The 71,277-nt window shown below is 49.7% G+C and overlaps 1 protein-coding gene across 2 annotated transcripts; it reads right to left on the bottom strand.

Annotated features, from left to right (window-relative positions):
• Window positions 1-47,436: 47,436 nt before the first annotated feature.
• On the bottom strand, window positions 47,437-70,370 carry RHBG (Rh family B glycoprotein). 2 transcript variants are annotated; one of them, XM_063146319.1, is made up of 11 exons: window positions 70,107-70,189; window positions 66,601-66,734; window positions 62,341-62,527; window positions 60,079-60,229; window positions 58,514-58,661; window positions 57,589-57,755; window positions 55,928-56,065; window positions 54,970-55,103; window positions 53,297-53,418; window positions 48,470-48,543; window positions 47,437-48,341 (listed from the first exon to the last, which is right to left on the bottom strand). In XM_063146319.1, the coding sequence occupies exons 3-11, from the start codon at window positions 62,505-62,507 to the stop codon at window positions 48,261-48,263; spliced, it is 1,182 nt and encodes a 393-aa protein (XP_063002389.1). In that variant the 5' UTR covers window positions 62,508-62,527; window positions 66,601-66,734; window positions 70,107-70,189; the 3' UTR covers window positions 47,437-48,260. The 2 variants fall into 2 exon arrangements, with proteins under 2 accessions (XP_063002389.1, XP_063002388.1); XM_063146318.1 differs by lacking the exon at window positions 66,601-66,734 and having other exon boundaries at window positions 70,107-70,370.
• Between the last annotated feature and the right edge of the window lie 907 nt (window positions 70,371-71,277).

Below are 71,277 nucleotides of genomic sequence, written 5' to 3'. Positions count from 1 at the left end.
CAGCCTCAACAAAAGCTCCTTTCAAAGCTTCCCAGGCGCAGGTCCTTCAGCTCAATTAGTCAGACACACACGCGCACGCGCACGCGCACACACACACACACACACACACTCTCGAAAGCCTCCAATAGAGACCAGGGGCTGCAGGCAGAGAAGGGCAGGGCTCCTTCTGCCGGCAAGCACAAACACCTCTTATTATGGGCATCACTGAGGAGAAGGGAGCTGAAAGGAGGGGAAGAAAACAGCCAAGGGCGGAGTGAAAAAAAACGTTTGGGAGATGAGAAATTCCCAAGCCCTGGACAGAACCTGATCCAGTGGTGAATGTTAAAGGGGCGGAGTATCCCTCCCCAGGAAGATGGCCAACCTGTGTCTGGACTGTACCACTGTACCCCCAGACTGTACCCCCAGACTGCAGGTGGGGGTTCCTAGGACTGAACTTACAATAGGCCTTCATACAAATCATTATCATTATTAAATAGTAATAAAATGTCCCTGCACAATGAAAACAAGGACCTCAGGGAGAAAGCTAGCCTTAGAATCCTCTCCCTGACATACTCGTTTTCAATTTGGGGGTATTTTTATTTCATTTATTTATTGTATGGAAGAACATTCAATGGCACCTGGACCCCTGCTGCAGTCTGAGCTGGAACCCGGGTTTACCACCTCTGTGAGAACGCAGTCCTGAACTCCCATGTGCCCAACAGAGGGCCATGGGGAAGCTGCCTTCTCCTGAGCCCACCATGGCCTTTTCTGATGGGCAGCCGCTTTCCAGGTCCACAGGCAGGGAGGCGTCTTCCCCGGCCCTTTCTGTGGAGCAGCCAGTAACTGAAGGCAGGTGTCCTGCTGGCCAAGTGGGCACTCACCTTTCCCGGAGCTGCAGTCGCCTCCGGTTTGTCTGGAACGACCTTGGTGAGGCAGCTGGACAGCCATCTGTCAGGGATGCTTTAAGGTGGATTGCTGCATTGAGCAGGGGGGTTGGACTCAATGGCCTCAGAGGCCCCTTCCAACACTACTATTCTATGATTCTATGAGACTCTCCCCACCCGGAGGCCCTGTTCCTTTGGTCTCTGGTCTGCCCGCCTAACTCTGCATGCCTCCCCTGATGTTACCGTCACACAGCACGTGCTCCCCGAACATGCATATCAAAGATATGACCCTAGGCAAGAAACCTGCAAAATTTCAGAAGTATGGGTGCAGAGGATAGAGAGTTATGACAAATTCAAAACAGTTCAAGGCTTCTTTGGTTTCTGCTCCATTGGCACCAAAGTCACAGAGGCCCGGTTTCCACAATTGCTGGCACCATGGGCTGCAGTAGGATTCTGGGGTGGCTTGTTACCCACGGCAACAGGCCACCCTGCCCAGGTTCACACGTAGCTTATTTAAGCCATGGTAGGTGCTGATCATCATGTGAACTGGCCCAGAAAGTGTAATAGGAGAGCAAGCCCCCAATGTAGATGCCAGAGACTCCTTCAAAACCTGTTTAACTTTCCTGCTCCTGGGAGGAGAGGGAACAAGCCAAAAGCAACGAACACTGGATCAGTCCCGCAACAGTCATGCCCCCAAATCACAGGGACTGGAGAGCCCTGGAGAAACCATCCACTATGATGGATTGATTGCATTACATTTCTATACTGCCTAGCTGAAGCTCTCTGGGCAGTTCACAAAAATTAAAGCCATAAGATACAGCATAAAATATAAGCTAAAAGCTTAAAAGCCAGAGCTGACCCTACCTCCCTACCCACCCACTGCCAGTTAAACGAGAATTCTGGAGGAGGAGAATAAAAGGCAGACAAAGTGGAGGCACATTAAAGGAATGGGGAGGGGGGTGGCTCTCGCCCAGATTTTAACTCCTGAAGAATTAACAGCGAAAACGAAGAACGCTGCATTCAGAAAAAGAGAACAATCCTGAAGTTGTTTGCAAGTAATCTTTAACACAAAATATATTCAGACAAACAATGTCTCGTGCTTCCCATGAGCTCAGGAAACAACAGCAAAAAAACATCCCAGGATTACATTTCAACAACATGAAATCTAGTTTGTAATATTCTGCACTACTGCAAAATTACTGCAAGCTAGTATAAATATTGTGCATTATTCTACACCAGAGGCACAGAAGCTCAGGCTCAGGGCCCGAATCTGGCCCTCCAGGGTTTCCCAGATGGCATACCACTTCCCCATGTCCCGTCCCCCCCTTTCCCTCAGCCACCAACCCTTTGGTAGCTTCCTGGCTTTTCACATTCTACACCCGCCCCCAGCCCAATTCTAAAAGTTTGAAATGTCTCTCCTCAGGGCTTTCTTGTTGGCAGTAAGAGTTTCAAATTAAAAATAGGCTAGTACTATTTTGGCTCCGCCTCTTTTACCATTGCCCCGCCCAGCTCTGGAATGCACCCTCCCCCTTTCTCTGAAAATGAATTTGGTCCTCAAGCTGAAAGAGGCTCAACACCTCCGGTTCTACACAGAATTTTAAATGTGTCTTTTTAAAGACAAATATAAACGTGACTTCCATAGAAATTCTGTGACCGACACCACATCCTGTTTTTCTGCTCTCCAATGCTTTGCTGCAGGCATCAGCCTTTTGCTTTCCTAACCCTAAGCAAATAAGACTGCTTACAATAGGTTATGTATAAGTATAATAACCAATGGAGATTTTGCTGGGCGGGGCTGGAGGGAGCAAGGGCATGCGTGTGCGTGCTGCTGCTGCGTCATGCTTTCCTTAACATGCCACAACTTGAATTTCCATCAGAAGGGGGCCTGCTGAGGCCGGCAGAAATCTGCCTGACTAGAAGAGGAGCAAACTCCCTCAAGCCAATGCCAGCCTTTCCCTCAACATCACATCTGATCACGGCCTGCTAGATCAGACTGATCTTTCTGGCCAAGCGCAGCCTCCCCCACACCCGAATTGCCTAAGGACACCGCGGCTGTCACTCCACTTCAGGCTGAGGTGGCCGCTTGCAACAAGGGCTATGCCTCGGGCAGACCACAAGGCCGGCCCACATCCAACGTGCTACACTGCAGGATTGGATGAGCTGTGCTGGGCTCCCCTGCTGCACCCCTTCCCTCTACATGCTCTGGGCTCAGAGGCACGCTTGCCCTTTCACGTGGCCTTCTCCGCTGTGGAACCCAGGCTGCATCTTCTTAGTGGATAACCTGGGCACACAAATGCAGGGTACCACTGGGCCTGAATTTCCTTTTTGCTGTTGTTCCTTATTACAAAAACACACACCAGAAAAAAAAAGGCACAGAGAAGCAAACAAGACTGTCCTTTACTCATGCCACACACACATACACTAAAAAAAAAAAAAAAAAGATCAAAAGGTACAGGAAAAAGTTTCCATTCAACCTAACATGTCTGGATAAATATCAACAGAACATCCTCCCCAGAATTTGCTCCTGAAGGGACTACTAGCACTACCCTAGTTTCTGCAGAATCAAACACCCCATTAATCAATTAAATTTTAGCTAAATTACCAGCCCTTCATCTGCTGAAGACCTCTGTGCATTTGAAGAGTTAGCCCTAAATCAACAGAAGGTAGGTTGACAAGGATCTCTTCTCCACGTGACACCTCATTTCGAGGGACAAGACACTCTCACACCTGTCCAATCCACAAAGAGCAATCCATACTCGTTACGAATCCACGGGATTTGGGGCAGTCAGTGATTTATGAGGCACCACTCGCCGTGCTATAGGGAGTGACAACTTTATATATTCCCTGAATTTGGGATCAACTATATTTTCTTTTTCCAAAAAACCATACCTGAACTGAACTTTTTAACGAGCAATGCTATCAGGTCACTGAAGAAGATCACAAGTCGAAACGCGTTTGGCCTTCACTCACAGACATTGTGGAGCAGTTTTATTATTGTATTACTGTTGTCTGTATGCTTATTATCTTTGTGTGTATGCCTCTAAAAAGTGTTCCACATTTTATTCTTTTTTTTATATATATAAAAGATTGTTTTTGTTATAAGTTTATTGTTTCATTATTTCCTTAACTTTGTAGCCACTCATTGTTTAAAGCAAGCAAGACACAGTTTGGTAACAGTTTGAGTGAACTGGATCTAAGGAATGCAGGAATGCCCAAAGCTGGTGCTTAGACAGCTAAGCTACTGTTGCAACACATGACTTAATGCCTTAATGCCACTTAGCTCTGAACCTGGGGTCACATTGTTCTCCCCCCTGCTCTCTTTCCCTCTGTGATCAGGTAAAATACAACCAGGGCAGACTGTACAAAGCAATGGACACACACAGAGTTAACATCCTGTACTTAGGGAAAAGTTTTGTACCAAGAAGAGCTGAATTCTGCAACTTGCATGTGCTACATAAATTCGCATATAATTGCTTATTGCACATAATGTACTTCCTTCCTCAAGGAGCTTCATAGGGAAACGAAGTGCCACCCTGATCACCACAAAGTGCTGGATGCAATTTAAATTAAGACTTCGCTAGAGTCACTTCATTTCAAAAGAGAGGTAACCAGTGAAGCAGCTGGGCCATGCCTAAAACACATTCATAGCACAGCTGACATACGGGCCTCCCCGTGTCAAGGTAGTTCCCCAAAGTAAGAACCCACCTCACCCCACACACTCAGCTTAACTGTCCATTATTAAATGTCCTTGGTTTAGGGTCAACTAGCTTGTTTCCCAAACTTGGTGTATCTGAGAATCACCAGTTCAAGAGAGAATACCAGGGCTTTACAGGCCCAGCCCCACTCAGGGACTGATTTGCAAATCTTGACCAAGTGTTTGGGGCTTCAAGAATTAATAAATATGGGTAGCGGTCCCTGAAATTTCCCTCAAGCCAGACAACACACATATGGTATCAAAGACTACATTTTTATTGCTCAAACAGTCTCAGAGAATTATGAGCTTTAGCTATGATGAGGAAGATCACACAAGTTATAATCACTGGAAGCACTATTTATTTATTTATTGCATGTCTATACCGTCCAATAGCTGAAGCTCTCTAGGCGGTTTACACAATGAAAATAGTAGAAACCCAGGTTCCTCTCAATCTAACAGTCTACATCAAAGGCTCCTCTTTACCTAAACGGAGGTCTGGTGGGCGAAGACGGCCTAAGCACACGTGGCAGGTTTCTCATTCTCCCAGGGCCTCTCTCCCTAACTGATCAAGCCCCGGCCTTTTATAGCCCTCTTGATGCCAATGACCTCATCCTTCGTTTCGGACCTGGTCATGCCACCATTCCTACTTTGCTCAGTGTAGCCCAGTCTGCCACTGATACCAGTAACACCCAGACGGAGGTCTCCCTGCTCAGCTAAGCTACATGCTGCTTCCACCACATGTTCCACGCATTCGTGGTAGCCTTCCTCCATTTCCAAGAATATATTCCATTACTCATAGTTATCTCACAACCCCTACATACAGAACCAGTCACACCTACAAGATACAATAAATTCTACACACTACAACACCTATTCCACGATTGTATAACCACACTTGCTAACATAAACTTATGGTGTCCTTGGTCCATCTGCCTAACTGTCAACATGTAGACTCCAAGCTCCTGGGACATTTTAAAATCTTACTCTGTGAAGAGCCATGCAGGGTGGTGGCACTACGGAAATAAGGCAGCTGCTACTGCTGCTGCTGCTGCTGCACCCAGGACCTCTCTGGCCCCTTCGGCACTCGCAGCCACTTTCTTCATAATGCTCATAATGCATAATAGGAGTCGTTGTATGGGGGAGGAGCATTTTTCTAGTGACAAAATAGGATTGTTTGAGCACTCAGACTATGCAGACGTCTTCACAACAGATGCAAGGAAGATGTTTGGGCACCCCCACGCTAACTGCACATTTTGAGAAATGCCCACTAGGGATAATGATTCCTTAGCAAAAGGCAACACAGTCACCAATGAGCCCTGTGAATTAGCAAGCCATCTCATGTTGACTAAAATCGAGGTTTCCAAATGTACTACATTTTCTCCTTGACTTTGGAGGCAACTCTTAAGTTTCTTTTTAAGGACCTGGGCACTGTGTCCTGAGTCAAAGCCAAGAACTATTATTTATTTATTTATTTTATTTCTTAGCCACTTTTCCCAAGGTGGTTTACAATATAAAAGTAAAGAGTAAAATCCAGTATCAAACAAATTATAAAACTACCTTTAAACTTAAATAACTATTAAATAAGCCAGTTAAAATAAAATATAATTGTATTTAACAGCAGCAAATACCATCAAAACTTTCTATTAAAAAAAACAGAGCAAACCAGTATATTTTTAAAGCTCTCTTAAAAGCAGCCACATGCAGAGTCAGTGAGAATTCCACAGCACAAGGGCCACCACTGAAAAGGCCCTTCTCTCCTGTGCCTGCCTGCCTTACAGATGTTAGTGGGGAGCCAGCAAGTAGGGCCTCTAGGGATTATTTTAAAACCCAAGCAGGTTCATACAGGTGTCAGTGGTCCTTCAAGTAACCTAGACCCAAACCATTTAAGGCTTTAAAGATCAACACCAGCACTTTGAACTGCACCCGGAAATGGACTGGCAACCGGCACCGCTAATGCAGAATTGGCGTAATATGTGTTGACCATCTAGTCCCAACAAGGAGGATGTGAGTGGCTGCATTCTGCACCAGCTGAAGTGTCCGAATCAACTTCAAGGGCAGCCCCACATAGAGCATGTTGCAGTAGCTCCATTCATATGTAACTAGTGCATACATAACTGAGGCCACGCCTGTTTCCTCTAGGCGTGTGTGTGTGTGTGTGATATGCCAACTGAAGCGGGTAAAAGGCATTCCTGGCTGTTGCTGCCATTGTGCTTCCATGGCCAGCAACGAGGCCAGAAGGACTCACATGTTCCAGTCTTAGTCTTTAGGGGAGAGGGTGAGCCCGTACAACGCCAGGTGAATACCTTTATCCAGATCAACATCACCAGCATTTCTGCCTCGTCTGGATTAAGCCTCCACTTATTCACCCTCATCTATCTCCAAACTGCCCCTGAGCACCTATTCAGGCATCTCACAGCCTCTCCCTAGGATTAGTAGGGGGAAAGCAGAGACAACATCTGACTCCTGTAGATGCAAAGAGTTGGAAGGGGCGATGTGTGGATTACCAACTCCTCTGACATAAGCCAGGACGCGGGAATTGCAATATCCAGATATCGCACAGAAAAAAGGCCCCTGTTGTCAAGGATACAAGGTCACAGGCCTCTTCTTGGAGAAAGAATATCTCACATGTTGTCTTGGACTCTCTCTGTCTATTATTCTTCTAAAGCGGCCTCTGAGCACATACAAAGTGCCCATATTTCATCACCAAACTGACATATTTCGCATCCAAGGTTAGGTGGGGAATTGGTTGCTTCCAGGAAAGCAGAAGGTTTAGCACTTGCATGAAAAAAGAAAAAAAGAAAAAGCTTCAGCACTATGGACAGAGAACTAGCTCTGGAGGTACCTCTGCTCCTGTCTATTATTAGGAAACGCTCCTTCATGGACGCACCGGCCATCCTGAATTTGGCTGTCATACTACCATGCCTTTTCCAAGCTCAACGCCTTCAACCTTTCCTCATAGGACTTGGCCTCCAAACTTCTCACCACCTTCCTCTAGACACATCCCAGATTGTCAATATTCTTCTTAAAAATTGTGGCAGCCAGAATTCGACCTCCAGGTGAAGTCTGACCAAAGTGGATTATGTCTTATGATATGGATACTGTATCTCTGTTAATATAACCTAGAATTACATTAGCCCTTTTAGTCACTGCATTGCACTGCTGACTCCTGTTTAACTTGTGGTCTCCAAAATATAATAATAATAATAATAATAATAATAATTATGTACATGTGTCTGCTGTCAATCCAGGTGTCGCCCATCCTGTATTTTCTGCATCTGCTTCTTCCTACCTAAATGCAGAACTTTCCATTTATCTCTAAAGCATCACATTTGTCTACTTTGAATATTGTAATAGCATATTAACCATAACGGCATTCTTTTAAAGAAAGCTTTAGAATATTTAATCTTACAAACGATCTGGTGATAGCTATTCTGGAACAGCTGCAACCCACATGCAGAATATTATCTTCATGCAGAGATTTTAGATCTGCAGAGATGGGGCATGGAAAGGCTGGAACTCCTGAGGAATTTCTCCTCCCAAATCGCCCCCAAAGGTAAAAGCAGGATATGAGTGGGGCAAAGGCTGACCAGGGACCGGGACCAGAAAAAAGCGGCTGACTCTGTTTGAAAGGGAGACCTGGAGGTGCAGATGCTGTGGCTCAGTGGCCTTTGCTCTGCATGCAGAAGGTCCCGGGTTCGATCCCCAGGCTTCTCCAGATACGGTGAGGAAAGGAATCCTGCCTAAAATCCTGGTGAGCCCTTCCCAGTTAGTGTGGACATTACTAGGCTAGATGGACCAAGGTCTGATTCCGTTATCAGGCAGCTTCCTGTGTCCTATGACCCTATGAACACCACACAGGTGCTGCCAACCATCTGGCCATCCTGGCTCCTGCAGCAGCAAAGGAACAGAAGCAGGGGAGGAGCACAGACAGGACTGGTTGAAGGTATTTTCATACGTAAGGTAAAAATTATTGTGTTGCCCACCCTGCATCTTGCCTTCAGAGGAGCAGACTGTGTTTCTCCTTCAGGCTTTTCTGAAATTGCTGCCCTTTCCCCCATCTTCCACACAAATGGAGATTTTCACTTTGTTCACTTGTATAGAGTGAAAGGAGGAGGGTACAGTCAGGAAAATCTCAGGGTGATAATGAAATTGTCCCCACACCTCAGACCTTGCTGTCCCAAGCGTCTTCTGGGGCAGGGGTCTGTCTTTTACCTAGAGGATGTTCCTGATTTTCAGAAGTATTGGAATTTGGGTGCCTTGTTGGCAAATGTCCAATGCTGTCTCTTGGGCTGGGATAGACCTGGGGGTCTGACCATAAAATCCTGCTACTTGCACAAACAAAAGCCACAGCTCTTTGCATCTGCAACCTATCATGAGTCATGGAATATCGCCTCTGATGCTCAATCCCAGCCGTTGATTTCAGACTACAGCCACCATTACTCACTCCAGTCGTAGCCAAGTTTCCTTGGAAGCATCCCACTGATTTCAGTAGTCTTTGCTTCTATATAAGCATGCTTAGAATAACAACTTTAGAAAGAAACACAAGACCTGTGTCACCTGCTACAGCGTCCTATCCTGGCATGATCCTCCATGCATTCAGACTCAATTCTCAACACTCATCTGTTACTCATTCATTCATTCGACACCATCCGTGTGCATGGCACTTCGCAGAATACAAATGGACAGGTCCTTGCCCCAAACAGCTTACAATCTGACATTCAACACAGGAACAACAGAGGAAGGGGAAAGGAGGATAAGCAGGGGGCAGTATTACAATTGTTTTGGTTATATGTGCCCATGTTCTCTAAGTAGATTTCAACATGTGAAACGAAGAGAAGGAGATGAGGGTAAGTATTTAGGAATATCAAATCCAAACAGGGGGAAATGTCCGAATCCCTGCACTATGAAATGCTTTAATATTTCTTCCAGAGATTATTGTGTACATCAGCATAAGGAAGAAATTAACCAAAATCCCGATGGAATAATTTTCAAACAGAGAATTTATATATGTGTGTACATATAATTTTACACATACATAATTTTGCATCCTTCCACTTTAGAAGCCACTTTAACTGCAATATGAGAAATGTTACAAAACAATGTGATGTAATTATATTCAATATTTGTTTTCTAGTTATTTTATGGAAATGTATTCCTATGTTGCAAGAGTGGTAAGATTTGTATTAAAATGATCCTAATAATTATTATTTGTTACTGCTTCTCCACAAGGACAAAAAGGCATTTTTTTCAAGCTACACTGATCATCAAAAATCCAGCAAATTCGGCCATAAGTCCACAATTCCCTTCTACAATAGAGTCAGGGAGAAGCACAGATGACAAGGTACAACTTCTCAAATAATCCAGGTAAGAAAGAAAGGAGAAGAGCAAGAGAAAAATTGAACTCAGGAGAGAGACACATGAAAAGAGGAAAAATTCCCCATTTTGTGGTGCAGAATGGAAAGGATGTATATGTCTGGCTAAATAGTTCAGCTTAGGATCTTGCAAACAATCAAGAGAAATTTGACAGCGTTTATTTTAAAAGGGGGGAAATGCTCATTTGGGAAAAGTGAGTATAATAGGGGACTTTGGGTTCACAACACATGAGGTGGTGCTGAGGGTGTGGGGCTGAGAGTCAATGCGTGTGATGGGCTTTTGACATGCTGGAAGCTATTGCATGTTGGATCTTGGCACACAAGGCAGTGTGGAAAGTCAGCCACTACTTGGTCAAGATAGTAACACACATCCTTGTTCATAACATTTTCTATAGCTAGTTCAGGGAAAATTTGAACGTAGGTTGAGCCTGAAAACCATTTTTTCTGTAAATAAATCCATCTAAGAAGGATCACCACATGGCTGACTCAAAGATGCAAAGAAACACTATTAATGAGTTCAAGGGATGTTGTGTCCAAGGGGAAAGTCCTGGGACTCAGCACCTTAGGTCAGGATGGGCTCCCATCCTGGTCGCTCTTCCTAGTGCCCCCACCCATGCCACACATCAGCCTATGGCTGGCCCTGCCTCCTTCTCAACACTGCCCACGGCGGCTGCTCTCACCTTTTCCACTGGATTTGCAGTGAGCCCGAGCTCCCAAAGCCCAAAGAGGTATTCCAGCCAAGCCCACGCTTGCTCGGGACCCCCTCCCTCCCCCTCTAGGACTGATGCCACGAGGATGTTTCCCATGGCCTGACCCTTCCTGACACCAGGAATCCCCTTGCTTCTGCACCTATCTTTGCAAAGCAGAAGCTTCTGCATCAGGGAGGCACAAGCAAGGGCAAATGCTTCATGCGTAGAAGGGCCCAGATTCAGCCTGCGAAATCTGCAATTCAAAGGGCCTCAGACAGCAGAGCTGGGGAAAAGCCACATGAGATGAAGTTGGGCTGGATGGAGCAATGGTCCAAATCAGAATGAAGAGGCTTCGTGTGTGGTCATACCATGACCACAGACCACACATTTCGCATGCCAAAGATGGACTCCCTGCCCTCTGCAGGCCACAGGGGTCTCTGGGAAAGACCCCCTGGGAGATCTTGCCCAGCAGCAACTGCCACTGGAATGCTGGCCCAGATGGACCAATGGCCAGATTCCTTGAGAGGCCACTTCCGCTCCTCCGCCCCTCCACCTGCTGCTGCAGCAGAAATACTTTCCCCAGTGCGGTTCTGGCCCAGACAGCCCCCCCCCCAATCTAACTCCACAAGCAAATCCTGGCCAGCTCATTCTGCAACTCCAAAACAGACAGCCCCAAACTCAATAGCCAGAAATTGGGTACCTGTGATGAGGACCAAGGGTACACTTAGGGTAGAGCCTTGTAAAGCAAAAATCTAAATACAGCATGCTGCTTTATGTTTTATAGTTACTAACAGTGCAATCCTATCTATGTCTACTCAGAACAAATCCCACTGAATTCGATGGAGCTTACTCCTAGGTACAAGATTGCAGCCTTATGCATGCTTGCTTAGGAGTAAGCACCACTGAATGAGCAGGGCTATACTTTGAGTAAACACATATAATATGTTAATCACAACTGAGTCATTCCCCCTCTCTCGTATCTTTGCAAGTTACTGAAACCAAAACTCAGGGAAAGAGCTTGGACATCACTGAAGGTCAGAGAGAGCCCTTCTCAGGACTGCAAAGCAAGAGGTGGTCATGGACACAGTCAGTGAAACCTCTGCTCTAGAGCTGCATCTGATAATAGTCACTACAGGAATTCAAATATCTAGATTTGGAAATGTAAAACACCTACCTCCAATTTCTAGTTTTTCTGGAAACGAGATTTGTTTCTTCTCTCTCTTTTCCAACATTTTCCATTCACTGCATTTTTGCCACCATCAGGAAGGGTTTTGTTTCCACCTTTGAGGGTTGGCTTCTTTAAAAAGATGTTTTGCAATCTTCTTTCTTCTCCTTCTCCTCAGGCGTGTAATGGGGTTATTTTTACTTTCGGTTATCTAGCTTTATGAAGACTTGACCCCACTCATACAGCTAGATAACCAAAGATAACAACCAACCCCTGGAATCTAGTCCACTGGGGCAAAAATAAAGTGCCTTTTCTCCCCCGTCTTTTCTCTTGGAGGCAGGAATCTTGGTAGAAATAGGAAAGGGAACAAATTAATTAATTAAAATCCACCTATTAATCACAATCACATTTTCTCAGCTCAAAATCATTGTGCCTCATCATTTTCATTCATTCATTTTCTAGATCACCCACTAGTCAAAGGTCTCTGGGCAGTTTATGAAGATTAAATGCCTTTAAAATACAGTGTAAAAACCACTGACATCCAAACATGTAAACAACACACATATGTAGCAATTTTAAATAAACAGTAAGAAAATCCAGGACCTGATTAAAACCTTGAAAAATGACACCACTCCTCATAGCATGTGTGTGTGCGTGTGTGTGCACCCACACAATGCTAGATCTCATCTTTGATGCTGGGATTTTGTTTGTAATGCACATATGATGAACGGTAGTTAGCTGCTCTTTTAACAATAAAAACTTCAGCACAATAAAACACATTCCTCTCCCATTAAAAAAAGAACTAGGAAATTTAAAATTCAAACATAAAATTAAGGTGTCTTCTCCACTGACAATCAAGATAAGGCACAACCTAGCCAAAAGTGAAATACTCTTAAGTCACATATATTTCAGTGGAAGACTTGTTTACATGTTTACTTTTTCCAAGTGAGAGCAATGTGTCTTCTGAGTAAAAACAATTGGAGTTAAAACTACTTTGTGTGGATCACACTAATAATTTTAAAAACTAGATGCTCCATCATCTTTACAGAAATCAGACACATTTAGTGCCCAGTTCTCATTTAAACATTTATCTTCTCAATGTACGTTTAATAACAAGGATGACATCTTTCCCCTTTTCCTATTGAAATGTACAGATATACACTATTGTGTGTGTGTGTGTTTATACATAGGTATACACAAAGACACACAAAGGATGGGAAAATAAGGAAGATGACAAAGGAAAGAAACAGAAGAGTGTCATTTAGCCTAAATCAAGAGTAGATTTGGTAACTCAATCCATGATGCATGATAAAATCAATTTATATGACAATGCACAGAAACAAGCATTCAAATGAACACAGAGGTCATCTAGCCTAACCCCTTTGGTTGGCAAAATGCCTCACAAACACACATTAACGTTCACAAACCGAAAGACCGGCACAAGCAAAGAACAAACGCCAGCAAGGAGCAAACCCGCCCCCGCCCCCGCCCATTAAGGTCCTCGCTCAATTCGCTCGCGGGAGATGCGATCCTCAGATCGAGCCGCTCTCAACGGGGAGCCAAGAGGGACGCGGCCACCGGCGCCGAAAAGACGGGCAGCGCCTCCGCGGGCTGCGGGAGCGCCCTCAGTGCCGGCAGGGGCTCCGCGGCGTCCGCCCAGGGCTGCTGCGGCCGTTCGACGAAACGAAGCCCAAGCGGGGCCGCTTCGGAGCCGCGGCAGCGGCCGACCCGCGGAGAAACCGGCCCCGCGGCCGCCGCAGCGCTCGCTCCTGCGCGCCCGCGGCCCTCGCCAAACTTACGTGGGGGGCGGGCGAGCGGGCCAGCGCGGGGGGGGGGCCGGCTGCTGCCGCCCGCCGCCCCCTCCACGCGCCCGACCCCGGCCCCGGCCGAAGAGCGGCGAGTGAGGGGCGCGCAAGCGGGCGGGCGGGCGGGCGGCCCGTCTGGAAGGCCGGCGTCCCGGCTGCGCGCCCGGAGAGCCGTGAGAGCGGCCCATTCATCCTTTCCCTCCGGCGCCCCCCTCGCCCGCCGCCCATTGGCTGTCGCCCGCTGACGTCACCCGCCCCGCTCCGCGGCTCCTCGGGCGCCCTCGCCGGATGGGCCCCGCCGCGCGCGCCCACGAACGCCGGGGTGGCGCGCACGCCGCCGCGCAGGGGGCGGCCTCCCCGACGGCGCAGCGGCCCCGACGCCTCCCGCGCAGAGGCCCGTGGGCCGCCAGACGGCTCCGCCGGGGGCGGGCGGGCCACGACGCGCACCAGCCCGGGCACCCGCGCGCAAGCGGCTGGCTCGGGAGGCAGCCGCAGCTCGTCTTTCGGCCGCGTGGGGACCGGCTGCGTCGCACGCCCGACGCCGCGCCGCGCCGCTCCTTCCCGCCAGCTCCCCGCGGCCGGCTGGCCTCCGGGAAGGTGCCTCGCGCCCCTGGCCAGAGGGAGGGAGGGAGGCGGGGCCGGGGCCGGGCGAGCGAGCGCGGAAAGGGGCGCGCCAGGCGGCGGCGGTTCTCGACGGGGCGAGAGGAAAGGCCGCTTGGGCCGGCGCGCTCGGGAGGGAGGGAGCGAGGGGCGAAGCGGCCGGCCGGCCTGCCGGAGGTTGCCGAGAGGCGCCCGCCCCGCCCCGCCCCGCCCCGCGCGGCGGTTTCTCTCCCCTCCGGGCACAGAGCAAGGGGCAGCCCGCAGGGCCTTTGCATTTCAGGACTCGCGTTTTCTGGTTGTGGCTTTCGTTCTCTGAAATCTTTGGACGCCGCTCTCAGAAAGGCGGCAGAGAACAAACGAAGGGCTGGCAGCGCTCTTTCAGGCGAGACGCCGCCGGGCAGCCCGGGCCTCCTCGCGCCTCTCCCGCTTGCGGCTCTTCTTCGCCCCGCCCCCGCCGCACAGGCTCACCCTGCGGCGCCTCTCCTTCCTCGCTGGCCGTAGGAATCGCGCTGGAACGAGCAGAGGGCATCGAGAGAAAAACGCGGAGCTGCGAACGGCGGGGGCGGGGGCGCGTGAGAGCGGAGCAATCGGGGAATGACCGTTCAGGCTGTCGTAAAAATCAGAAATAAGATTCTGTTAACAAAAGAAACGTTACCATTTTTGGAACCTAGCATTTGATGCATCTCTGTGTGTGAGTGCATACTTTTAAACCAGGAGTAGTCTGTACATGTTCTTGCATTTTGCACCCCAAGCGATGCCTGTTTCCTCAGAAGTAAGTCTTGCTGTCTTCAGTGGGGCTTACTCCGAAGAAACTGTCCAGAGATTGCAGCGCGGGCTCTCCTGGGGAAGAGAAGCTCAACTTTCCAGCCAAGAAAAGGGGCTTCTTCAGAGACGCCCGGCCCCCTCCCGCCCCTTCCAACTCCGGGCGCCCCGAGAACGGCACGGCTGCCCCTCCACCCCCGGGTGAAGGGCGCGTGGAGCGGACGTAGAAGAGCTGGCGCCAATGGCCCCGCGGGCTGAGGAGGCCCGCACATCTGGGGGGCGCCAGGTTGAGGGAGGCGGCCGGGCATCTGTTCCCCACCCGCCCCTCCTGGTTCTGAAGGCCCGTAGAATAGCGGGAGGCCGGTTGTCCACGAACACGCGCGGGCCGGGGCAGTCCTGGACATATCTGTCCATCCCGTCGAATTTAGAGGCGCTGCCTTCCGAGGAGGACGCAGCTGCGCGGACTACTGGGCAACGATTGCGCGGGCGTGACGGGCTGGTGGCCTGGTCGGCTGAAGGAACTCTCCGTCGCCGAGCGTTTGAGGCCTTGGGGACTGGCGCCTTGGCCGGAACCCCTCTGGTTTCCGTGAAGCCCGACTGCCCGGGGAGAGGCGCGTGCCCTTCTGCCGGCTGCCCGCTGGCGTGGGTCCGAGGGTTTGGCGCGTCCTTTCCCAGGCCGAGGGGAGCTTTGCAGAGCAAGCGAGGGGGCGCTGAGGGCCCGGGGTCAGACCGCGCAGGAGGCGGGGCCCGGGCGGAAGGCAGGCAGCCTGGCCGGACGACGACGTCGAGGAGGAGGAAGAAGCCGTCCAAAGGACGCGTTCATTACCGAATGGCAGCCTGTCCTCTGGAGGTTCGGCGCTCAGGAGGAAGCCCCGCTGGGCTTGGAGCAATTACTCCCAAGTGTGGTACGCTGGTACTCATTTGCCTGCGAGGAAACCCCACTCATATCAATGGCACTTACTTACGAGAAAATGGCAGACGGCTGGACTGTACAAATGTAGGGAACGGAAGCCCAGTCCTCCGGATGTTTCCTCGGAAGTAACTTTCACTGTGGGGCTTACTCGCAAGTAAGTGCTCGTTTCTTTGCAGCGTCAGACTTACTTCGGACGTGCAATCTTGTGCTCGTTTACTCATAAGTACATGTAGGATCGCAGCCCCAGCCCAGACCCTCCCGCTCCTTGCCCACGGTGATTTCAGTGATGAAACGAAGTCCTCGGGGGGTCTTACAATCCGCACTACCCGCTTCCTGCGTCTGAATGCGTTCTGCTTAATTCGCTTGTGAATGTGGCGCTGATCTGCAACCAACGGAACCCACAATTTTCCCGGTGGGGAGCCACACAGAAGGCATCCTTGGTTTTCTGTCTCCAGTGAATTAAAACACGCGGTGATGTGCCCCACTCCACCGGCGTGCGCTGGACTCTCTGGTTTATTCTGAATTGGTGGTTAAAGTGTGTATTTACCAAAGGCAAAAATGTTTTAAAATCTGAATAACAGAATTAGAAAGAAAACAAAACCTTGCTTTCAGTAAATGCAGGGCGTATATTTTGTTATACTGTGACAAATGAACAATAAAAACCGAATTATTTCCCAATGGCTCCTATTAAGCCCAAGGTGCCTGCTTTTAATATGACGATGTGACAGGCCTCTGCCCCAGGGAGTTTGCCAATTGATATATTTAATTGGGTGCCACTGCATTTATTTCAGAGCCAAAGTAATTAATGCAAAACTTGAACTTCCTGCACATTTAGAATCTACATTTTGGTGTCCCCCCACTACTAGTGTCCCAATATTTTTTGAAGTCTGGATGTTGGAGGATGAAATATATGTTTACAATACAATCCTCTGTATTCAGATTTGATCTTTGTGTTCAGTGGGGCTTATTTCTTGAGGAGTGTGTATACTATAGCTGTTTTAGGGCTATAATCATATACACACTTAACTGGGAGTAAATTCTGTTGAACCTAGTGCAGCTTACTGCTGAATAGACATGTATGAGATTGCACCATTAGTTTCTTCTATTCATAATTATTTGCAAAATACAACATTTGAATTCTATGTCCAGAGGTTAGAGGGTCACTCTGCGGTGGGTGGGTGGACTAACTCAAAGGTGGGAAACCTTTTTCAGCCTAAGGGGAAAATTCAGTTTTGGCGAAGCTGGGCGGGGGCACCTCTGTGGTGGGTGGCCTATTGGAGCTTCAAGCTCTTCCCTGCCAGCCGCAGAGCCGGGGGTTGGGGGGTGGGCATTTCAACCTTTTAGAACGAGGGCGGGGGGGGGGACTGCGCAAAAGCCGGGAAAAGCACCAGATGACTGACATTTGGGGAAAGGGGTGGAAAGGGACGTGGCCATTTGGGAAACACCCCCAAGGTCCGGATTGGGACCCCAGGAGGGCCGCCTGCGAGGTCTTTTGAACTCTAGGAATCTTCAAAGGTGCCTTCTAAGGTATGATTCTTCAATATTTTAAAATTCTCTTATAATGATCCAGCTAATACAATCCAGCTCTACACAGCATGGGACTGGAGCAAGCACCACGGCTCGCATTACGGGGGGGGGGGGGGCTTGTCCCGATGGCCAGCGCATCCTGCCCCTCCCCCTGCCCACAGCCTTTGAAAAATAACAGCTAAGGCGGCCATCACAAAAAGTGAAGCAGCGCCCGGCCCCTGGGCTGGGCTGCACAACCGGTCCTGTGCCAAGCCTCACAGGGGCCACCAGCCATAGGGGTGGCTCGACAGGCCTCCTGTGCCCAACCTGAAAAACGAGGCTCGCCTGGCGCCAACATTGTTATCTTTTCGGCGCCAGTTCAAGACTTTTTCTCCCAGGCATTTAACAGCAGATGCTGAGTTTTTTAATTGACCCCAGAATGGTTGTTTTAAACGGATATTGTCTGTGTTTGTATTTTATGCTCTTTATGGTTTTAAATTTTGTATATTTGTTTTTTAATGTTCACTGTTTTTTAACTTTTGTAAACCGCCCAGAGAGCTCTGGATGATAATAATAATAATAATAATAATAATAATAATAATAATAATAATAATAATAATAAGAGAGTTGCCAGAGCCCATGATTGGGCTGCGTTTGGGAGTGCTTTACTGTTTGATGGCTGCCTCTGTAGGCATTCCAGCAGGCATGGATTGGCAATGCTGGGCTAGCAGGACCACCTATATTAGTAAGCCTCTCTGGCACGTGTGCATGCCTGGGAAACAAATTCCTTTTCGTAAATTGTGGGTGTATCAGAAAGAGAGGAGCAGGGAGAGATTGTCTTGTGTTGAATTATTATGAAATACATATTTTAAAAGTAAGTGCAACCCAGGTTTTTAGAGTACCGTTCTTTAAACTAAAAACTTGACTCTCCCCAGGAACTGGCCTGGGACACAGAGCACCCTGCCTTCCCTCTGCTTACTGGCACATGTCCCTCATCATTGTCACCTGTGCATTCAAACATTCTACTTTCCATCCCACCCTTTCAAGTCTGCACATGCTGGAATCTATCCAAGATTGAAGTGCATCCTTGTACCACCTGATATTATGAAAGTTTACTCTAACCTGACAGGGGTCCCACTGAGTTCAATGCGGTGGCTCAGTAGCAGAGCCCTTGATTGGCAGGCAGAAGGTCCAGGTTCAATCCCAGGCACCATCTCCAGGACAGAATCTGGTCTGAAACCCATTGCTGTCAGCCAGTCTTGACAATACTGGGCTAGAAGGACCAAGGGCCTGACTAAATATAAGGCAGCTTCCTGGGTTCCTATGCCCTTCTTCTCAGTAAGGGTGCACAGGATTTCAGCCTTAGACTAACTATTTCCTTCTTGGTCAAGCTCGCCATTTTAAATGGCCTTTCTCCTTTCCATTTGGCATCCTTGCCATCCTCCTCACCACCAGCGCCACACCATAATTGAAGCTGGCCCCAGGAATGTGCATCTTCTATAGTGCAAGAAGAAGGGTAGGATATAAGAGGAGCCCTGTTCTGTTACCCTGAGGCCCACCTCCTGGAAGGTGGCAATGGGTTTTATTTAGTGGCCGTCTCATATAAACAAGTCCATAAAATGTGGGGTGTTGACAACTCCTTGCGACAAGCTTGTTTCTTCCCCTGGAAAGCAAGTGGCTTGGCTTGCTCCTTTTGGGCATCCAGCCCTCTGGGGAATATCATGATGGAGGGGAGAGAGAGAGAGAGACGCCCTCCTCCTGGATCGGGCTTCTGCAGCAGAGGTGGGGCAATTTCTCAGATTGCACCCTCCTATTATAGCGGTTTACTTATCTGCACATTCACTCAGACAGAGAAATCATTTATGTTCTATACTCAGGCAGGTGTTCAATCAGCAGACCTAGAAGATTGCATCATCTTCAGTTCCCTGTCCTTGCTCATCCTGGATACATTTAAGCTTTACCCAGAATCGTCACAGACAATGAATGCATGGCCGTTTTATCCCATGGCTTACCCTTCCCCCTCCATATCTAAGTGTGCCTGTGCCTGTGCCTGTACTAACTGTATATGCCAACTGAACAGAATACTTCAACAATCTGATTAAGTGGACTTGAGACCATGAAAGCTCTTTCCACAATGAACGTTGTCTTTAAGGTGCCACAAGACTCTAAAAATGTGTGTATGCTATGTATCATATCACATATCATTTATAGATATTCTAGTTCAATTAATCCATCAATCATTTGACAGAAAGATATTGTTTTTACAGAAAGACATCACAAATTATTTCCAGCAAAACAAAAAGCTTCCATATTCTGCAGCCTAGGAATTGAGTGAACTACATGAAGCAGGCTCCCTTGCCCTGCGGAATTATTATTATTATTATTATTATTAATGTGTTCAATTAATCATAATCTGAACACTGCTGGGCAATGGAGAAAAACCAGCCCAGATCTCAGGGGTGTTGGTGGGTGGGACAGGACAGGTTACCGTGGGGTTTGAAATGGGGTGGAAGGAGGCCAGGTACAGAGACAAAACGAACAAGTCTCAAAGCTTATCAAGGCTGCAACTCCTCCCACTTTGATTATGATTACTGGGACATCAGACTCATTGCTTTAAATGGGGCTTAGTTTCAAGGATGATTTACAACCTAAGGCTGCAGTCCTATGGATGCTTCCTTGGGAGCAAGTTCCATTGAAGTATGTGGGGTCTAGACAGGCTCTGGCTTCAGCCCACAGCAAATTCTACCTCAGGTATCTTCAGTCCAGTGAAAGAAAAATAAATACAGTTGTGAATCGTCACCATCTATTCACATCCATATTGTGGAAGTATCTGGAATGAAAGCTATGCACGGCCTGATTCTCAACATGGTCCGTGGTGTGAACATTTTAAAAATAAATGAATCTGGAATCAATCCATCAACAACAGAAGTAATTTCTCAATAAAGCTGCAATTCCACGGTCACTCACTTGGCAGTAAAACCCACTGAATTGCTTGGGACTTACTTCTGAGAAAATATTCAGGGCAAACGAGTTGTCCTCCTATTTGCAGTCAGTTCAAGACCAATCCAATTCCCCAAACTCGTTAAACTGAGGTAATAAGGCGGTTATTAACATCATGACAAATCATAACAGTTTGGCCTCGCTCCCTTTCAGTGGGAAAGCGTGTAATCCCACGCACTTTTACTCATATGTAAATCCTATAATGTTCAATGTGGCATGTTTGCACGTTAGTGTGGATAGGATTGAACCCCCAAGTATCTGCCCCTCCTTTGCACTAAAATCTGTGGGGCTTTTAGCCTGATCCAACGCAGGCACACTCAGAACGTAGACTGCAACGCTATACTCAGCGACCTGGAAGTAAATCCCATTGAATTCAATGGGGGTTACTTCTGAGTAGACATGTATAAGCGTGCACTGCACCTTCCTCTGATTTCGGTAGAAGTGACCTTCCTAAGTAAGCGGACGCAGGAGGATTGTGAGCCTCGATCGTATTTAACAGCAGTCAGAGGCCTCCTTCTTTCTCCCTGGTTCACGAAACTTTCGGCTGGGTAGGATCTTCTGGAAAGCGGCTTCCCAGAGCTCAACAAGAGCATCCTTTCAGCGGCTCGGAAGACAATGCTGCGTAGTATTCCGGGGCAGGCAGGTGGGTTCGGTGTGCTTTCGGCTGTGCGGCGCCCAGCGCGCGCAGGGAGGAACGGGAAGGAGAGGCGGATCTTGGCCCTCTTCCAGGCCCCCACCCCCGCCCGGCCGCCCGGCTCTCCTCAGCGTTTATCAACCCGGGTTAGAAAGAGCGCCCTGGAGGCCAAGGAGAAGGCAGCGCCGGATTTCTCTGGCAGGAACCCTCTCCTGCTGATGGGTTTGATCCAGGAACGGAGAGGGACGTGCTCCAGCCGAGGGGGAGCGTCTCCTCGGAACGCATCTCCCAGTCTGTGGCTCGCCCCCCCTCACGGCGCAGCCACAGCCATGACCCCCCCCGCACTCCTCCCCCCCGCTGGAGCCCGTGGTCGCAAATTATAACGGAATCAGGTCGTGGATATGAACCCACCCTAACAGCACGCTGCAGACTCAGAAGTCGGCTCGCTCCAAGTCCGTAGCAGGTGCTTCAGAGGAAACGGGTTTCGGGCGGAGCACTCCGCCCCCTGGGACGGCTCCTTCCGAGGTCTCTCGGGCGCGACAAAGCCGCCCCTGCCCGTTCTGCGCCCCCACCCAGTGGCCCCTTCCTAGCGCGAACGGGGAGCAGGCTGGCTGCGCCCCTCCAGGCAGAGAGGGGCCCCTCTCAGCCCTGTGGCCCCGCGGAGCTCGGGCTGGCTGCTCCGGACGAGCTGCGGCCTTGCGCAGGGCCGGACCGCTGGGCCAAGGAAGCCTGGGCCGCCCGCTCTCCTCCGGCCCCAGGCAGAAAGCGGCCCCGCGCCTTGCTGCCGCGCAGACCCTTCCCGCCCGGCTCGGGCGCTCGACCTGGAGCGAGCAGGAATCGCAGCAGGGCCAAGGCAGGCGCAGCGCCAGCGCCAGCGCCTGCGCCAGCGCCTGCGCCGCCCCTCCTCGCCCAAACGGAGCCCAGAAGAGGCCCCACCGGCCCCGCATCGGGCCAAGGCGGCTCTCACGAGCCCGGCGGGAAGGCAACCGCCCGGCTGGGCCTGCCGCTGCTGCTGCTGCGCCGCCTCGGGGCTCCTGGAGCTGAACCGCGCCAAGGGCCCATGCTCTTCGCACCGCGGCCGACCGGCTGCCCGCGGGAGGCCCACGAGCAGGACAGGAGGGCAATGATAGCCCGCCCACAGCCCGCCCAAGTCCCCCAGTGCCTGCTTCTGCCACTAGAGGTGGCACATAGCCACAGGACTACGTAGTAGCCATCGATCGCTTTAGCCGCCACGAACTTCTCCACCCCCCCCACCCCCTTTTAAATCTAGCCCATGGGTGGCCATCGCGACCTCTGTGGAAGCAAATTCCCCGTTGGGTTCTAGTATTACGAGCGAGGGAGAAAAATGTCTCCCTGTCCACTTTAAGAACCTCAGAAGAGCCCTGAGGCTGGATCAGACCGAGGGTCCACCTAGTCCAGCACTCTGTTCACACAGGGGCCGACCAGTTGTCGACCAGGGACTCGGAAAGCAGGACATGGTGCAACAGCACCCTCCCACCCATGTTCCCCAGCAACGGGTGCACACGGGCTTACTGCCTCGGATACTGGAGGCTGCACTTCCTCCACCCCATGACTGACTGCAGTCACAGCACACCAATCTGGTAGTAGCAACACATTGCGTACATTTCCAGGTTTCATAGCAGTACCCCACTGGACAATTATGTATATAATAAGCATGCACACGCACGCACGCACGCACACACGCACACACACTTCAGTGCTAGAGCCTCCCAATCAAGGAGCAAATTATCATCAAGATCCTATGTAAACAATGATCTAAAAATATTCAGAGAAAGAATCTAATACAAACAAGTTCTTCTTGTTACGTCTAAAACAGCCAACTGGAAAGAGGTGCTCTGCAGCCCTGTGCTTACCTAGTAGAAGTAAAAATAGTTATTCTGAGTGACCACACCGTTAAAAGCCAGTTCTGTACATGTTTACTCAGAAGTAAGTCTGTCTCTGTGTTGAACGGGGTTTATTCGCATCGGATTTCAATATGACTTGGATGTACTTGCAGCTGAAATCAATGGGATTTACTCTTGAGTAAGGGAATCAAGGCCTGGCAATACATGAGCTTCACTGCACCGGAGAGGCGGGGGTTTGCTTCCAAGTAAACGTGCACCAGCTGATCGGACTGCTGTAGGTCGTCCGGGTGGCGCAGTTAGACACAGGGATACCGGAGGACGTGGCTCGCGCGCCCAGGCTGCGGGGCTCGGTGGGAGAAGCGCCCTGGCCCGCGGCCTCCAGCCCGGAGCCACCGGGATCAAGAGGAGGAGCCGCTGAGCAGGAGCAGCGCAGGACGAGCAGCGTCGGGGCTGTGCGGACAAAGCCAGCGGCCGCCGGCTAACCCGCCGGCCTCCCCCGCGGCATGGCGGCCTGCCTCGCTCGCCCGCCCGCTCGCCCGCTCCCTCCCTCCTCCGGCTTTTCTGCCTTTCCGATTCGCGAGGGCTCGGCCAGAAATGCTGCTGCGGAGCCTCAGCAAGGCCGGCTGAGCAAGGCCAGGACGCCCAAGGTCGGCTTAGAAAAAGCATAAACGGAAGACAAGGGGCTCTTCGGAACCGGGGGGGGGAGGGGGAGGGCCCCCTCTTTTCATGGCCTCGCCATTATATTGCGGATCACCCAGAGAACTTCTGCTAATAGAAATGTAATGCTAATGGACATGTAATACATAAATAAAAGAATAAATATGGCGTCATAAATGGCATGATCTGATAGAAGTATAGTATATGACATTGAAAACCTTCTTATAATACTAGCGTAATATAACATCAAACATATCATACCATATTTATTTGTTAAATTTATATCCCGACTTTCCATATAAAATGCCCAGTCCATTATGTTATATTTCAGAAATGATCATGATCCCCAGCCACCCACCCCGCTTTCAATGGCAAAAGTAAGCAGGCCGCTGTTCGATGCACGTTTATGTCCTGCTGAACGCCGTAGGGGCTTCGGAGGAGGAGGAGGAGGAAAATTTCTCCCGCAGAAAGAAATGGGGACTGACTCAAAAGAGCTCCGTTCAGGCTGGATCCTGCCCCTATATATTGGATAGCCTACAATATTTTACACGCACAGTTCCCCATATCAGAGCAACCCAGGAATCGCTGCGGTGTTTTGGTGTTTAGAGCGGGGGGGTTTAACGCTGACCCAGGACAGGCGGAAACCTCAGCGCGCGGGGACGGCAGCGGATATCGCAATGCGAAGTGAACACGCTTTGAGGGCTTTGGCTGGGATCGGGGCCTTCCTGATGAAACGGCGTAGCTTCCTTCCCAATCCAATGCGGGTTCAGTCGGAAGAGTTCTAATATGCCCAACTTGGCACTCCTGCTCAGAACAGAACACCCCGAATAAATATTGACCGATTCCGGATGGTTTAATCGGTGCTGCTGTTCCGACTGAGGGCATGAGATCCCTTTCTAAAATGTGTGTTCTCATCCCGGCCCCGGCCCGGCCCACTTTAAAGGAGTTTATCAATTCGGAATTTGGCTGAGAGACAGGCTCATGCCCTGGTTAACCCCAGTTCAATGGCCTCGTGTGGATCGGGCTGCCAGTAGGATTTGCAGCAGAGCGAGAGAAATCGGATCTCTCTTGGATCCGGCCGGGAACTGCTTCTGTAGAAACGCGTCGCTTCCTACGGAGGAGAACTGTCGTCTCTAAACACGACAGATTTGGCGGCTCCGATTTCGGTGGGGCTGTGAATCAGTCAGAACCAGCCGGGACTCTAAAGGAGCTCTCCAAGGGGCTAAACCCTAGCCCCGAACTGATCCCAGCACCTTGGAGAGCTCCCTCATAGTTCCAGTTGGTTCTGACTGAAACCCAGAAGGGATTCACAGCCCCACTGAAATCGAAGTCACCAGCCCTGAAGAATGGAGCTTCTAAAGGGCTTGGAGGTGTGGGGTTTTTTTGGGGGGCGGGCGGGGGGCTTTTGTTTAATTGAAAAAATATAATTGCAGAAGGGAGAGCGGCGAGAATGATGAAAGAATGCAGAAAGATCAGGATCCTTCAAGAACGCTGCAAGAGGGTTACACCCGCAGAGCAGCCATCGATCCTATGGCCACGTATCCCCAAGCCCTGGGGTAGAGAGGAGAGAGCGCTTTCCCCTTCCGAAAGGCAAGGCTCGTGAAACAGTCCATAACCTGCACACACACACACTGCCACTCCAGGTTTAGGGTGGCTTCAGAGCTGCTAATTTGGGGCTGACCTGCTCGTCAGAGATTCTTGGGTCTGAATTCAGAAGGGAAAAGGTCAAGATGTGACATGTTTTCCAACTGGAAGGAGGCAGAGCCAAAGAGTGCCCTGAATTATTTATTTATTTTATTTCATTTCTACACCGCCCAATAGCCGAAGCTCTCTGGGCGGTTCACAAAAATTAAAACCACGAAGAGCATAATAAAACAACCAACAATTTGAAAACGCAAATACAAAATGCAATATAAAAAACCCAGAAGTACAGATCTGCGAAGCCTGAAGAGCTGCTATGTCACCGATACACTACAGCCAAAGAAAAGCCAGTGGGGAGGGGAGAAGTTGAAAATATCAATAATTAGTGTTTCTATAGCCTACTCTAAGTATTCAAAGCCCATTTCAGTAAGCCTTACAACAACCCTGAAAGATAGGCCTCTATTATCAGCACCATATTGTGGGGGTTGCAGGGGTGGGGAGAGGCTGAGCCAAGGCCACAAGCAGGAAGAGAATGTCTTTATCTGAGGCCTTGCCTGCTCGCACTCGAGGACCCTGAATCTGAGTGAATATGCACCTGGTTCAACAGGAACTCCTAAGTGGGCACAGCAGTGCCTGATGAAGAGATCTGGAGATCTGGAAACTTGCACATTTTTGTGACCCCTGAGTTGACATAATAAAAGTATTACACTAATACAGATTTTGGAACTTGAAAAAAAATCAATAGACTCAATAATTATAACTTCAGCTATTAATTGAGTTGTCTCAGCAATTTTAATCTGTTGACTTTAGTTGGAGAAGCTCAAAGGTAAGGACAGTTTTGGTTCTGGCATGTTAGTGTAACAGGTAACTGAGAAGGAAAGATATTAAATCTGGATTTTCCTTATAACAGTTAGTGGGAGCTTGAAGTTGCAAGTTCTCTCACTGTTTATAGAACACACACACACACACACACACACACGAGAAATATTTAAATATCTGTAGATCAGACACGTCTCAAGATGGAGATTACATGTGGAACCTGCAGCTTCTACCAGTGACTCATTCATTCATTCACTCACTCACTCATTCTGCCATCTGCATTTTGAGCCTGAGCCTGAGCCTTAGCTGCAGCAGACCTCATAGCCACAGCACTTGGCTCTCTTTTTTGTTTCTTTCCCTAATCCCTGTTTTTTGTACCACCTAACTTGATGAAAATGTCTGGAGAGCTTGAAAGCTTGCGTGCTCTTTTGTGACATTTTTGGTTGATCCCAATAAAGATCCCAAACTGTGGGTTTGGGATTCCCCCACCCTATGGACCAGTGTGAGTATCTTTGCTTTGTAGCCACATTGACGTAAATGACAAATCAAAGACATTCTAACCAAGCACGATTTCTCCCTGTGTGACCTACGATTTGCTATGAAGCAAATACAGGTACACCTGTACATGTGCGCGCATGCGCACGCACGCGCACGCGCGCACACACACACTAATATTACATGCAGACAGTGTCCAAAGAGTCATCCAATTAATTCTGGGCCAAGACCAAGCCTTGAGTTTCCTCCAACCACTTATCAATCAACTTCTAAAAAGAGGAGAACTTCAAAAGAAGTTTGTGTTACAGCACAAATGTGGAAGGTGGTCAGCTGTACAAATTCAAAAACTGAGCAAGTAGGTAAGCACTGCTTGGATCCCAGGCATGGCTTCAGATTACTTGCAAACAGAAACCTGCCCTCTAATCCCATTGCAGCAATTTCAGTCACCTATATTTCTCCTATGCCATCTCCTATGCCATCTCCTCACAATGAAGGAATTCCCTTCCCTTTTTCCCCCTTCAACTGGCATGAGCTGGACTGGCAAAGCCAGAATTAAAGGCAGGAAGGAGCTGGTTTTAAACTGGCAATCTTGTTGAATTTCCATTTATCTATTTTTACATTTTAAAAAATCGATAAGTTAATCAAGTCTAAAGCCTTAGTTAGACCTGAGGTTTATCCTCAGACACATTAATCAGGAAGCAACACAAAATCAAACATTCTCAATATATTAAAATTACATCAGCTTCAAAATAAATAAAGATTCAGAATGGGGGGGGATTACTCTTTTTATGTTGACATTGTTGCAATTTTAAATAAATCCAAAAATTATTTCCATTTTAAATCCTGTCTCTTCATCTAGTATATGCACACTTTAAAATAACAGATAAACTAATAATGTATTGATTTCAATAGCTCTGCTCTGAGTCCGGATCCATCCTATTATTTTTTTTAATGGCATGTACACTTACATCTAAACTGGTAGCACATTCTCTCTGCATGCACACACAACAATATAAAACCAGACATACCAGAATTCATCTCTAATGTACTGAGGTTTCCTAACAAAGATTAATATTTTAATTATTTATTTCCCACCTTTCCATTTATTTATTTCTCAGTTTTATTTCTCACCTTTCCAGCCTTGAGCACCACCATGGTGCTCAAGGCTGTTAGTAGTATATATGTAGGTTTCTGCAACTGACAGAAACAGAAGCCTACAGAAATCAGGGGTATTGATTAATTTCTCCACAATTGGATAACAAATGTCAAACAGACACACAGCAGTTACCAGATTAGCATGTGTGAGAGCCAGGGTGGTGTAGTGGCTAAAGTGTTGGACTGGGAGTTGGGAGATCTGGGTTCTAGTCCCTACTCGGCCATGGAAACCCACGGGGTGACTTGGGGCCAGTCACAGACTCTCAGCCCAACCCACACATAGGGCTGAAAAGGCGGGATATAAATGCAATAATACATACATACATATCCCAGCCATTTGTCTCAGCTATCCTGAGAACAAGCATGTAAGGTGGGCCAATGCTCTTAAGCCACTATATAATATTATTTATTCCTGAGAGGCAGCTCTGTCAGGCTGCAGTATTAAATATGCTTATGAGGGAGTAAGTCCCAGTGAACATGGTCCCACTGAACATTTGAGTGAATTTTCATAGGATTGCACTGAAAGTCTGTTACAGCAAACAAAACAGAGCTTAACTCCTCCTAAGCTTAAAAACTAACTGATTTATTGTGGCATCAATCTTTGAGCTCACATCAGATGAAATGGACTGTAGTTCAAGAAAGCTTAATAAACCAGTTCATTTTAAGGTGCTAGAAGACCCTTTGCGGGGTGGGAGGGGGGAAGGGAAGGCTGAGAGTGCCCCCCTCCAAGGTCCCCTCACTACAGTTTTTCTGCTGATAGGTTTGGCACTATGAAAAATTATTACCTGAACTATTTTACCTGGTAATATTCTTGGCCTGGCTGTGGGCAGCTGATGCCCTTTGTATTCCAGTCCTTTCCATTTAGCTTGATGGATTCATCAACCATCTGTCAGGAATGCTTTAGGGTGGATTCCTGCATTGAGCAGGGGGTTGGACTAGATGGCCTTGTAGACCCTTCCAACTATGCTATTCTATGATTCTATGATTCTATAATCTGGTACAACTGGAAATGCCTATTTACAAGTAATAGTTGCCCCAAACAAACTTGAGTTTGAGTGGAAATGTATGATGCCCACAGCTGAATTTGAACTAATTTAAGAGGGGATGTATCATATTTGTCTGCAGGAATTTGGAATTTACATGGAGACCTTCTCTCTCCCTCTCTCTCTCTCTCTCACACACGGTGTAAGAATTTATTTAAAATAAATAAAAGTAATTCAGAACCAAGGAATTGCTTAAATATTTTCTCAGCAACATATATTGTTTGTAGGCCTTTGTAATTAGTACCCTTCACTTAGCAAGTCTAATCTCATCCGTTTAGCAGAAGCTGCCACTGAAATCAATTATATTTTTTTTAATTTTAAGAAAACATTTGTCGCATCCTAATATTAGTAGTCTTTAAAAAAATAAATAAAAGAATAAGCATTTGTCCGTCTGTCCCCCACCCCCACCCCATTGATACAGTTGATCAGCTTAGCATATTCCAGTGTGACCCCCACCCTAACAGCCTGACCCTTGATTCTAGGAATGAAGGTGCACGCGGACTCCGAAGGGCCCTCCGCGGAAGGCGAGGGCGCCGGCTTCTTCCGAGACAAGCGAGCCCTGCAGCCTCAGGAGGAGCTGCTTCGCGAGACGGTGCAGCGCAACCCTGCTCCGCCTCTCGACTCAGGAGCCAGCCCCACTCCCGGGCCGTGGGGGCAGCTTTCCTAGGGCGGCCATTTCTCGTCTCACCGTATTTAGGAGCGCAGGAAGCTCCTCCGTGCCGGACCAGGCCGTTTGTCGTCCCCCCATAGCTGGAGACGCTGGCCTCGGGGGGAGGGGCGGCGAGCCGGGGGCGCGCCATCACCCCGCCTGCACCAGGCCCCACCACCCCTCCAGGTGGCCCTGCAAAGGCGAGGCGCTCCCCGTCCTGGTCGCACTCGCCCGCATTGCCCACCCGGCTGGCAGCAATGGCCCGCCAGCGGCCCAGGCATCCCCTCCCTCGCGCCAGGTCCTCTGGCCGGGGACCCGGGCCCGTGCGCGGGCGATCCGCGCCGCGCTGCCTGGACTGAAGCCCGTCGGCGCCGCTGGGGCCAGTGGGCCGGCCTCCCAGGGCACCAGGCGGAGCCGCCGGAGAGCAGGTGCAAACAGCCCCGGTGAGGCTGAGGCGAGGGCGGAAGGGAGCGCTTGCAGGGCTGCAGCCGCCCCCTCCGGGGCAGGGCGGCCCGGAGGCGGGCGGCCCTGAGCCAGCCGGGGGGCCTCCACGTCCCTCCTGCACGCGCAGCCCGGGGAGGAAGGGCCGCTGCGGAGCTCAGCGGGACGGACTTCAGTTCTGCGCGTGCGGATACAGCATGAAATGCACGGGCGACGGGCGGGCGGGAGACGGCGACCAGGAGCAGCTGCCCCTGAAACAGGTCTGCAGCCTAACGCCGCCCGGATTGAGACGGGTTGAGAGGAGGCCTCGCCCCAACTGAGGGACGCGCAGCCGAAGCCCCCTGGGCTTCCATGGGAGAGAAGGGGAGCGCTTGCTTGTGCTGATGAATTGCGCCTGGAGCTCACCCTCCGGCTTCCCAGGAGCTGAGGGCGCTCCTCCATTCGATTGTTCCATGGCGTTTTTATCGCCCCCCCCCCAAATCCGGTTGAACAGAGGCCGGGAGAAGGCCTGAGCCCAAAGAGGAGCCCCTTTTCCCGGGCTAAGGCGCATCAAGGAGGCCGAAGGACCCTCCGCTGTCTCCGGATCTTGCCCTTGCTGTGATTCCAACGCCCCCCAATCCGCTTTCCAGGTCAGTCTCTTTGCGAGACTTGTTTACTGAGAAATAAATCCCGGCAAGCGCAATGGGACCCTTTTTAAATAGCCCTGGGATGCAGGCTTTGGGTTCTGTTCCGCAAGAACCGGGTCGTCTCTGTCCAGGTCCAAAAGTGGGGGGGGCGGAGCGGGGCGGGGCGGGGCGGGCCCCCAGCACAACTCCATCGAGTTTCCATGCAAGACACAGAGGGCGCGTCGATATGACTGGTGCCCCGCAGCCCGCAGCCCGCTGCCCGAAGCCCAGGCGATCTCCCCCACCTGCACCTCCGGCTTCTTCGCCGTTCGTCCTGCGCTAGAAGCAACACTCCGGGAAAGGGGGCGTGCGGGTGGGGGGAAGCTCCGTGCCTGCCCGGCAAACCAAGTTCCAAACGAAACAGCAAAAATTAAATAAAATAAATAAATAAATAAAAACCCGAGCGTTTCTTTAATCCAAAAGGAATCTTTGATCTCCATTAACTCCACGTCGCCTTTCAAACTCTACAGTTACGAAACAGACCGACCTGCCCAAATGTAGCTTTACTACATTAAAAAATAAAATAAAATGGAACCAAATAAATCCACAGTTAGCCGAAGGCAGCAAGGAATCGCTTAGCAAGGAAGGAAGGAAGGAAGGACGCCCGCCCACCACCCTGCCTGCCTGCCTGCCTCGCTGCGCGCCCGCAGCGGCGGCGGCGGCGACGGGCCAGATGTGTCGCAGCAGCGCCAGGCGGACCCGCGAGCGCGCGGCCGGCCGGCCGCCTCCCCCTGCGGACAGCCCTGGGGCCCGGGCGCTCTTACCCTCTCCTTGGCTTGCGACCGGCGGCGGGGCGGAGGGGCTCTGCCTGTCTGCCTGCCTGCCTGCCTGCCCGCGAGGCTGCCGGAGCCCGGACTGAGCCTCCTCCCGGCGCGGCGCCCCCTCTTGTGGAGGGCGGCGTGAGACGCGGGATGACGTCGCGGCCGAGCGTCTATTCAGAGGCTCCAGACCTGAGCCCCCTCCCCTCGCCAGACACCAAAGGGCCTCCTCGAGGTCATGCGCCCCACCCCGCCTCGCGTGCTCTGCGCGGGCCCGGGGCCTTTGTGTCGGCGCCAGGGAGAAGGGCATGGCCGCGCCGTGGGGGGCACCTCACAGGGGCGGGGGGGGAGCCCAGCCAGGGCAGCTTCACGCAGAGGGGGGCCTCGGGGTGACCAGCCTGGCACCTTTCCCTGGCAGTCGGCGCCAGCGGGACTTACACCCGAGTAGACGGCCGATAGTTTTTGGAAAGGGATCGGGCATGCGGAGCCTGGGGATCAGGAGGAGCGGCCGCTTGGACGGAAGCAGCGGGGCGGACGGGCGGGTAAACCGCTCAGCTCGCGGAAGTTGCGCCTCGAGCACGAGCCAGCCCCCCCCCCCCGCCCTTCACGCGTTCGGCACTTGCTTCAAGCGCTTCTACTTGAAGGCGGCGGGGCGACGGCGCACCAGTCATATCGATATCGGCTGAATCCGGATTTCCAAAACTCAAGGAAAGGGCGATCGAGAGCGCCCTGCTACGGCTCTCCATGGGGATCCCTTTACTCCAGAGGAGTCCGATTAAAACCAATGGCTATGTTTTCCTCACAAATCCAAGACCTGCGGTCCCGGAAAATGCGTCTGCCTGCCACAGTGGCCGAAGGGGTTGGTCGAGCGACCCTCTCGCTTGAGCTTTTCTTGTTTGGAGGGGGGGGGGTGTCCAACATATTGCGAGGAGCCCAGCGGGCGCAACCGAGCTCTTTACTCCATTCGCCTTGACGAAGAACTCTGTGTCGTCCGAGAGCCTTGCCAGGGGCAGAATCCGGCACATTAAACGAGACCGCTGGTCGGGGGCTTCCCCATTCGTGCTATTCCGCCCGCCCGCCCGCGGTCCAAAGGAGGAGATGCGACCGGAGCCCTCGGCTCCTGGCACACTGTTCTGACGCCCTCCTTCGCGCTGTTCTGGGCTTAAGGCTTTACCGGAAATTAAATGTAGAGTAAAAAGAGTGCGAGGCCGGTGGGAAACTAATTTGCATGGCCATTAAAAACGCAGAGTCAAAACCAAGGCGGATTGCAAAGGCGTTCGCCCCCGCCCCGCCCCGCCGGCAAGTGTTTTCCCCAGACTCTTTAAGTCTCGGAATCCGTCTGGGTCAGATGCAAGACCGTGGAAATGCCGCCGCCCAATTGTCACTCCCCCCCCCCCGCGCTCCTCCCCAAGTTCAGCTTTCCAGACTGGTGAGGAGGGGGGAGGGGGAGACACCCACCCAAATTACCATCATAATCTCATCTTCAGCGCCTGCCTTTGAATGCGGCCTTAGGAAAACACAAGATGGAGAGTCTAGACGAGAGGGGGCTGGGAAGCCGGGCCCCGGGTGTGTGCGTGTGCAACCCCCCCTCCAAGCAGCCAATAAGCAGCGATTGCACTCTCCCCACCCCCAAGCTGGGGTGGAAAATGGACTTCACAAAATAGAGGCGTTTTTCCAGGCATTCTGGTTTCCAAGGCGGGTTTCTCTACAAAAACAGCAGCATCTAACGGCCCGTAGAAAATGGGCAATTAATTCATCCCCCCTCGCCCTCTCCCCAATTTCACAATGCATGGGAACCGAAAGGAAGGCCTGAACTTGAGAATGGCGGAGCAAGCCTGCCCAAGTTCATTGTCAGCCGAATCAGACAGCCCCCTCCCCCGTTTCCCAAAGTCCAAGTACCCAGACGGGGAGAACTTGCCCCCACCGCCCCTGGGGCTCAGGGTGGAAATTGCTTCTCACCCCCCCCCCCCGCCCTTAACAGCGACCATGCCGCTGTTACCGCTGCTGGTGAGATATATAACTTAAGCCAGCCCCATTTAAAGTAGTTTGGGGGGGGGTTGTCAATATTTCAACTTGACCTTTCCCCTTATTTCTACATTCCACCACTTGCCCTACTGCTTGAGGCGTTCTGAACCCCCCACCCCCACCCGATCAATGGGAAGTGTGGGCAGTATTGTAAGACCCACCAGAATATCCTGCAGGATCATAGTCACATTTCCTCATAAGTAAGCCCAGCTGAGTTTAATGGGGCTTAATTCCAGACAAAGTTGTACTTGAGAGTAGACCCCATCGAAGCTAGAGATGTATTTATTTCAATAGTTCTGTTCTGAGTAAAACCAAGTGTCTAGGACCTTGCTCCCCCCCTCCAAATCGGGTGCATACACCCCATAGGATACACATTGGTGGATCAGGCCCCAGGCGTCCTGAACAGTACCATCCTCTGCGTGTTTACTCACACGTAACCCCTTGCCCAGTCAGCCAGAGGCCTCCGGAAGCCCAGCAGCAGGCCTGAGGGCGGCAGCACCCCCTCCCTTCAGCAGCTGGGGCTCCGCTCCCTCGCACGGCCTCCTGCCCTTCGCCCCCCCCCCCCACGAAGCGCCTCGGCTCACGTCCAACTGTGGGGGAGGGGCGGCGGCGGGGAGGAGGGGGTAACTAACGAGGAAGTCTGAAATTCGCAGAGGAAACTCGTCGTTTTACACATGTGTTTTGTGTTGTGGGTGCCCCCCCCCCCCTGCCCCATCCCAAAAAGTGTCAGCAAGTGGATTTCACAGAGAGCGAGCGAGCGCCCGCCGGACCCGGGCTGTTCCAACTGCGCTCATCAGCGAGACGACTGGTATCCCCCCTCTCCTTCTCCACCGGTATCCCCCCTCTCCTTCTCCACCAGCACCCCCCCCCGCAAGAATTATGATGGCGGTGAATTTCTCACCATCTCCCATAAACTGCCGTTCTTGTCTCGCCTCAGATGAGTTTAGCGACCACAGACCCCCGTCTCTTCATTCCCACCCCCCTTCGGGCTTAATTTAAACACGTCTTTGCCCGCAACCACGTGATTTGGTCTTTTCTCTGCTGCTTCCCCACCCACCCCATAAGCCGGAGGAAAATGCTCATTAGCAGAGAAGAATCTGAGAGGGGGCAATTATAATTAGACGCCTCCTGATTGCCCCCCCCACATGCTTCCTTCTTCCTCCCCCACCCCAAATAAATTTCTAAGCATCCCACCGGCGCCTCTGAGCTCATTATCCTGATTATACATCTATTATAACGTCCTTCGATTTTTAAATATAATTAAAGTATATCTGGAAGTCCCCGTAGTATGATCTGCTGCGCACGATGCCCCCCCCTCCTTTCAAAAAACAACCCCACTAGGGCGGGGTCCGCGCGGGTTCTATTTCGCCCCCCTCCCCCAAGGGGCACCTTCCTTCCCTCCTGCCGGCGGCTCAGCCGGGACCTCCCCGGGGGGAGGAGAACCCCCCCCCCGCGTTGGCCAGCCTTCAGGCCCCCCTCTTTCAAAGGCGGCCGGCGGGGGGGGGGGGCGAGCCTCGCTTTCGCTGTCTCGTTGCAGCGGCACGGCCCTCTCCGCCTGCTGCGGACGCTTCGCGCTTCGCCCGAGGCGCGAGCCGCCTCCTGGTTTCCCTCTCCGCCGAGGGAGGGCAGAGCAGGCGCGGCGCCCTCCAGGGCCCCTCCCCTCGTCCTGCGCTCCGACGGCAACGAAGCGCCCGCTCCTCCCGGCCCTCTGCTACGGTTTCTGCCTCCCCTCTGCCATCCTTTTCGGGAGACCCGCAGAAGGCGCGGCGGCGCAGGGGGCGCCCCTCCTGCCAAGGCCGGCGGCCCAGCGCCAGGCCGCCCCGGCCTCCCTCTGGGAGACGAGCCGCGACTCGGCTCAGTAGGGCTCGATGGATGCCTCTCTCTGCCGAACAAGGCGAGCGGCAGCCCCGGCAGGTCCGGAGGCCCCCTGCGCGGCCCTCGGGCCTGCCCGGAGAAGGAGGGGCACCACGCCGACGCGCTCTGGGGAAAGAGCCCGAGGGGGGCGCGCCGGCTTTTCCAAGCGGGCCAGCGATTCGCCGGTGTCCGGGAGGGCCGGTTGCGGCGGGGACAGCGACGCTGCGCGAGAGGGCCGGGCGGGGGGGGGGGGGGACGCCGGCGGCCCGGGGGCTTCGAGGAGGCGGCGAGGCCGGACGCGGCGCGGGGTTGGCCAGCCCAGAGAAAGGACCAGCACCAAATCGAAAGGCCGCCACCTTCGTCCTGCGCGGCTAGGAAACAGCCCCGCAATGCCCCCCCCCCGCCCCGGCAGGGAGCAAAGGGGCCGCCGGAGAGCTCCTGCCTTCCCAGGGCCAGGATCATCTTGGCGCGGAGGATGGGGGCGCGGGGGCGGGCTGGAAATGGAATTAATTAACTGGTGAACATCTAAACCAGCAAATAAGCCCGATCCGAGGGGACTGACAGGGTGAAGCGATCTACAGCAGGTGCAGTTGTGTCTGGCGGTGGATCGCGGGTGGCGTGCGTGTGTTTTAACCCCTTCCTCGCATTTGGAGGCGTTTGCTACCCACGTGCAATCCGGACGATGTGTGGCAATGTGACTTTTACTATCGCATTTCGGGATGGGCTGTTTGGGGGAGGGGCGAGTATGCATGGAGTGAATGATTTTAATCTCACAGGAGAGGAGGGATGCGGTGTGTGTGTGTGCGCTCTCTCACCTGGAAAAGTTGCCTGCAATGTGGGAAGCATCATGCTTAAGACTGCAACCCTGTACGAACCCTTCCACGGGAGTAAGTCCCACGAGATAGAATGGGACCCACTTCTGAGTAAACACGGGTAGGATTAGGATCAGGTTGTCTTAAACCCGGGCAGTGGCTAGAAGGGGCCGCGATGTGATCCAGCAGAGGTACTTTGCGTCTCAAACAGGGCGTGTGTGTTGGCAACTCAGGCCGTTTCTATACCTGCCTTTTCCCCGGGATCATCCCTGTGCATTCAAATGACACACAGGGGATCCCGGGAGCAGGCAGGGAGACCCCTCCATTTGCCTGGGATAATCCTTGGGTGAAGAAAGGGCCTCAGTTTCCCCTTTCTCTTCTTCCTGGTCATTCTTCTCAACCCCACCCGTCTCAAACGACACTTGCCTTCCGCTCAGAAATGGTGCAAAGCCCAGCGGCCCTCATTCTCTCCCCTCCAGGTCCGAGGTGCCTGTCTCCTTTCGCCTTCAAAGAGCGAAGAAGGAGCGAAGGCCTGGGAGAGAGCGAAGCCGGCGTCTCCGGAGAGCCCTCCGCCCTTCAGCGAGGACTGAGCCCTCCCATCAAAGCGGGCGCGGTTCTCGAGCCTCGAAAGAAATAGCCGCCTTCTCCCACGTCCTGGCCAACGGTCAGGGATGCTGGGAGTTGTAGTCCGAAACACAGGGCTGGGGAAGGCTGCTGGTACAGAGGGCGTGAGCCGAACCTCCCCTCGGAGCTGGTCTCTGCCGGACCAGATCCTGGCTTCTGCGGATTTCTCCATAGAAGCAGCTTCTGCGGAGGGAGCGGGCTTCGGCTGCAAGGCGCCACGCGATTGAAACCCAGCGCCTTCGCCAGCCCGGGCCCAGCCCGGCCCCGCCAGCCTTCCTCGTCTCGGTGCCTGGAAGTCAGCGGCTCCTCCTGCCTCCAGGGCCGAAACGGCGCGGACTGACGGCCCATCCGTTTCCCTGCTGTGTGCGTGTGAACGAACGAACCTGCCCCCCTTCCGCCTGATGCACACGGGGCCTCCGGTCACACGACCTTCTAGCTCTTCTGATTTGCCGGGAGCCCACTTACGGCTGCCGCTGCTGCCGCTGCTGCCGCTGCTCGCCTTTCTCAGAAAGACCCTTCAAGGCGGGCGGACGTTTGAAATCAGCGCCACTTTAAGAAACACGAACCCCGGAAGAGCGCTGCTGGGCCCAGCCCAGGTGGGGCCCAGCCAGTCCAGCGCCCGCGGCGGCCGCCAGCCCCATGCCTCCGGGAAGCCCCCCAGCAACAGGTCCAGGGAGACCCCACGCCTGAATCTTCCCCCCTCCCCTCTCCCTTCCCAGCAGTGGGTAGACTGGTCCGGGTCTCCCTCAGCAGGGACACACGCACGTTGTTTGCATACCGCCTTTCACTCCAGGCGGACTGCAGAGAAAACAAGGGCGGAGAGGAGGCAGCTGGGCCAGAAGTGGGCAGATCGACCGCCATGACGCAAACGCCGGACTGACTGCCGAGCGCGACCCCAGAACCCGCCCTCGCTCTCCCGCCCACTACGACCCCTTATTATGCAGCCTGGTTTTCAACAAAGATTTTCCCAGGGCGTGCTAATGTATCGCAAAATGACCAGAATTTCTTTTACTTCTGTGATGGAATGAACGGCGGCCACTCCTCTTTGCTTTCACAGGAAAAGCCGTCTGAGTCTGTTGTCACCGGCATCGCAACTGGTTGGCGGCTCCTCGGCCAGGATCGGCTTCCTCCCACCTTCTCGCGGTGACATCCCGAGGCATCCCGCAGTTCCCCTGCACCCCTCCCGCCCCAAATAAAACCCAGAGCACTGAAAGAAGGCCAAGCACAGGGGCAGCCCGCCTTCCAGTCTCTGCTGTTTCGGAAAGTCTCTGGAAATGTTTGCAGATTACATGTGTTTGTTTTTTCCAGACACAGGATAGCAGCTATCCTTTCATCGAAACTCTAAGAAGGTGTTTATCTGCGCGGGGCTGCTGATGGAGGGAGAGAGGGGGTATGGACCCACTTTCTTGGTCCAGAAATCTTGGACTTCTAACAACAACAATAACAACAGCAGCAGCAGCAGCAGCAACAACGACAACAACAACAATCATATTCTAGGTTGCCCAAGGGCTGACCATGGGCTGAGATCCACAACTCGCCCAATTGGAGGGGCGTTTGTCTGCATTAAAGGGACAGCTCGCTAGCTGTTCTCAACTGGTGGAGCTTGGAAATATTTCTGTTGCACCGAAACGAAATATGCCATGTTCCGACCGGATCCTCAGCAATGCTCCTTCGTTTAATGGAGAACTTCCACGCCCCAAAACGCGCTCGCCGCAGCCTCCTCGCCGCTCTAGCTGCGTCCTTCGCTCCGCCTTCTGCTGCCTTCCCTAGCCGCTGTCTTCGATTGTAAGCTCCGCGGGGCAAAGCCTAGTCTGGGGCGCTCGTGCGAGGCTGTCAGGAGCCAGCTAGCGCTGACTGATCGAGTCGTTTCGATCAAGGGGGCCATCAGAAGAACGGCAGCCGCCACCTCTCGCCCGGCAAGCTGCGCTGGGCGCTGCGGGGCCTCCTGGAGCACAGCGCCCAGGGAAAGCAGCCGAACGCCACGTTCTCCCAGCCAGGCAGAGAGGAGCTGTGCGGGATGGGTTTCCCTACTCTCGTGAAAGCGCTTGACCGGATTAGGATCGGGACCATGGGACTAAAACGGGTAAGAGGGGCAAGTCAAAACCCTCTTCTCCGAATCGGGGCCGCCGCGAGCTAGCAGGAGAGTTGGGGGAACAGTCGTGCATAGCTCCACTGTGCGGGATTAAGAGGACCTTCGGCAGGGGATCGCGCTGCACGGAGCAAAAAGGGGGCTTACAGCGCAAACCTCTCCTAGGCAGGTCTACTCAGAAATAAGCCTCACTTACCTTACTCCCAGGTAAGGAAGTGTAAGATTGCGCTTCCTTGCAGCACAATTTGAAGGAACTTTTGCATGTGCCAATTTATTTAATTATTTGGATGGATGTACATCTGTAAATATACTCATTTACATATACCCAAAAGACTTTAATACTCCCCTTTTTGGGGTCCTCCTGCTTGCTTTTGCCTTATAAACCCGTCTTCAGTTGCATGTGGCAAGGGCAGTCGTTCGTGTGAAATCTCCCCGACCTCTTAAGCAAGAAGGAAACGCCCCTGACTGGTCGTGTGTGTGTGTGTGTGTGTGTGTGTGTGCTTCCGCGCACGCCCCCGCCCCGCCGGAGTGGATCCGCGCCTGCTCCAGCTCCTCCGGCCTCTGGTCCTGGGAACGGGGCGGGCAGCGTGTCACCAATTCAGCGGTCCAAGACGAGGCCCGTGAGTTGCCTTAAGCTTGCTGCGGAGGCACAACCAGTCGCATGAGGAGTGTGTGTACAGGAGTGATCCCTATGGGGGGGCGCACCTGCGTCTTGAAGCGATGGCCCCATGATGCCAGAGGTTTTCTTCAGGCTGGGGGCGCACTAGGGCAGCTCCACCTTCCTCACAGGGCTGTTGTGGATCGGTGGGTATTTTCGGCGGCGGTTTCAAGTCTGTTTTAGCATCTCTGAGCTCTTACTCGGTTTTAAAGGATTTAAAAGGCTATTACATCCCCCGCACCCCAGGTGCACAGAGCACACCAGGTCAACGTGATTATATTTATTTATTTATTTATTATTACATTTCTATACCGCCCAATAGCCGAAGCTCTCTGGGCGGTTCACAAAAATTAAAATCATAGTAAAAACAATCGTTAAAAGCACAAATACACAATACAATATAAAAAGCACAACCAGAATAATTATTTCCTAGCATATATTAGGTGCTTGCTCAACTCTCCTATCATATATTTGGTGTATTATCACCCACCTTTGAGGGCTCTTTGTACTTATGGAAAAGACGCCTTTGCTATTCTCCTCAGTTCTCAACGGGGAGATTCCCAGCTGCTGTTGATCAGCTCGGGATTCTCCCGGTCGCTGCTGCTGCTCTCCCCCCACCTCTCTCTCTCTCTCTCTCTCTCTCTCTCTCTCTCTCTCTCTCTCTCTCTCTCCTCTCTCTCTCTCTCTCTCACACACACACACACACACACACACACACACACTCTCTCTCTCTCTCTCTCTCTCTCTCTCTCTCTCTCTCTCTCTCTCTCTCTCCTGCTGCGGGGGAAAGAGCCACTCGGGTCGGAGAGCTCAGCGGGAATATCGTGGTCGGGTAATCCGATCCTATTTATCTTTACTCATAAGTAAGTCCCATTTTGTTCGATAGTTTTGTTGGCTAGTTTTGTGATGCAGATAAACACAGATAACGCTCCCCTACGTAAATTCATTTAATATCATCATAGTTATTGACAACAACAAATTTAACGAGATTAAATTTAAGCAGAGAGAAAACAGCCCCCCCCCCCCACCAAGAATGACTGACAGGAAACCCTCTAAAATACTCTATTTTAGAATTCCATTGTGGTTGTTTTATTCCTCGTTTTGAGAAGCCTTGGCGACTGACTGGCTGAAAAGGTGGGTATAAATATTTTAAATAATAAACGAAATAATGGATAAGTGGGAACAAGCTATTTACACCGACACATGTGGAGAAATGCATCTGATAAGCCCGGGCAGTATTGGGGTGCATTTCCTCCACCCTTGGGGTGGAAGAAATGCAGTCGCTTAAAATTTGAAATTACATGTTCCATTTCGGGGGAGGTTTGTGTAATTCTCTGTGTGGGGAAAACATCCAGGAAAAGGCAAATGAAAGAAGCATCGAGATATATATATATATATATATATATATATATATATATATATATATATACACACACACATATACATACATACATACATACATACATATACATACATACATACACACACACATAAACAGCAAAGGCCGAGAAGAACACATTTGTAAAAATGTGAAGGAAGGACCGAGGGGGAAAGTCCCAAACAGCCCTCTCGCGTCCGCCCCTTCGCCAAGAAAGGTCCGTAAATAGATGGGAAAGGAAGAGAAGTTCGCGCGTGTTTGTTCGGCAGTCAGCCCCGCGCAGTTCCCCCGGAGCCTGCCAAGACGGCGCACGAAGGGCCCCGATGAGCGCTATAGGTGCACGGAGAGAGCGACGCTCCACCACAGCAGCCGTCGAGCGGGGCAGCGCTATAGCGCCCGGGAAACACGGCGCGCCCCGGACTGAGGGGGGGGGGTTGCAACGGGGAGGGAGGCGGGGCTCCTGCCCGCAGGCGCTGAAAGGCTCGAGGCCGAAGCCCCCCCCGCCCCGCCCCGCCGAGCCTCGCGCACCCCCACCCCACCCCACCCCGCCCCGCCTGCCAGCCAGCCAGCTCCCGCCAGCGGGGCGGGAGCGTGCGGCGATCGGGGACTTGATCCGGGCGGTCCCAGGCCCAGAAGCCGAGGGCTGCCGAGGCCCGCGAGCCCTCCAGGGGGCAGCTGCAGCCGGGCCTCCGCCGGACGCCGCCCGAGGAAGGGCGGGCTGGGAGCCCTCGAGGCGGGAGGCGCCGCGGACCGGAGGTCTGGCCGGGCGAGAGCCGGGCGAAGGCGTCGATCCGCCGGCCGCTTCCCTGGGAGGAAGCCCCGGCGCTCCCGCGAGGCAGCCCTGGCCCAGCTCTCAGGGTGGGCTTCCTCCGGGTAACCCTGCCTGGCGCGGGGAGTGGGGCTGGGGGCTGCTGCCCGCCACTGGGCTCAGGAGACGGTCCCGTTCTCCGGCCTTCTTCGCAACGGCGAGAAGGGCGGGACCGGGCTCGCTCCCAAAGGGATGGCTGGCCTGCCTTCCCTGCCTTCCCCCGCTTCCTCGCCCACGATGTTTTCCTACTTCCCCCTTCCCATCCGCTTTTAATCCCATTCGGTTCAGCTTTTAAATTCTTTTTATGGTTTTTCCTTCCTTCCCTTCTCTCCTATATTTTTTATGATGATGATGATGATGATGAAAAACAAAGATGTAAAAACATTTCCGCCGCACACAAGGCCCGTTCACACAGTTCCTTCTGGACACGATGCGTCCTTTAGAAGCATCATCCCTGGATATTCAGTTGCTGCCCGCTCTACTGCATTCATAGAATCAGCCATTTCCAGTCATTGCACCCTTCCGAAAATAGGGCTGAGCTTGATCCTGCCTGTTATGAAAGGGGACAGTGCAGGATCTACACGATGGCTTTAAAGTGCTTTAAAGCGCTTTATAACAGTTTTGACAACTGTTGGGGCCCAAGACACACTCCTCCATATGCAGTTGTCAAAACTGTTATAAAGCGCATAGTGTAGATCCAGGTCTCCATGAGCAAACCCGACTTAATTGGCCCTCTGACCAATCTGTTGTGCTGTCAGTTTTTCAGCAAGGGCAACTGGCCATATTTTTGGAAAATGTCTGTTCACAGTGTAGCCTGTATTCGTTTTCCAGTTTTAATCTAAGAACACCCTGACCTACTTTCTCAATAGGAGAAAGATGTGATCCTATATCCACTTCCCTGGAAATAACGCTCCAGTGAACATTTGGATTTACTTCTGAGTACACAGGTATAGGATGGCTCGTTCATGTCCTTATTCTCTCTCTCTCTCTGCCCCCCCCCCCCCCGCACCCCTGATCATCTTGGGATCATCCCTGTACATCCAAATGACACACACGGGATCCCGGGAGCAGGCAGGGACAATCCCTCTATTTTCCTGGGATAATCCTTAGATGTACAAAGGGCCCCTCTCTCTTTCTCATAAACTAAAGAATGTTCATGTGACATGGGGAATGAAGGATTTTATGCACCCACACACTTAGTAATTGTGCATGGGGTGCACACACTTTAGAAGACAAATCTGGTAGGGCATGGAGGATCACCTCTACAGATGCCCTCAATATTTATAGGACAAAATATCACTCAGTGATATCCACTGTAATATTGATAATGTATCACATATGTATGGAATTCAAAGGAATCACTTTGTGTTATATTAAAATTAATTTTCAACTACCTGAAAATATTTAAATTAAATGTATCCGATCAGGCATCTGCTTCTGTTCTTGCTTCTTTCTCCCCCTCAACCACCCAGAGAGCTTCAGCTATGGGGCAGTATATAAATGTAATAAATAATAACAATAATAATACACACACTGCAACTCTTTGTGTGAATGTGAATTCCTCTGCATACCATCACCCCATTCGAGAAAGGAGACCTCTGCTGCCACCACTAGCTTTCGATAAATGGAGGGGAAATTGCCTTTATTCTTCCCAAATGCATAGACTCTCTTACCTGGAAGTAAGCACCATTGAACTCCAAAGGGCTTACCTCTAAGTAGACATGTATAGAATTGAGCTGTAAGAAACCAAACACTGTCTAATACACGTGTGCAGGGCCAGCGCTACCGTTAGGCCAACTAGGCAGCCGCCAAGGGCACAGACCTCAGAGGGGCACAGTACTGCCCTTTAAAGGTCACAGTTTAATACAAATTAGCTGTTTTAAGAAAAAAACACAATAAAAGACAAATATAATAGTTCAGAAACTGTTCTTGAACAGCTGAATCAAAGTTGGCAATTTTGGGGTGGTGGTGGTGCAAATAGCTCGCCTTGCCTAGGGCACAAAATAGTCTATGCACACACGTTAGCAGAACTAGGGCTACAGGTCACTGAACCTGGAGCTAAAGAGTTAATGTGTACCTGAACAAGGTGGGAGGGGATTGCTGGGCTGTTCCCCCCACCCTTTCCTGTCTCCTCTCCCTACTCCCTTCTTGTTGTTCCCTGCCTCATGGGTTGCTGACCACATGGCTGAAGGGAGCCATCCTACCCTAGGATGGAAAGTTACTTATCCCTAAAGTAACATTTCTTTCACACCACCACTAGAGTGCTCCTTTTGTCAACACACAGGGCTACTTGCAGGGAGCTGGTTCAGACAATAACACACACTTCCAGCTTTGAATGGCAGCAGTGGCAGCAGCAGGGTCTGGAAGGGAGCAGGGGTGGGGGTGGGGAGGCGTAGCGTGGTAAATGTGTATTGGCCAGATCACAGAAGCACTTCTCCATGTTCTTTTCCACACAACTATTTCCCATCCTAGAGATGTACAGCAAAGCCAAGCAAATGCCAAGACACACAAGGAGAGGGGAGGGGAGGGAAAAGGAAGGGGAGGGACACCAGTTTTTCCAAGCCAGAATAAGGGGGTGAACTATAAGGAGGGCATGAATTAAAAGAATTTTTGGCCAGACTAATATTCCCTTGCTGGTGTTCCTGCTTGTTGACGGATGAGGCCAGGAGGTCCTTTCCCTTTTCTTCTGCAGTCCCAGGGCAACGGTCAGTTAGCGCTGAGCATTCTTTCAGGCAGGGAGGCAGAAGCAGCCTCTGAAACTGCTGCTTCACCGGTGGATAGATGGGTCAAGTTGATCTCTCCTTGGCTTGATGTTATTCCTGGGAAGCAGGGAGTGCAGCCTCCCAGTGCACCTAGGTCCCCTGGCTGAGCATCAGTAATCATGTACATTACTACAGTGTTGTTGTTGTTTATGACAAAAAATAAAAGATGCTGCAGTGGAGAGCAACTTCAGCCCTGTGTGCCACGGTCATGAAGCCTAAGTGCTGACTCCATGCTGAGTGTGCTTACCGCTACCGCCCCCCCCCCATGAACTACCACTCTGGGTGGTCATTTGGGGTGGGGGGAGGGATTGGGCTGTGGGGCCCTGGAAGGCAAGGAGTCTCCATGAACATGGTGCTGTGGATATCTGTCTAGGCACCTGCCACACTTCCTGCACTCTTGGTTTTTTGTTTTTTAAAATTTGTTAAGATTTGAAAATTAATTTATTTTAACTGGGAGGCTGGTATGCTGCAAATTTACATTCTGCCCTCCATCGCCATCTTTGTTTGGTGTTTTGTACTTTGGAGTGGAGGTCTCACCTCTGACTTTACTTGGGTTCCTAGGAATCTGTTCTTAGGTTCTGGGAAATCAGAGTTTTGTGACCAGAAACGCCCACCCTGGCAGCCATTTTATGAGTGCCCATGACAACTTCTCAAAATGCCAAAAAAGTTGGTGCCCCATGGTATGAGGCCATCTGGGACATTCTGGCAATTACCACATGATGGAACAGCAATGGCAAGAGATGACACCAAGAGAAAGGCTCACCAAAGACCTAATTTGCTCTGAAGGTGTTAGAGTTGTAATGCCTGGGGCTTGGCCAGGGCGTAGAACTAATCCACTCCCCTGAGTGCATGCAGAGAAGCTGGCTGCCAGCAACTGCACAGCCAGGGAAATTGGGGGGGGGGGTTTGGTCCCCATCCCCCCCTTCTTTTTGTTCCTTTTGCAACAAATGAAGTTTGTTTTGCCACACCTTCACTTTGTGGCCTCCGTTATTCAATCACTCATGATAACACCACAGACATCCTAAAAAAATAATTTTAGGAACAGATAGACTAAATGGATATTTGAAAGAAACGCAGGACTGAGTGGAGTAAAGATGCTGTTACATATGATAGAATTACTGTTTGTATGAGGTTTAGAACAATTTGAAAGAAAAATTCTCAACATTACCTGGAACTGTGTGGCACGCAACACAGATGGTTGGATTTCTACTCAGCTGCAACTAAGGTGGAGTTGGAGCTCCCCCCCCCGCCCCGGGGTCTACGGGGGGACGGCACTGCTTTTGCTTGTAGTTTCTTGTGGGAACAATACAGATAGTGTGGATTTACTGGGCTGAAATTACTGATTATATGCGGGATAAAACAATCTGAAAGGAACTTTTCAACATCAACATCACTTGGGGCTGCTTGGAGCTCAATACAGTTGTTGGATTTCAACACAGCTGCAAGTACGGTGGATGGTGTTTTCGCCTGATTGAACTTTGTGGTCCTTATTACAGATAATGTGGGATTCAGAGTGAAGAAAGCTGAAGAGACGGTGGCTTGAAGAAACAGCCACTTCTACTTGTGGCTTGCTTAAGGACTCCCACCCCAAGCTGACTTGTCTTAAGGCTCTGTTTATCATCTGACTTTGCTTCTCATCTCTGACCTCTTGACTGATTTTATATGCCCCTATCTCTTTTCAGAGATGGGTCTGTAGGTCTACTACTGGGTGTTGAAAACCCCAGCCCTGGACCTGGTCACTGCTACTTTCTGATGCTGGACATGATCTTCTGTATTGTTTGGATATTATTCAGCTCTGAGATTGTTTTCATATATCCAAGGGCTGATCTACACCAAGTAGGATATAACACTTTAAAAACAGTATGAAAATGGTATATGTAATGTGTCCTGGGCCTGAACAGCTGTCATAACTATTATAAACTGTTATAAGCTGTAGTGTAGATCCTGCCCTAGTTGCTTGATTCCGTCTGTGTCTGTTTTCTTGTTTTTGTTTTGCGATGAGTTGTGGCCTCTGGTGCCTGGGACAGCTCTGGTTAATGCTGTCGTACTCTGCCTGTATTATTTATCTGGCTCCATACTATTTCTTTCTCCTCATTTTTTGCTCTCTGTTCTTATCTCTTCCTATCTGTATCTTATGGCTCATTCTCATTTCGTTTCTCCTAATTTAGTTCCTATTCTGTGTCTTCCCTCTTCTCAGCTCCCTTTCTTTTGTTCCCTATGGGACTGCTTCTAAGGCTGTTGTCATTCATGACTTATTTATCCCTAGGTCTCTGCACCTCCTCACTCTTACTGAAACCTGCCTTCCAGCCCATGATGCCACCATTTCAGCTGCCCTCTCTCTTGGAGGACTCTATTTTTCTCATACTAGTCGCTCGGAGGGTCGTGGTGGCGGTGTCTGACTCTTCTGCTAAGACTCTCGCTCACACTTTGGTTATTTCTTGGCTGTAACCTTCTTCTGACTGGCCTTAGAATCATAGAATCATAGAATAGCAGAGTTGGAAGGGGCCTACAAGGCCATCGAGTCCAACCCCCTGCTCAATGCAGGAATCCACCCTAAAGCATCCCCAACAGATGCTTGTCCAGCTGCCTCTTGAAGGCCTCTAGGGTGGAAGAGCCCACAACCTCCCTAGGTAACTGATTCCATTGTCATCATTTTGCTGCTAAGATCATCTTCTTGGCTCGTTGCTTTGATCATGTTACTCCACTCCTGAAATCCCTTCATCAGCTTCCAATTCACCTTAGAATCCAGTTTAAGCTTCTCCTGTTGACTTTCAAAGCTTGCACAGTCTCGCTCCTTCCTATCTTTCTTCTCATTTCACATTATTGCCCCACTCGTGCTCTTCGCTCATTGAATGCCATGTTTCTCATCTGCCCAAGGGTCTCTACTTCTCCTGCTGGGCTCCATCCATTTTCTCTCGCTGCCCCTTATGCCTGGAATTCTCTTCCAGAGCATTTGCGGACCATGAGTTCAATTATGGTTTTTAAAGCTCAGTTGAAAACTTTTATTTTTTCTAAAGCTTTTAGAACTTGGCTTTGATCTTACTTTTACACCTTTCGTTTCATTGTCCCCTGTGCCTGTGTGGTGCATTCTCTTCCCTTTCTTTTTGTTTTATTAAGATTTTTTTAGAATGTAAGCCTATGTGGGAGGCGTTGCTCTTTTATTGTTTTACTGTGTACAGCACCGGTACATACATTGAAGGTGCTATATAAATAAATAAGTAATAATAGAAACATATTGATAGTCAAGCAAATGTTTCATTAAAAAGTTATTACTAAATATTTCAACCACTCCCCCCCCTTGAATTTACATTTTTGTCCTGATGTTTGTTTGCTCATGTTTTCAAATGGGTCGGCCAAAGATCTCTGTTGGAATTTGCCCCATCTGCAAGAGTGAAGGCCAAGTTGCAATTTTGGCTAAAGACTGCTGGAATTCCACATTGATGGCAGTAGATAGCCATCAGCCTCTCACAATAAGCATTGCAGAATGTAATCAAGCAGCTTATTTTTAATTTTTGCAGCTATAAAATCTGTTGTATAAATTTGTAAAGTGTTGGTGAAATCTATTTATTTCATTTTTCTTTTCCTTTGGTATTATATATTCTAACTTGATGTTGGGTTCAGTTTCCTTTGGTTTAGAACAAACTACTTTCTTGTGGCAATTCTGTTCAAGGGAAAAGTCCATAAAGTGAAAAACAACTATGATGGTGTTATGCAACATGTCAAAGATTTGACCATTTCCTTTTGATTGTTGCATTTGGGGTCTCTCTCCTCCAAAGAGTTAAGAAACTCATTTGAGCATGGCTTACCAGTGCTTAGTCTTCGGATCTGTTTCAATGCACTGTGGCTCAGCTCTTGAACACATTAACTAAAAAGTGCCTCTGTGCATATACAGAATGCATCTCCTTCCTCCACTGATCATAACAGCCAATTTATCACCAAGGATTCCAGCACAGGCATCCCAGAAACTATTATTTTAGGCAAGCACTGTGGTATTTTGACCAAATCCTTTGCTGATGCTCCTCCCTCAACAGATGATGTAGCCTCCTAAATGGAGTTCTTTCAGGCGCTTGTGTCTTTGCTGGCTTCTTGAATGCTGCCAGCCTCCAGGCGCTGAAAGGCATTGTCATGTTCCTCAGGCACCTAAGCAGAATCCAGAGGAGATACACTGAGAAGAGACCAATATACAAATGTCCTATGTAGACTGCAACAGGAAATACTGATGATGACACTGCATTATAATGAGTAAATAGTAACAAGTTTTCAAGTACCTCCCAGTAAATTTGATCCTCAAAGCAGAGAGCATCGGTGGGAGAGCCAAGAATTCTCAACTTCAGGATGACACCTGGGAAAGGAAAGAGAAGAAAATGGGGAGGGTCCAGAGCACCTGTATTGTACGCAGAAGGCCCAAGTCCTGCCATCTATAAGAGACCCCACTGGGTGGTATGGACAAAGTGTCTAGCTTCACCCAGGGCCTCCAACAGCCTGTGGCCCTCAGCTGCTCTCTCTGCAGCCCACCCCAGAGCCGTTTGCCCCTGCTGCCCAGCTGATCAGCTATTAGCTAGGGGTGAAGAATAGACCACTGTAACAGCAATCTGCCATAGCTAGAACAGCTGTGCAGATGGCAGCACCCACAGACAGATTACTGCTCACCTCTGCCTTTTTAGCACTGAAGTGAACATCTGTTTTAGCCATGCCCATATCTTCACAACGCTATCCATCAGCCCACCCATTCTCCTCCTCTTTATCAGAGGTTCTTTTTCTTTCTTTAACCAACCCTCAGATGTGCTCAAAGCTCCTCATATATGATGTTACTTTGTGGCAATCTGTATAATGAACTAGGAACCAGAAGCAGTGGTTGAGGGGTGTGTGGGTGTGGCTCTTTCAACACTTCACCATGACCCCAACCACATGGAGACCTGTTTCACAGCCCCATGGGGCAGTCTCTTAAGCTCCACACCCTGCCTTAGTACATTCTGCATTGCTCAGCAAAGTTGGCACCAAGGTGGACACCTGCCCTTGCTTGAACCACAACAGCCATCCTCAGTCAGCTTGGAGCAAGAGGAGAAGTCCAAAACAGGGTTGGGCTGGGGGGCACATGGCCGACAGGCAGGAAACAGGCCACTGTTAGAATGACTGTCCCTTGACTGATGGTTTTAAAAGGGGTTAGACAAATTCCTGGAAGAGAAGACTATCAATGGCTACTAGTCTCGATGGGCCTGGGCTACCTCCAGCATCATAGACAGTAAGCCTATGTACACCAGTTACTGGGAACATGGGTGGGAGGGTGCTGTTGCACTCATGTCCTGCTTGTGGCTTTCCTGTGGGCATCTGGTTGGCCAGTGTGTGAACGGTGTGCTGGCCCCTGTCTGTACCACAACGGGATTGCTCCTCACTAAATATAAACTTGAATTTTCATTGATTCAAATCTAAGTAAAGAGCGTCACACTGCAGCATCAACAGTGATTTATTTCCTGAATTTTTTTATAGTGAATTTATAAATGCGCACATGCGTGTATACGCATCTATGATGGTATGATGCTATGGAGTAGAGACAATGGAAGCTATACATTTTATATGCGGAGCCCCACAGATTCAAATAATAGACAAACCGGGAGGGGGGAAAGGAACGAGGCAGCAGAATCAGAGAATTCAAACTAAAAGTGGCGCAAAGGAACGAGGCAGCCGATACCTGGGAAATCGGGAAATTGGCCAATCATGTTGTCCTACCCTCAAAGCTCTGCCCACATGTCAAAATGTGACTTAACTCTCCCAAAGACACATAAACATAACGTGGTGCAAACCTGGACGTGCTGCACATTATCACGTAAAAAAATGGTGCTACTTCGAATGGATGGCTGCGTCATGTGTCCTTAAACGCGAATATGCGCATTTAGGTCAAGGTAAACAAGCCATATAGATAAGCCCCTAGACGGGCCCTTGGTCTGATCCAGCACTGCTCTTCTTATGTTCTTATATTTCAGCTTATACTGACCTCCAGTGGCTAGAAAAGGTAAAATGTCGAGAAAATGGATTATTTCAATGTTTTCATAGGGTGTTTCCATGCAGAGCACCAACCTCAAGATTCAGTTTGAATCCCAATTTGGTAATTAGAAAACAGCCCAATACAGCTCAGACCAATTTGACCTGCATTCAAGTCTGAAACTTGATTCAGAAACCCAAATCTTCAAACCTCCCACTCAATATCATTGGAAATCAACCTTTTCCTTTTTGTCAGAACTGGATGGAATTCAGCAGAAATTTAGCATAGCAGTCCCTTGTAAGGGAATTATGCCTGCCACATTTCAGAGAAATGACGAGGGGGGTTAAAAGCTATGCATTAAAAAAAAAAAGGGGGGGGAAACCGCCAATAGTATTTTTATTTCTTTACAGAATTGGATGGAATTTGCAGGCATGCATCATTGCCCCTTCTGAGGAGTTGAAGTCACATGAAAGACGAGTAGCTGCAAGGAGGTTTGTGCAAGACCAGCCTTTACAGTTTGGGGGCTTCCAAACAAGAATGCGCTTTTGATTTACAGCACAGAGATGGGCCTAGTTAAGAAATCTGCAAATTTCAGAAGGGTAAGTAAGATCGACTTACTGTTACGCGCCCCCCCCCCCCTTAGTTGTGTTTTTTTATTTACTTTTTAATTTTTTTTTGGAAATTGGTATGAAAATAGTATATCTCATAGAGGTGTCCCTAGGCAAGAAACCTGCAAAAGGACGGGGGAAGGGATAGAAAGTTACAATGAATGCACACAGTTTTGGTCTGTTTTCTACTCAGTTGGCACCATAGTAGCAGAAAGTGCATGACAGATGTGGAGCACACACAGTGGTGTAGTGGTAAATTCTGAAGTGCAGGCACTCATCATGGCAGTGCCCATGGCCATGCCCCCAAGCAGCTGTGCTGAGCCTTATCCCTAGCACCTATTCTAAAAGTTTTCATCCCCGCCTGAAGCTGGTCCTTAAGTGCCCTTTGGTCACCCCCAGCTACTCTGAGAACTGCAGCTAAGCACAGAGGGAACAGGGTAGGCTGCGGTGGGTGAGTTTGTGAGTGGCAGAGGGCATCTGTGTCCTTGCTCATGACAAGGTGCCAGTGCTGCTGTGCCCTTTTCAGCCCTGGCTCTGCTCCACCATGGAGCGTTCAGTGGGCATAGTACTCCAAAACACTGGGACTGGAGAGACATGTTAAAAGCATCCACTGTGATGGGCAGACCCAAGATTATATCTCTTCTTCTCCCTCATTATTATTATTATTATTATTATTATTATTATTATTATTATTTGCATTTTTATACCGCCCAATAGCCGAAGCTCCCTGGGCGGTTCACAAAAACTAAAACAATTCAAAGTCTAAAACAAACAGTATAAAAACATGAGATAAAATACACATTAAAACGAATTAAAACATACCATACATGATTAAAACATCCTGAAAACATTCTAAAATTTCACTGGATAGGCCTGCCGGAATAGATCAATCTTTATTGCTTTTTTAAATTCTAAAAGACTGTCAAGTTGATGAATCTCCTCCGGCAGGCCATTCCACAGTCTGGGAGCAGCAGAAGAGAAGGTCCTCTGGGTAACAGTTGTTAATCTAGTTTTTGCTAGCAGAAGTGGATTCTTCCCAGAGGACCTGAGTGTGCGGGGCGGATTGTACTGGAGAAGGCAATCCCGCAGGTAGCCTGGACCCAAACCATGTAGGGCTTTAAAGGTAATAACCAACACTTTGTACTTCGCCCGGAAACTAATCGGCAGCCAGTGAAGAGATTTTAAAACTGGTGTAATGTGGTCACCCCTAGGTGTACCAGTGACCAGCCTGGCTGCGATATTTTGGACTAATTGAAGTTTCCGGACTAGGCAAACTAGGCAAACTCATGACTCTGGTGTTTTCTTTATATGTAGAGAGCTTTGGGAGAAATGGACCAATTTTGGGAGACACTCTGTGTCTCAGCATCCCTTTGAAACCAGAATTGTTCAGATTAAGATTTGATACACTTCAGAGGAGCCCCACTTGATTGATTGATTGATTGATTGATTAATTGATTGCATTTTTATACCGTCCGGACATCTCCAAAATCAGATTCAGACATCTCCCAAATCTGTCCAATTCAGTTTGGGATCTGGGAAGCACACCCGTTACTACTAATTACTGCTCTTCCATTGCAAACTGGAAGTGAAATTGCAAGTTAGAGTCCATACTTCAGGGGTCCAGCACTTTTTGGGTGTGTGCATCTGACACGTGGCCAGGTCATAGCCATGTGGGTCATGTTGTCCCCTCCTCTTTACGCACACTGACCTATCACCACACGCATCCTTCTCCTGACATTTTGAAGCAAGTGCTTCTGACAGTCATTTTAGCACCATGACACACACTACGTTTTTGCACTTTTTAAGCAGTGTGACTGCCATTTTTATTAAACTGTTTAAAAAAAGGTAGACGTGTGCCTGCAGCAGAGGGAAAGCTCAGCTTATTTCCATGTAAGCATGGTTATAATCTCTAGTATGAGAAAGTGGCTAGGGCAAGGGTAGGCAATGGCATGCCCTTGGGCACCATCAATGCACCCCTGGACTCCTGTCCTGGTCCCTCCCAAGGTGCCCCAGCCCACTTTTCAGACATTTAAATCATTTTCTTACTGGCAGCTGGAACTGCTGTGATACAGGTTTCCCATTGCAAACTATTTGGCCACTGTGAGAACAGAATGGTTGTTTAATAACTATTAAAGATGAGAAGCCTGTCAAAAAAAGAGGTGGCAACCCTAATTCAGTATGTCAAACCCCTATTGGTTTCCCCCCTCCCTCCCCTGTCTGTTAAGGTGATTTTAGATTGTAAGCCATATGGCAGATTGTCTTGTTTTGTTTTATTCTGTACAGCCCCATGAAAATTGATGGCGCTTTATAAATAAATATTAATAATAATAATAACATGGTTGAATACAACGGGATTCAAATGCAGGCTTTCAAGAGTCCTGGTCCTGCATGGACGAATGTCCGTTGCACTTTCTCCCGCATCCATTTTTTTAAAATTTCAAGGTCTTTTGGTTCTTATCAAAAACTAACTGAAAATTCTCTGTTAATTTTCACCCGTCCCAACTCACCTACAAGGCTTCCACCAATCACCGCAATTCCCAGAGTGACAAATAAGCCAATCAGCTGGAAGACACTTTGGGACACGGCAGTCCGTCCCCTGGAGGCAACGACAGGAAAGATGTCGCTCATCCTGCAAAAGTAACAGGCAAGATCTGACGAGGTGATCTGAACTCCAATGCTGAGATCTAGCGCCGACTTTGGGGCATCAATATGATTAGCTACATTTATATCTTGCAGCTTCCCAAAGGAGCTTGTGGAATACATTGTCCCCACAAGTACCACACACCCCATTTTAGTCTCACAACATCCTTGTGAGGTAGGTTATTTATTTATTTATTTATTTATTTGATTTGATTTGTACCTGCCTTTCTAGCAAGAAAAATGGCATTCAAGGCAGCCTACAATCACAAATAAAATTCGATTAAAACAACAATAAAACAATGCAATAAAATAAGAACAGAAGAAGAGCCATGCTGGATCAGAACACGACCAGCATTCCGTTCACACAGTGGTCAGCCAGATGCCTTCAAGAAGCTCACAAACAGGACATGAGGGCAACACCACCCTCACACCCACCTTCCCCAGCAACTGGTGTACAGAGGGCCTCCTGCCTCTGATACTAGAGCCACCAGGACTAGCAGCCATTGATAGTCTTCTTCTCCAAGAATTTATCCAAACCCTTTTTTAAATCCATGCAAATTGCTTCCTATCACTACATCTTATTTGTCTGTATTTATACTTATTTACTTTTAGTTATGTATTAGGACAAGGTAGGGAAGAGGCATCTGCCCTGGTTTCCTCATCTTCTTGCTAAACTCACATGGGAGTTAACTTGCTTGTATGCTAAAAATGCTTCTTTTTTTACCTTGATGCTTTGGCACTGGGGATCCACATGGCCCATGAGCCAAGCTCCCGTGCAAGCTTGACACTTCAGCTAGCTTTAGCTAGCTTGCCACAACTGCTGCTGTTGTAGCCAATCAGATTTAAATAGCAAGGGAGGCTGCGGCTCAACTACTGGTCTGCATCGGCTTCCAGAGAGTAGAAATCTAGGTCTGTTGAGCTTCCTGGGAAAGAAGATTCTCTATTCAGGGCAAAAGATAATAGTCCCTGGCTCCTTGGAGGGGACAATAGACAGTGGGTAGGTGATGAAGGCAAAGACGTGGTTTGAGCTCCTCTGGGCCTGCAGGAGGTGGAGTCCCTGCACATGTTTTGTGGATTTTTCACTTCATTTGTTTATGTTTGTTTTTAAAACAAAATGAAAAGCTGAACTCCCAACTTGGTTTGAACTTTAGTTTATGAGCTGCCCCATCAGACTGAAAACATGAGCCTACACTTCTTTGTTTCTATGCAGACTCTCCCACTGGCAAGGTCTGTACACAGAGGTCTTTCTCTCCAACCACTTGGGAATCTCTGCTAGAGCAGGGCTGCAAGAACTCAACATTTCTCAATAAAAACATAACAATAACAGAATAAAAATAGGACCCAACCCAAAGGCCTGCTTGAATGAAGTGGTATTTGCTTGCTGGCAGAAGGACGACAGCAAGTCCCTCTGAGAAGACCCTCTATAGCAACCCCAAATGTGCCTCTAAAGGTGGCAGAGTCAGAAGAAGGCTGAGCGGCAAGTTGAACCTGGGCCCAGCACTCTCTCTACTGCCCCACCCTGGCCCTAATAATGACTCACCCATCACCGTAGACATCTGGAGTGGCCAGCGCTGCCATCAGAGCACCAAGGAGGGCACCAAGGATTCCTGGCATGCCATGAAGGTTGTGCACCCCACAGGTGTCCTGGATTTTCAGCCTGGAGGCCAGAATGGGCTGAGAAGGAAGAGACAAGGGCGCATCACATGCAGGACAGTCATGAAGAAGGATGTATGTGATGCCCTGCCTCAAGACAGACAGACAATGCATGGGGATATTCCCACTCGGCATGTCTTGCACTAAGCAGAGGGTGGACTAGTTGGCCTCCAAGACCCCTTCAACGTGATGATGGCCACTAGCCCAGATGGCTTCAAAGGGGGAAGACAAATTGATGGAAAGGGAGGCCATCTAATCCCGCCCCTTCAGCTGGCCAGGCCCAGACTCTGCTGTTGAGCCTGGACCTGGCCAGCTGAAGCAAAACAGGATGAGGCAAGATGCAAAGGAGCGGAGAATGGTGGCCAACTGCACACACTCCAGTTCCAGAATTAATGTTTGAAATTCTGGAATTCAGACTGGGTGGAACTCAAGGCAGAGCCAACCCACAGAAAAAGAAAGGGAGGGAATGGAGGAAATAAACCGACCCTCAGACCAGCCCTCCAATGTAGGGTGTTTTTTAAAAAAAACTCTAACTTAGAAAAAAATACTCCAAATGTGCAAAAGGAGCAACTCCAACCTAAGTTGTTCCTGGAATTTGTTTGAGTATGTACTAAGCTGATATCCTGCCTTTCTTCCCTGATGGAATTCATCAGGCGTGTGTGTGTGTGGGTCCATGGGGCTTCCCAGGCAGTCTCCCATCCAGGCCTCATCTTGCTTGGCTTCTGCTGGTGACTCAACCTCAACAGTTTTGCCAGTTTTGACTGGCAAGTTCAAATTTCCCACATTAGATTTCGAGTCTTAGCCAAGGGGGGAATATTTTTTCAACAACGCACTGAAGAACCTACTGTGAGGAATTTGAAGCCAAGTGTTGACACGAAGCCGGCCAAGACCCCAGCAGCCATGGCACCGAAGGGAGTCAGCATCATCTCGGCAGAGGTGCCCACGATCACCCCGCCCGCCAAGGCGGCGTTCTGAATGTGCACCTGGGACAGATGTCGAGAGGTTAAAGGCTTTGTGGGGGAGGGGGTGTAGGGTGGGCCAGGACGAGCTCCTGGGAAGGGCTGGATGGCATTTCGATTTCCCTTGCATGTTATCACATGATAAACAGCTCCGAGAGACACCATCAAAGGAAGAACCCTGATAAAGGTAGAAAGCTGCCTTATGCTGAATCATCGGCTCCTGCTGCCCCACAGATATTACCAGGTGGCAGGGGCAGGCCCTATTTTTTGTTACCTGTGTTGAAGCTATTCCTGCTTTTGCAGATACTTTGTTCAAATATTTGGCATCAGTCTGCCACCCCTTGAAGTTCCACTGCCTTCATGGAGTCTCTGGAACAGGGATAGGGAACCTCTGCTGAATTTGGCCCACCGTCCAGCATGCACAGGCCTCAGGCATGGGCCTTCCCCAACCCTGGACCCCCCCCCCCCCGCCCCTGACAAGAGAGAAGGGCTGGGTGAGTGGTTTGGTACTGAGGTGCCCTCCTGCTTGCCCAGGCTTGGCTTCCTTATTTATTTATTTATTTATTTATTTAAAAAGTTTATATCCCGCCCTAAATCATTAGGATCTCAGGGCAGCATACCGATAAAAACATACAATATAAAACAATAAATATGCACAGTTAAAAACAAATTAAACCATGATCCAAGTTAAAACAATATATAATTTAAAAGCAGTAAAAGCAGTTAAAACAGTTAAAATTTTGCATTGTTGCTGTTTTTATCTGGTTGAACTTTTATATTGTATTTTATACTATGGTGTTATACTGTTGTTTTATACTTTGAATGTTTTTAATTTTTGTGAACCGCCCAGAGAGCTCCGGCTATTGGGCGGTATAGAAATGTAATAATAAATAAATAAATAAATACATAAAACAATGTGCCAGTGAGTTTAACCATCAAAGGCTTTGTTAAAAAGCCATGTTTTTACTTGGCCTCGAAATGCAATCAATGTTGGCGCCAATCAGGCCTCCAAGGGGAGGGCATTCCACAGTCGGGGTGCCACAACAGAGAAAGCCCTCTCCCTTGTCCCAACATAGCGTATATGTTGCATTGGTGGGATGCAGAGAAGGGCTCCTCCAGCAGATCTAAGGTCTTGGGCAGGCATATATAAGGGTTAGGGTTAGATTTTTTTTCCAGGCCTTCACATCTCTAGTCCTAAGCCTATGGGCATTCAGTCTTTAGCACTGTGTGCCAGTGTGCGCGGGTGAGAGTCCTTCGGCAGCAGCCCTCAGTGTGGGGACAGCAGGGCTACACAGAGCCATATTAGCAGTTATCCTGAGGCAGAACCTTCCTCCATTCAGCCCAGTGTTCCCTGCTCCCAGGGCCTCAGGCAGAGAAAGGCACTTTCCAGACCTTTTAACTTGGGGGTAGCCCTGCAGCGCTGTGCCCACAAAGCACGGGCTGCCCCACTGAGCCTTGGGTCCGCAGACACTGAAAGGCCTCAGAAGGAAGACTGGCAGGGAGCTGCTTCCATGAAGCACCACAAAGAGGCCCTCTGGTTGTCTCACCATGTCCAGCTTGCCTCCTCTGTTCACCAGGGCTGATGTGGCAAAGGTTGCGAGGGTGCTAGCAGCCAGGGAGAAGTAGGTGTTCATGACCGTCCGTTGCTGGTCGTCTCCATGCGCTGTCATGGCAGAGTTGAAGCTTGGCCAGAAGAGCCACAGGAAGAGAGTTCCTGCATGGAGGAAGCGGAGGTTTTATTTCCTGCCTGGCTGCTGTAGGAGAGAGGATGCTGAAACAACAAACCTTTTTGTCTGATGCTGCAGGCAAAGCTGAAAGAAACTGTCACAGCTCCACTCCACTCCCTTGTCTTGTTTGAAAAACTGGGGGGTTGACTGGTGTCCTTTTGCTTCTCCCATCCCCTTTTAAGGGTTCCTTCATTTCTAGCAGGATGCCATGCGTTGTGTGCAGATTATTTATGCACAAGTGCTTTAGTGATGGAAGACGGAAGGAAGTAATGGCTGCAGAGAGCCCCAGTTCTTGGCTCTTTCGCCGGCAGCAGGAGGCCGGCGGGGAGGTGGGTGGCGGCGGCGGCAAGGATGTGGCCGGATTCCCCAGCCGCCGCCGCCTCCGCCTCTTCCAGGCAGGATCTACACAATCGTTTTCGGGGCGCACTGGAGGCGCACGCAAGCGCCTTCAGTACGCAGTGTAGATCCTCCCCGTTATATTTAAACACACTCATCTGTTGCTAGTTTGGCCCCATACTTTGGTGTTTGCCTTTAAACACATCTCCACCCAGCTCTGCCTCCCTTTCCTTCTCCATCAATTTAGATTGTAAGCTTCTTGCGGGCAGGGATTTTTGGATTTATTTGTGGTTATTGTTATGAGACTCTAAAAGTACCATGAACATTGATGACACAATATAAAAGCAACAGCAACAACTACTACAACTCTATCTTTGTATTTACAATGCTGAAATTTTAAGCCTCTTACCAATCATAGCAAAGAGATCCGAATGGTAGGTGGAACCTTCCCGTTGTTGACTCTTGTCCAAGTGGGATCGGTAAAGAATCCGGGAGACCATCAGTCCGAAGTAGGCCCCAAAGGTGTGGATGGTCATGGAGCCTCCTGCATCCTTTGCCTGAGCCATGATGTAGGAGACAAGCATAGAAAAAGAATGACTTATAAAGCACTCGATATCCGATTTTATTGTCGGCACATTTTTAAAAAATGCTGATCTATTTCAAATTATTTTTTTCTCCTGTTAAGCAGTGTGAAAAATGGATAAACTGACTAACCGGCATGGAATTGGGACACATCTCAAGGCCAATTACAGAGGAGCTCAGACTTCCACCACCTGGTCCCCTCTAGATGTGTTGGACTAGAATCTGTGAGGGTCTACCTGGCCATGTTATATTTTCAAACATGGGGGATCAAATGTTTACCCCTTTCTAGGAGCAGCTCCAGGTCCAGCCTGTAATCATCACATGGCCTGTTATAGCCTAATTTGGCCTGTTAGAGCCTAATTTGAATATCTGGAAATCCCACTCACCCACCCACATTTTCCTTCTTGGGACTCTGAACATGTAGGCACTGTGACTTCACCACTGAGTCAGCATTTCCCCCTCCTGTTCCACCCCAACCTGCTTTTTGCTATATCTTGCCTGATGAAGAAATCTTGAGATATTTATTTATTTATTTATTTATTACATTTTTATACCGCCCAATCTCTGGGTGGTTCACAAAAATTAAAACCATAATAAAACAACAGGTTAAAAGCACAAATACAAAATACACTATAAAAAGCACAACCAGGATAAAACCACGCAGCAAAATTGATATAAGATTAAAATACAGAGTTAGAACAGTCAAATTTAAATTTAAGTTAAAATTAAGTGTTAAAATACTGAGAGAATAAAAAGGTCTTCAGCTGGCGACAAAAGGAGTACAATTAACCCTCACGGATTAAAAGCTTGTATATTTTTTGTGAGCTTTTGGTTGGCCTAATATGAGCTTTGGAATGCCTCTTACAGCTATTCTTGTGTACATGAAACAAGTGTGACTGCCAGAATGTGTCCCGTAATCCCCTGAAACATACTAGCAGGGGATTTCTGGAAATCACTGGTATGTTGCATACATAGGCCTAATCTACACCAAGCAGGATATAGCACTATGAAAGCGGTATGGAAGCACTATATGGTATGTGTCAATGGGCCCCAACAGTTTTCAGTGCACTTCAATACCGCTATAAAGCAGTACTGTAGCTCCTGGCTCTTATATACCACTTTCATAGTGCAATATCCTGCTTGGTGTGGATTAGTCTGTAGACAGACAGGTACAAATCCCCACTCAGTCGCAAAACTCGCTGGGACCTGGGTGAATAATTGGGGCTTATTATCACTGCTTCTCCTCACAGCAGAATCACTGTGCAGAGAAAGTGGGGTAAATTGGCATGTATGCTGCCCCCCTCCCACCCATTTGTCCTGCATTTGTGTTGAAGAACACAAATGCAGGACATAACTAAAGTAAGTGAACTAACGTTTCATGCAGTGACTCACCCCAAGGAGGCTGAGCAGGATGTATTCATTAATGCCAAAGAGTGTGACCTCCCCCCAGGTCAGCAGCAGCAGCTGAGCAGGGCTCGTCTTGCCAAGAAGGGCTCCAAAGGATATGAGGACGGCCCCGGAACAGAAATCGGCATTGATCATGCTGGCAGGGAACAAAGGAAGCCACAGAGCGGCGTTGAGGCTGTAAGCCTGGGTGCACTTCCATGCAAACATATCCCATTCAACCAGTAGGAACCTTTCAGAAATGGTGTGTGTGTGTGTGTGTGTGTGTGTGTGTGTGCAAGATCAGGCTGCAGGAGGCCTGGGTGGACCCCTTTCAATGGTCCCCTTTCAAGTCTGAAGAAACTCTTCCTGAAGGTGCGCTCCAATTGGCCCAGCACCTGCTTTCTGGCTCCTGTCCCCAGTAATTCACTGTCTTTGTCTTGTTAACCAGAGATGCTTACATCGTTCCTCATCCTCTCCCTCTCCCTGCTCCTCACGGTTTCTAGGAGATGCTTCTCTGGATGCATTGGGCCAAGTGTGCGAATGGGTGTGTGCACAGGATGATTTGGAGCTGTCAGTGACAGTGTGAACCACCCTCCCCAGCACACCTTAGTGTCCAGAACAGGCACCTGGCTCTTGGTTGCTCAAAGAGAGCAGAAAAGGGTTCTGCAGAGGGAACAAAACAACATACAGCAGGAGAAGCAGAGCCTCATAGGTAGCCTGGAGGAGAGTCAGCTACAGGGGTGCCAGAGGGGGGCGTCCAGCGCAGACCTCTTTCAGCCTGAGACCCCAATTCCTCTTCGGAGAGGCTCTCCATGGTGGGCAGGCAGGGCGGAAGGCAAAAGGGACTGGGACAAAGGCAAAAGGGGGCAGGCCCCAAAGAGCCAAAAATGCCGGCATCCCACAGCCTTCATCACAACCTTTTAAATTGAGGGGAATCTGCACAAAACCTGGAAAACCACCAAACGACCATGTTTGGGGGGATGTGTGTGTGGGGGGGCACCAGAAGGGGGCCTGGCCACCTGGGGAATTCCTGCCATGGGCAGATTTTGCTCCCAAGAGGACAGGATTTGTCCCACAGACAGACCTGAAGTTCTGTACCCTGTAGCAGATGGAGGGTGTGTGTCTCCTAGTGCTGTCACCTAGGAGGCCTGGGGCACCTCCTCCATCTTTCCCCCCTGCATGGATTTTCAACAGTAAAGAAACAGACAGAAGAAGGGCTAGGAAATGTGAGGAGGTTATGATGACTGGATGATGACAACATCTGGGACCCCCCCCAACACATTCCATGAATGAGGCAGGGCGCCAGGAACGCCTCATCTGGAAGGACCCCCAGTTTTCACCTGTGAAATGTTGGAGTGTATACAATGTGCAATCATGGAGGGAAGGCTGGGTCTCGATATTGTGTTCTGAAAACACGGCAACTACACACGCGTCCCTATTTTCACTTGTGAAATCCTGGCCTGTAGGAGTACCCCCTTCGTGCCCCCCCCATCCCACGTCTGGCCAAAGCCATCCTTCTCAAAACCTGCCACTGGCAAGGGCCAGCTCAAGTCATGAAGGCGGAGGGAGGAGTTGAAACCTGTCTCCAGAGAGTGGCTGAATAGAACTGAATGCCGCTTCTAGGGCTGAATTAACCCATCTGATTAAAGAGAGGAAGGAATATTTAAACTGCCCTGAAGGCAAATGGGCTCATAAACATTCAGAATCTGAGATCCGGGGCAAGATATTTCTTTAGACATTTTACACAGCTAAAGGCCAGGGTTAAAATTGTATTAAGCTATGTGGTGATGCCAAGGTATGGGCAGTATCTGAGCTGATATTTTTTTTACATAAGAATTGTATTAATCCAGGGAGGTTGTGGGCTCTCCCACACTAGAGGCCTTCAAGAGGCAGCTGGACAACCATCTGTCAGGGATGCTTTAGGGTGGATTCCTGCATTGAGCAGGGGGTTGGACTCAATGGCCTTGTAGGCCCCTTCCAACTCTGCTATTCTATGATTCTATGAGAATTTGGGAGGGGAAAAGAGGAGAGGTGGCTTTTGGATAACCGAGGTGAAGAACACCCCACTTCAGGCCCAGACTTCCCATTCTTCCACTTCTTGGTTGCATTGTGGCCGGGGGAGCCTTTCCAAGATGGCACCCATTTTTCTTGAAATGGCTTCTGAAATGAGCCCTCCGAAACAAAGCCATTCTCTGATCCCCTTTTCAAGGCCAGCACAGGAAGTCCAAGGCCTGTCAGTATGGAGAGAGAAGCAGCCCCTGTGCTCACCTTTCTATTCCCACGTGGATTTTGCCATTGTGGAAGGAGTGCAAAAAGCCCTGGGTGAGGATAGACCACTGGATGGCAAAAGCAGCTATCAAGAAGTTGAAGCCCACGGCGCCAAAGCTGTAGCGTTTCAGGAAGGTCATCAAAAAGCCAAAGCCGACGAAAATCATGACATGGACATCTTGGAAGCCTGGAAGGGGGGATTGGCTAGTTTAATATGGGAGAATGCAAGATCCTTGTCCATCTGAGCGAGGGGGATTTCATATGAGCTGCTGGTCTGACAAGCAGAGGTTGAATGTCTCCCCTCTTGCCTCGTACCCAGAAGGGCCTCCTAGTGCAGAGCTTTGTGTGCTCAGCTGGCCTCCAAGGTTGAAATGTCCACATGCCGTGTATGCATAACTGGGTTCAAAGAATTTCTACATTAGCAAAAGTTGATATGCACGCTTGATAAGATGCAACGTGCACGTAGAAGCCCTTTTCATTCAGTAAACAGCACATTTTGTAATAACCTTGTAACTACTTTAGCGTGGGACTGCCCTTGATAACTGGGTGAAAGATTCATCTACTGCAGAATGTGGTGGCCCATCACCTAATGGAGATGATGGGATGCCAAGAGCAATCCTTACGTTACACCAGGGTGACACAAGCTCCATGCTTATTTCAAGGGTGCTGGGTGAGAGTTCTGAAATGTGGACAGGGTTGGGGGGAGTATTCAGAAACAAACATGTCCCCCAGTTTAGGAAACACGTAGCCAATATGAGCTGAGCTATCCTAGCCAAAGTTTGGTCCTGACTTATATTGCACTTACCCTATGCCAGCAGCCCCACCCACTTCCCAACACGTATGCATAGGAAAAAGTGGGGGGTGTTGCCAGGAGCAGGGAGGGCTTGTGGCAGCTGCGGAGGGCTCACTTTTAAGGTCTGGATGTTGATGCAGAGCATCTATGGCCATCTGGGGACCTGCAGTGTCTTCCTTTTCAGTTCTTTGAAGCAGGGGATACTGGAGAGCAGCCCATATTCCCACGCGGCCTCCCATTCAAGTCCTAACCAGGCCCAACCCTGCTTTGCTTCCGAGGTAAGATGCAGGGTGTTTGGGCCATAAACTGGCAACCCAATTTCTTTGTATGTGCCTTGGAGGATACTGTAGGGCCAGCTCACGCCAGTCCTTTTCCAGCTTCATTGGCTGCCAGTCCAGGTCCAGGCCCGATTCAAAGTGCTGGTATTGACCTTTTCTTCTGTCGCCCCCAGATTGTGGAATGGCGTGCCGGAGGAGATTCGTAAAATTAACTCTATGTGTGATTTTAAGGCAGCTTTAAAGACTAGCCTTTTCATAGAATCATAGAATCATAGAATAGCAGAGTTGGAAGGGGCCTACAAGGCCATTGACTCCAACCCCCTGCTCAATGCAGGAATCCACCCTAAAGCATCCCTGACAGATGGTTGTCCAGCTGCCTCTTGAATGCCTCTAGTGTGGGAGAGCCCACAACCTCCCTAGGTAGCTGATTCCACCGTCGCACTGCTCTAACAGTCAGGAAGTTTTTCCTGATGTCCAGCCGGAATCTGGCTTCCTTTAACTTGAGCCCGTTATTCCGTGTCCTGCACTCTGGGAGGATCGAGAAGAGATCCTGGCCCTCCTCTGTGTGACAACCTTTTAAGTATTTGAAGAGTGCTATCATGTCTTTTCCGGCAGGCCTATCCAGATCAATGTTAAATCATGATTTTTTAAGATGTATTGATTCCTGTTCTATTGTTGTTCCCCGCCTCGATCCAAAGGGAGAGGCGGGTAAGAAATAAAATTATTATTATTATTATTATTATTATTATTATTATTATTATTATATGGATAGCCCAGGCTATATGAAGGAATGCCTCCTCCCATATGTACCTGCCCAGACCCTAAGGTCATCTTCAGGGGTCCTTCTCCGCGAGCCCCTGCCCAAGGAAGTGAGGCAGGTGGCTACCAGGAGGAGGGCCTTCTCTGCTGTGGCACCCCGGCTGTGGAATGAGCTCCCTAAGGAGGTTCACTTGGCACCTACATTATATTCTTTTAGACGCCAGGTGAAGACCTTTTTATTCTCCCAGTATTTTAACAGTCTATAAATTAATTTTAACTTTGCTGTTTTAAATTTGTATTTTAAATTTGTATTTTTGCATTGCTGCTGTTTTTATCTTGGTTGTGCTTTTATACTGTATTTTATATTATTGTTTTATACTTCGAATTGTCTTAATTTTGTAAACCGCCCAGAGAGCTTCGGCTATTGGGTAGTATAGAAATGCAATAAATAAATAAATAATATTTCACCATTCAAGACAACTTCCTATCACCTGAGGAGGGACTTTGCATTTTGAGGGCTCTGCTCCCACCAACAACTACAAAATGCCATACAATTGGGCTTCAATTGACTTTTTTACCCAGTAAACCACCCAAAATTAATCTCACACTTTGCTCAAGACTGCCATGTTTCTTTCTTTACTTTGGCTCTCTACACAGTCGGGAGACCAAGTGCTCTGCTAAGCCTAGGGGTGTTGGCAAGGCAACCAGGGGAGGTCTGGGTGGAGGCAAGAAGGTGAGGCCTGCGGGCTGACCTGGGGAGGCAGAGAGAGAAAGTGGGAGGGAGGGGGGTCTATAGGTGTTTTGGATGTCTTGTGTGTGAGTGTGTGTGTGTGTGTGTGTGTGAGAGAGAGAGAGAGAGAGAGAGAGATGGAGATGGAGAGTTTGGAGGACGTGATCCTAAACAGAGAGAGAGAAAGGATCATAGAATCATAGAATCATAGAATAGCAGAGTTGGAAGGGGCCTACAAGGCCATCGAGTCCAACCCCCTGCTCAATGCAGGAGTGCCTGGGCTGAGTGTAGCGTGTGTTAGGAGTGTGGGGTGAGAGAGTTTGGGGATAATCCTGAAGGAGACATAAACGGGGTTGAAAGGGGTGGCTTTGTTTCGGGGCTCAGTCCCCACCTCTGCCTTGTAGTCAGGGAGGGTCTCAGGAAAATTATTTGTATATTAGCTTCACCAGTTTGCCTTTTTGTGAAACGCATGCTTTGAAATGGGCCATGCTCACCATCTGGTGAACAGACATCTCACCATGACAGCCATTTTGTGACAGAGCCCCTGACACTTTCTCAAGATTCTAAATGTGCCCACTGGTCCAAAAAGATCAGGGCCCCCTGCAATAGGGCCAACTCAGGACATTTTTCTGACTGAGGCAGAACAGCAAATAATGCCCCGCCCCTGGGCCAAAGTGCACAGCACCCAAAGCCAGCCAGGTTTTTTTGGCAGCCGAGGCAGAAAATCCCCCTAGGCACTGTTCCCCATCCATGGCAGTAAAAATGCAGTGTGAAGCTATTAAAGCCACCTTGGGAAGATTCTGCTCTTGAAAGGCAGCTAAGAAATGATTAAATGAAATAGCTAATAATCTGCTACCCTTTCCGGGTAAACTCTGCTGCCCAAGACAGCCAGCTCACTCTGCCTAATAGTAGGGCCAGGCCTTTGCTGATGCCACCACGAGCCGCCTGTACCTGACGTCCCAGTCACTGCATGCTCCTTGCAAGGGTGTGTTTTAGACAAGAGTGTGGGGTGGCCAGCCAGGGCTGGTGTGGAACTTGCCCAGATGTGCCAGCATTACAAAGCCTCTGAGTACAACCCAAGCTTTTCCTGATAATTCTCTGAGAAAAGTCAGGAAAACTGAGCTAACAATGGGTTACTGCTAATCATCTCTGACAGCACTTGACACAATCCTAAACAGCTTGCCTTAGAGCATAGATGCCAGACCTCAGACCAGGGGGCCAATTCATCCCTCTGGTGGCCTCAATCCCACCCTCCAGAGTTCCCCAGAAGCCCCTCCCTTCCCCTGAAGCCCCACCCCCTTTCCCCCAAATGCAGAAGGTTTGGTGGTTTCCTGTCTTTTGTGCAGCTTTTTCCATGTCTTAAAAGGCTGAAAAGCCCCTCTTAAGGTCTGTTACCAGCAGTAAGAGCTTTAAGCTACAATACACTGGTGATTTTGGGGGGCCCCTTTTGCCTTTGGCCTCGCCCACCCCTGGGATGTGCCTGCCCCCCCCCCCGATTTTCTCCAAAATGGAATTCAGCCTTCAGGCTGGAAGGGAACTTAGATTAGAGACTAGTGCTGAGCCAGGAAATGTCTTCAACGTTCTTTCCCAACCATTCCCATTCAATCTAATAGACAAGAAATTGCTTTCCAAAAAAATTAAAAGGAGAAGAAAATTCCAGACCATTTTTCATGGCTGGGGTTCATGGTTCTTGTGCTTACCTTACTTACAAAGTTGCCGGGCAGAGTGTGTGAGTGTCCTGTCTTACATTGTACAACCTTCTGTTGCTGTTCTCATGAGATCACTGTAACTGTGCTTTGACTCATCTTCCCATAACACAAAGGAATGTTGCTGACTGGTACAGAAGCAAAATAACAGTTTGCTAGCTTAAAGGCAGAAAGCAGCCATTCAACCAGAAGCCTTTGCAGGCAGCCATGCTTTACAAGCCACCAGGCCAAACACAGACCAAAGCCAATTTCCTAATACTGTGGATAATACCATGACGTGCTTTCCTTCCCTGGTTGTGAAGATGGCCTGGGGAAGCTGTAACACTCCCTCATGATAGCCTTATTTAAGGGCCTGTGAATATCCTGATTGCACCTGTATTCTTTCTTTTTTTTCTATAGCAACTATTGAGCTGACCCACTCCAGTGGTTCCTCCATGTGCTCAACTATCCTTAACTGTTCCATGTGATGGAGATCATTCTCCACTTGAGGCTTCTGTGTTAGGAGAAGACGGCGTGGTGCATGCAGCACAAGGATGGCATGTTCTGATAGTTTGGCCCTAAAATATCCTCGTAGGCACCCCACGCCCTTCAGCACATCTGGAAACCCTTTCCTAACCAACTAGTGCAAAGCCCATGTCAACATGGGAGGTAGCAGTCTGAGGGCGAAACATTCTACAAACTCCAGTAAGAAAATCTCTCCCATTGGGAAGCCTGAGAGGAGTTGGACTTCGATGCGGGTGATGAGCTACCAATGCCTCCTCGGCTTCGTCTGGCCTGTTCCACGCCTGCTCCAGGGCCACGTCTACACAGCGTTCCGAAGGCGCCCCAAAGCCCCTTGAGGGCACCCCGAAAACGCTCGTGTAGCACGTACCTTAATCGTCCCTAGAAGAGGCGGAGGAGGAGGCGTGCTTCGGCGGCGCAGACTGCGGGTGGGCTGCTCCAGGCTCCCTTTCCCTTTAGCCAGCAGGCCCTGCGAGAGCTCCCAGCAGCGGGGCTGGGTCATGGGAGGGAAGAGAGTGGACGGGCGAGGAAAGGGGAGGGCGCCTCCCATGCCCCTGGGACTGCGCAGGGGCCTCTGGCGGCGGCGGCGGCCCTTTCCTCGCCCGTCCGCTCTCTTCCCTCCCACGACCCAGCCCCGCTGCTGGGAGCTCTCGCAGGGCCTGCTGGCTAAAGGGAAACGGAGCCTGGAGCAGCCCGCCCGCAGTCTGCACCGCCGAAGCACGCCTCCTCCTCCGCCTCTTCTGGAGACGATTAAGGTACTACTACACGAGCGTTTTCGGGGCGCCCTCAAGTGGCTTCGGGGCGCCTTTGGAACGCTGTGTAGACTTGCTCCTGGAACCATTCTGGCTCTGCTCCAGTCCAGGCTGGAGCAGAGCCAGGAAGAGCTTCATGGGGGCTGCTGCTTCCCAGCCCTCAAGTTGTTGTTGATGTTATTATTAACAGTAATAAAAATTATTATTTTAAAATTATTTTAGCCTGGCTGGAAAGAAAGCCCCCTTGCAAATAGAGACATTTTCAGAATGGAATCAGGGAAGCAGCAACCATGATATGCTGATGGGGGACCCAAGATCTCACCCTAAAAGGAAAGGGGCCTTCTCTTTCCCTGGGGAGAGGGCAGGAAAGACAGTTGGATGTGGGTGCCAGAGCAGAGGGGGAAAGATGAGGCCCATTTGTCAGAGGGGTGATACTTAAAGATAGGAGGATGAGGCGATCAGAAGCATTTGTGTGGGGGTGGGGGGTTGCTAATTCCAATTAACATTATCGCCCGTTCATTTCTTTTTCTTAGGAGGGGTGATGTTGTTCTATTCATTAGTAAATCATATCCCCCTCACATTTACTTGGGGGGTAGGTGGGGAAGGGGCAGAGGTGGCCCCGGAGGGTTTCTATGGCAACCATGGGCTTCTTTTCTCGCCTCTGGGAGGCCACATTTGCCCTTATCCAAGTAAGGTGACAGCCCCACCGCATCATTCTCACCCACATTCCCTTACCGCCGCCTCCTCCTTCCCTCCATTTTATTTATTTTTACATCAATAATTTTCCCTTGGTAATTTCCAGTTATGGGAAGTCTTTATGTGCATATGCAGTATTTAGAGTGCTTGAGGGGAGGATGGATAAACGCAGAGGCGGGCACCATCTTTGTCTCTGGCAGAGAGGCTTCACTTGTTAACATGGCAACAGCAAGAAACACCATTTTTTACTTCTGGCAGAGAGGCTATTCTTATTAACATTGTTTGGCTATTAAAGATCGAGCTTTGAACTTTTCAGACTTTCAAAATTTTCTGCACATCTACACAGCTCAAGCTTCAGTTTAAAACAAAAATCAGCAAAATTGGGTTGGAAGATCTCGAGTAATAAGCCTCACACCACCTTATTCATATGTAAGATTCTGCTGTGAGAGGTCTGTTTGTCATTAGAATTTTTCAAGGCTTTCAGTCCCAGTACTGGTTTTGCAGGGGTATTTACCACAAAGAAATTAGAAGATTGGTATCTGTCTTTGTATGTGCTTTTAGCAGAACATCTTTTTACTATACTGAGTGTATCTTGTCAAGTGCTCTGTTCCAGGAGGCCTCAGCTAAAAACCTGAAAATAAAAATTGTAAATGACCCTGAGATTCCCATCTTTGATGCTAAGTTTATTTTTTTCAGCCCCCTCAGCCATAGGCTTGGGTAACACTAATGATATGCTACAACATGTTGTTGTGGTGCCCTACTTGTGTGTGTGTGTGTGTGTGTGTGTGTGTGTGTGTGTGTGTGTATATATATATATATATATATATATATATATATATATAATCTTTTTGAATGTTGTATGCAGCTATTTTTCTTTATTCATTAAAATATTTATAAATGAGCATTCAGCTCATTTTTTTGTTTCTCCTCCATTAAGTAATTGATGCACACTTGAGCACTGAGAAAGCACTGCAAAAATGGGATTATACATATGGTTGAATCGAGACTCTTTACATGGAGATTCTTTACTGACACGCAGAAGTTCACACATTTTGACATACGTAATATACTGGTGTGCATGTAAAACATCATTCAAAAATAACGATGCAGTCATACACATGACTGATTTTGGGTGGTGATGGTAGTATTTTAGCAATGCACATAACTGCATGCACACTGTTTAAAATTCAGAAATACAAAATGGAACAATGGAGAATTCATGTCACTTCAGAAACAGATGATTCAGAAGAACTCTAAAATCTGGGGAGAAATTAAGATGAGACTTTTGGAAACATCTCTAGGAAAGTGTGATCCTCCTCGGGTGGGATTGTTGTGCAACCCAATTGTGGCTCAGGACTCACCAGTTCAAGCAAGGATGCATCCTGTTTCTGCATGATGTGGGATTTGAAGGAGAGTCATCCCAGCTCACCACACTCCCCTGCTCTAAATATCTCCTCCAAACAAGGCACACCATACAGTGGAAGAGGGAATGACTCTGCATGGAGGGGGCTACTCAGAAATGGCTCACGCAGGACGTGGGAGAATACTTACTTGGATAGCGGCTGTAGAATTCGTTGTCTTGGTGGCTCGTGTTGTGGAGCTTCATCTTCTCATGCCACAGCTTCGCACTTGTTTGGTCATCATACTGGACAAAAACAGCAAAGAGGAGTATCGTGAGGAGCTGAAGGAGAGCACAGAGCAGTGGCAACTTGAGCCTCAAATTGGTGGTGTGGCCGGACATGGTGTGAAGTGGGAGAGGGGCATGAAGAGCCTTGCAGAGGAGAGTGAAACCAGCAGCAGGGATGGCTCTGCTCCTAACCAGGAGCCCCAGCCCCTCCTCCAGGTCAGTGAGTTCCCAGGGAGGAGCCACACCTTCCTATGCGGAGGAACTGTTTGCTCGGTTGCCTGGCCCTGGCAAGGATCCATGGGTTCCAAGGGAGGAGTTGGGGAAATGGCGCTGGCAGCCAGAGAAGAGCAGCTCCAAAAGGTTTACATGCCAGTTCCCTGGTTCTCTGCCAGGGCAGTCAGCCTGAGTCATACTACCACTTGCCAGCTTGTGACACTTGGGAGATGATGCTGAACTTGGTTATCAACTCACAGTTCTTTATTTGCATTGAAGTTCAAAACACAGCTCATTCAGCAAAAAAATAAAGCACTCAAGTTTCTGTGCCCCTGCATTCCAAACTAAGCTTTGGACTACTACCCCATATCCTCTGTCTCAATGACTGGGGTCTGGCTCACTGGAGAGCCACAAAATTCCCTCCAATCAAAACTGCCAGTTCTGTACAAACCTCTTTAATGCGTAATGAGTCCAGGTGGATAGCGTGACCATATGGAAAGGAGGATGGGTCCCCTGCATCCTTAACAGTTGCATAGAAAAGGGAATTTCAGCAGGTGTCATTTGTATGCATGCAGCACCTGGTGAAACCCCCCTCTTTGTCGCAACAGTTAAAGCTGCAGGAGCTCTGCCCTCTTTTGTATCTGGTCGCCCTAAATTACAGCTCTGGGGGCTTGCATCCCACAATAAGCTCTGAGCTACCACAGATCCAGCAGTGTCCTTTAGGAGGTAGCATGGAATCAGGTCCAGCCCAGCACTTTGTGTGGTGCATGACAAAGTCTTGCAGGGCACCCCTCACCCATGCCAATAACAGATAAAACAGGTAGAAAAGCAGAAGGCACTGGGTCTGGGAATACCATGACAACAACATATTGGTTGGGTTCA

Source organism: Elgaria multicarinata, chromosome 21, assembly GCF_023053635.1.
Source record: "Elgaria multicarinata webbii isolate HBS135686 ecotype San Diego chromosome 21, rElgMul1.1.pri, whole genome shotgun sequence".
NCBI lineage: Eukaryota > Metazoa > Chordata > Lepidosauria > Squamata > Anguidae > Elgaria > Elgaria multicarinata.
This window is presented reverse-complemented; position numbering and strand designations above follow the sequence as displayed.

What these genes read in the sequence shown, in the direction of transcription:
- RHBG (XM_063146318.1), bottom strand. Translation starts at nt 70,296, where the DNA reads ATGTCCGGCCACACCACCAATTTGAGGCTCAAGTTGCCACTGCTCTGT. An exon ending in ATCCACGTGGGAATAGAAAG is followed by an intron (nt 60,230 to 62,340) that starts GTGAGCACAGGG and finishes GTTCCCTGCCAG; the next exon opens with CATGATCAATGCCGATTTCT. An exon ending in TCCTGCTCAGCCTCCTTGGG is followed by an intron (nt 58,662 to 60,078) that starts GTGAGTCACTGC and finishes ATCATGGCTCAG; the next exon opens with GCAAAGGATGCAGGAGGCTC.